The following is a 72089-nucleotide window of genomic DNA, read 5'->3' as shown; positions in this document are numbered from 1 at the left end:
CTCAATAACACGCAATCCATGATTTGCTCACTGTGACAAACTGTCATTGTTTATTGGAAGAAGTCCTGATTGGCTCAAAAATGGTGCCAATTTAAAATGACATTTCCTGACCAACTGAATATGAATCTTTAGGGATTAAGGTTTTCAAAAAATGAGAAACAGTGTCTTCTCAGGGGCCAAAGTTTCAGCGGTGGTGGAAACCTTCATGAAAAGATCCTTCTTCGGACAGGTAAGTGCTACTAACAGACATAGACAAGCAGACAATTCCTGCTACAATACCAGGAATAGAATTTCTCATGCACCAAAATCATCCTAACGATCTTGTGGTTCCATAGAGTACTACATAAGGAACCCTGCCACACCTCTGCAACTATTACATTAATATGCGCAATGCTCATAAAGTGTTAAATGACATAGTGATAAATAATTATAGGAAATTTATATGGTTTATATTGTACAAAGCTGTAGTATTTTATTGCATTATAACAATATTTGGTTACACAGTTACATCATATTAACTACCAAAGCATTTTGTACCTGTCTACAATTTTCATGTATCACTGTTTTGCATGATTATCTTCAACACTTTTACTTCTTGATTTAGCATTGTTATGTATAAGTTATAGATTGCAATAGGACTGTGAATTATACACATATATTACACTTTTATGTGACACAATTATAAGTTTTAAGATACCATAGGATTATGTAACTAAAATTATGTAACACCCATACTATATGTTGTTGATTTAAGTACTGTTGACACCGTATAAAGCATTGCTATGCTTTAGGTTATAGCATTTTTAAGTGTTAGGTTAATACACTGTTATTTGCTGAAGCTCTAAAATGATGTTCAAGGTCTATGCATTGTTGAAATGTGGCCTTACATTACATATAATTGTTAGATATTGTGTTTATGCATAGTTTTGAGTTCAATTAAAATGTCCACTCCTTTTAAAGATTTTATGTTTTTGACCACCACTGTTGGACTGAGCTTTTCCTACTAGTATTAGATAAGAAATGAAAGAGTGAAAAAGAGACTCAATAACACGCAATCCATGATTTGCTCACTGTGACAAACTGTCATTGTTTATTGGAAGAAGTCCTGATTGGCTCAAAAATCGTGCCAATTTAAAATGACATTTCCTGACCAACTAAATATGAATCTGTAGGGATTAAGGCTTTCAAAAAATGAGAAACAGTGTCTTCTCAGGGGCCAAAGTTTCAGCGGTGGTGGCAACCTTCATGGAAAGATCCTTCTTCGGACAGGTAAGTGCTACTAACAGACGTCGACAAGCAGACAATTCCTGCTACAATACCAGGAATAGAATTTCTCATGCACCAAAATCATCCTAACGATCCTGGGGTTCCATAGAGTCCTACATAAGGAACCCTGCCACACTTCTGCAAGTATTACATTAATATGCGCAATGCTCATAAAGTGTTATATGACATAGTGATAAATAAAGAAAATGAATACGGTTTACATTGTACACAGCTGCAGTATTTTATTGCATTATAACAATATTTGGTAACACAGTTACATCATATTAACTACCAAAGCATTTTGTACCTGTCTACAATTTTCATGTATCACTGTTTTGCATGATTATCTTCAACACTTTTACTTCTTGATTTAGCATTGTTATGTATAAGTTATAGATTGCAATAGGACTGTGAATTATACACATATATTACACTTTTATGTGTCACAATTATAAGTTTTAAGATACCATAGGATTATGTAACTAAAATTATGTAACACCCATATTATATGTTGTTGATTTAAGTATTGTTTACACCGTATAAAGCATTGCTATGCTTTAGGTTATAGCATTTTTAAATGTTAGGTTAATACACTGTTATTTGCTGAAGCTCTAAAATGATGTTCAAGGCCTATGCATTGTTGAAATCTGGCCTTACATTACATATAATTGTTAGATATTGTGTTTATGCATAGTTTTGAGTTCGATTAAAATGTCCACTCCTTTTAAAGATTTTATGTTTTTGACCGCCACTGTTGGACTGAGCTTTTCCTACTAGTATTAGATAAGAAATGAAAGAGTGAAAAAGAGACTCAATAACACGCCATCCATGATTTGCTCACTGTGACAAACTGTCATTGTTTATTGGAAGAAGTCCTGATTGGCTCAAAAATGGTGCCAATTTAAAATGACATTTCCTGACCAACTGAATATGAATCTTTAGGGATTAAGGCTTTCAAAAAATGAGAAACAGTGTCTTCTCAGGGGCCAAAGTTTCAGCGGTGGTGGCAACCTTCATGAAATGATCCTTCTTCGGACAGGTAAGTGCTACTAACAGACATCGACAAGCAGACAATTCCTGCTACAATACCAGGAATAGAATTTCTCATGCACCAAAATCATCCTAATGATCTTGTGGTTCCATAGAGTACTACATAAGGAACCCTGCCACACCTCTGCAAGTATTACATTAATATGCGCAATGCTCATAAAGTGTTATATGACAGTGATAAATAAAGGAAATGAATACGGTTTACATTGTACACAGATGCAGTATTTTATTGCATTATAACAATATTTGGTAACACAGTTACATCATATTAACTACCAAAGCATTTTGTACCTGTCTACAATTTTCATGTATCACTGTTTTGCATGATTATCTTCAACACTTTTACTTCTTGATTTAGCATTGTTATGTATAAGTTATAGATTGCAATAGGACTGTGAATTATACACATATATTACACTTTTATGTGTCACAATTATAAGTTTTAAGATACCATAGGATTATGTAACTAAAATTATGTAACACCCACACTATATGTTGTTGATTTAAGTATTGTTGACACCGTATAAAGCATTGTTATGCTTTAGGTTATAGCATTTTTAAATGTTAGGTTAATACACTGTTATTTGCTGAAGCTCTAAAATGATGTTCAAGGCCTATGCATTGTTGAAATCTGGCCTTACATTATATATAATTGTTAGATACTGTGTTTATGCATAGTTTTGAGTTCGATTAAAATGTCCACTCCTTTTAAAGATTTTATGTTTTTGACCGCCACTGTTGGACTGAGCTTTTCCTACTAGTATTAGATAAGAAATGAAAGAGTGAAAAAGAGACTCAATAACACGCAATCCATGATTTGCTCACTGTGACAAACTGTCATTGTTTATTGGAAGAAGTCCTGATTGGCTCAAAAATGGTGCCAATTTAAAATGACATTTCCTGACCAACTGAATATGAATCTTTAGGGATAAGGCTTTCAAAAAATGAGAAACAGTGTCTTCTCAGGGGCCAAAGCTTCAGCGGTGGTGGCAACCTTCATGGAAAGATCCTTCTTCGGACAGGTAAGTGCTACTAACAGACATCGACAAGCAGACAATTCCTGCTACAATACCAGGAATAGAATTTCTCATGCACCAAAATCATCCTAACGACCTTGGGGTTCCATAGAGTACTACATAAGGAACCCTGCCATACCTCTGCAAGTATTACATTAATATGCGCAATGCTCATAAAGTGTTATATGACATAGTGATAAATAATTATAGGAAATTTATATGGTTTATATTGTACAAAGCTGCAGTATTTAATTGCATTATAACAATATTTGGTAACACAGTTACATTATATTAACTACCAAAGTATTTTGTACCTATCTACAATTTTCATGTATCACTGTTATGCATGATTATCTTCAACACTTTTACTTCTTGATTTAGCATTGTTATGTATAAGTTATAGATTGCAATAAGACTGTGATTTATACACATATATTACACTTTTATGTGTCACAATTATAAGTTTTAAGATACCATAGGATTATGTAACTAAAATTATGTAACACCCATACTATATGTTGTTGATTTAAGTATTGTTGACACCGTATAAAGCATTGCTATGCTTTAGGTTACAGCATTTTTAAGTGTTAGGTTAATACACTGTTATTTGCTGAAGCTCTAAAATGATGTTCAAGGCCTATGCATTGTTGAAATGTGGCCTTACATTACATATAATTGTTAGATATTGTGTTTATGCATAGTTTTGAGTTTGATTAAAATGTCCACTCCTTTTAAAGATTTTATGTTTTTGACCGCCACTGTTGGACTGAGCTTTTCCTACTAGTATTAGATAAGAAATGAAAGAGTGAAAAAGAGACTCAATAACACGCAATCCATGATTTGCTCACTGTGACAAACTGTCATTGTTTATTGGAAGAAGTACTGATTGGCTCAAAAATGGTGCCAATTTAAAATGACATTTCCTGACCAAGTGAATATGAATCTTTAGGGATTAAGGCTTTCAAAAAATGAGAAACAGTGTCTTCTCATGGGCCAAAGTTTCAGCGGTGGTGGCAACCTTTATGGAAAGATCCTTCTTCGGACAGGTAAGTGCTACTAACAGACATCGACAAGCAGACAATTCCTGCTACAATACCAGGAATAGAATTTCACATGCACCAAAATCATCCTAACGATCCTGGGGTTCCATAGAGTCCTATATAAAGGAACCCTGCCATACCTCTGCAAGTATTACATTAATATGCGCAATGCTCATAAAGTGTTATATGACATAGTGATAAATAAAGGAAATGAATACGGCATATTGTACATAGCTGCAGTATTTTATTGCATTATAACAATATTTGGTAACACAGTTACATCATATTAACTACCAAAGCATTTTGTACCTGTCTACAATTTTCATGTATCACTGTTTTGCATGATTATCTTCAACACTTTTACTTCTTGATTTAGCATTGTTATGTATAAGTTATAGATTGCAATAGGACTGTGAATTATACACATATATTACACTTTTATGTGACACAATTATAAGTTTTAAGATACCATAGGATTATGTAACTAAAATTATGTAACACCCACACTATATGTTGTTGATTTAAGTATTGTTGACACCGTATAAAGCATTGTTATGCTTTAGGTTATAGCATTTTTAAATGTTAGGTTAATACACTGTTATTTGCTGAAGCTCTAAAATGATGTTCAAGGTCTATGCATTGTTGAAATGTGGCCTTACATTACATATAATTGTTAGATATTGTGTTTATGCATAGTTTTGAGTTCAATTAAAATGTCCACTCCTTTTAAAGATTTTATGTTTTTGACCACCACTGTTGGACTGAGCTTTTCCTACTAGTATTAGATAAGAAATGAAAGAGTGAAAAAGAGACTCAATAACACGCAATCCATGATTTGCTCACTGTGACAAACTGTCATTGTTTATTGGAAGAAGTCCTGATTGGCTCAAAAATCGTGCCAATTTAAAATGACATTTCCTGACCAACTAAATATGAATCTGTAGGGATTAAGGCTTTCAAAAAATGAGAAACAGTGTCTTCTCAGGGGCCAAAGTTTCAGCGGTGGTGGCAACCTTCATGGAAAGATCCTTCTTCGGACAGGTAAGTGCTACTAACAGACGTCGACAAGCAGACAATTCCTGCTACAATACCAGGAATAGAATTTCTCATGCACCAAAATCATCCTAACGATCCTGGGGTTCCATAGAGTCCTACATAAGGAACCCTGCCACACTTCTGCAAGTATTACATTAATATGCGCAATGCTCATAAAGTGTTATATGACATAGTGATAAATAAAGAAAATGAATACGGTTTACATTGTACACAGCTGCAGTATTTTATTGCATTATAACAATATTTGGTAACACAGTTACATCATATTAACTACCAAAGCATTTTGTACCTGTCTACAATTTTCATGTATCACTGTTTTGCATGATTATCTTCAACACTTTTACTTCTTGATTTAGCATTGTTATGTATAAGTTATAGATTGCAATAGGACTGTGAATTATACACATATATTACACTTTTATGTGTCACAATTATAAGTTTTAAGATACCATAGGATTATGTAACTAAAATTATGTAACACCCATATTATATGTTGTTGATTTAAGTATTGTTTACACCGTATAAAGCATTGCTATGCTTTAGGTTATAGCATTTTTAAATGTTAGGTTAATACACTGTTATTTGCTGAAGCTCTAAAATGATGTTCAAGGCCTATGCATTGTTGAAATCTGGCCTTACATTACATATAATTGTTAGATATTGTGTTTATGCATAGTTTTGAGTTCGATTAAAATGTCCACTCCTTTTAAAGATTTTATGTTTTTGACCGCCACTGTTGGACTGAGCTTTTCCTACTAGTATTAGATAAGAAATGAAAGAGTGAAAAAGAGACTCAATAACACGCCATCCATGATTTGCTCACTGTGACAAACTGTCATTGTTTATTGGAAGAAGTCCTGATTGGCTCAAAAATGGTGCCAATTTAAAATGACATTTCCTGACCAACTGAATATGAATCTTTAGGGATTAAGGCTTTCAAAAAATGAGAAACAGTGTCTTCTCAGGGGCCAAAGTTTCAGCGGTGGTGGCAACCTTCATGAAATGATCCTTCTTCGGACAGGTAAGTGCTACTAACAGACATCGACAAGCAGACAATTCCTGCTACAATACCAGGAATAGAATTTCTCATGCACCAAAATCATCCTAATGATCTTGTGGTTCCATAGAGTACTACATAAGGAACCCTGCCACACCTCTGCAAGTATTACATTAATATGCGCAATGCTCATAAAGTGTTATATGACAGTGATAAATAAAGGAAATGAATACGGTTTACATTGTACACAGATGCAGTATTTTATTGCATTATAACAATATTTGGTAACACAGTTACATCATATTAACTACCAAAGCATTTTGTACCTGTCTACAATTTTCATGTATCACTGTTTTGCATGATTATCTTCAACACTTTTACTTCTTGATTTAGCATTGTTATGTATAAGTTATAGATTGCAATAGGACTGTGAATTATACACATATATTACACTTTTATGTGTCACAATTATAAGTTTTAAGATACCATAGGATTATGTAACTAAAATTATGTAACACCCACACTATATGTTGTTGATTTAAGTATTGTTGACACCGTATAAAGCATTGTTATGCTTTAGGTTATAGCATTTTTAAATGTTAGGTTAATACACTGTTATTTGCTGAAGCTCTAAAATGATGTTCAAGGCCTATGCATTGTTGAAATCTGGCCTTACATTATATATAATTGTTAGATACTGTGTTTATGCATAGTTTTGAGTTCGATTAAAATGTCCACTCCTTTTAAAGATTTTATGTTTTTGACCGCCACTGTTGGACTGAGCTTTTCCTACTAGTATTAGATAAGAAATGAAAGAGTGAAAAAGAGACTCAATAACACGCAATCCATGATTTGCTCACTGTGACAAACTGTCATTGTTTATTGGAAGAAGTCCTGATTGGCTCAAAAATGGTGCCAATTTAAAATGACATTTCCTGACCAACTGAATATGAATCTTTAGGGATAAGGCTTTCAAAAAATGAGAAACAGTGTCTTCTCAGGGGCCAAAGCTTCAGCGGTGGTGGCAACCTTCATGGAAAGATCCTTCTTCGGACAGGTAAGTGCTACTAACAGACATCGACAAGCAGACAATTCCTGCTACAATACCAGGAATAGAATTTCTCATGCACCAAAATCATCCTAACGACCTTGGGGTTCCATAGAGTACTACATAAGGAACCCTGCCATACCTCTGCAAGTATTACATTAATATGCGCAATGCTCATAAAGTGTTATATGACATAGTGATAAATAATTATAGGAAATTTATATGGTTTATATTGTACAAAGCTGCAGTATTTAATTGCATTATAACAATATTTGGTAACACAGTTACATTATATTAACTACCAAAGTATTTTGTACCTATCTACAATTTTCATGTATCACTGTTATGCATGATTATCTTCAACACTTTTACTTCTTGATTTAGCATTGTTATGTATAAGTTATAGATTGCAATAAGACTGTGATTTATACACATATATTACACTTTTATGTGTCACAATTATAAGTTTTAAGATACCATAGGATTATGTAACTAAAATTATGTAACACCCATACTATATGTTGTTGATTTAAGTATTGTTGACACCGTATAAAGCATTGCTATGCTTTAGGTTACAGCATTTTTAAGTGTTAGGTTAATACACTGTTATTTGCTGAAGCTCTAAAATGATGTTCAAGGCCTATGCATTGTTGAAATGTGGCCTTACATTACATATAATTGTTAGATATTGTGTTTATGCATAGTTTTGAGTTTGATTAAAATGTCCACTCCTTTTAAAGATTTTATGTTTTTGACCGCCACTGTTGGACTGAGCTTTTCCTACTAGTATTAGATAAGAAATGAAAGAGTGAAAAAGAGACTCAATAACACGCAATCCATGATTTGCTCACTGTGACAAACTGTCATTGTTTATTGGAAGAAGTACTGATTGGCTCAAAAATGGTGCCAATTTAAAATGACATTTCCTGACCAAGTGAATATGAATCTTTAGGGATTAAGGCTTTCAAAAAATGAGAAACAGTGTCTTCTCATGGGCCAAAGTTTCAGCGGTGGTGGCAACCTTTATGGAAAGATCCTTCTTCGGACAGGTAAGTGCTACTAACAGACATCGACAAGCAGACAATTCCTGCTACAATACCAGGAATAGAATTTCACATGCACCAAAATCATCCTAACGATCCTGGGGTTCCATAGAGTCCTATATAAAGGAACCCTGCCATACCTCTGCAAGTATTACATTAATATGCGCAATGCTCATAAAGTGTTATATGACATAGTGATAAATAAAGGAAATGAATACGGCATATTATACATAGCTGCAGTATTTTATTGCATTATAACAATATTTGGTAACACAGTTACATCATATTAACTACCAAAGCATTTTGTACCTGTCTACAATTTTCATGTATCACTGTTTTGCATGATTATCTTCAACACTTTTACTTCTTGATTTAGCATTGTTATGTATAAGTTATAGATTGCAATAGGACTGTGAATTATACACATATATTACACTTTTATGTGACACAATTATAAGTTTTAAGATACCATAGGATTATGTAACTAAAATTATGTAACACCCATACTATATGTTGTTGATTTAAGTACTGTTGACACCGTATAAAGCATTGCTATGCTTTAGGTTATAGCATTTTTAAGTGTTAGGTTAATACACTGTTATTTGCTGAAGCTCTAAAATGATGTTCAAGGTCTATGCATTGTTGAAATGTGGCCTTACATTACATATAATTGTTAGATATTGTGTTTATGCATAGTTTTGAGTTCAATTAAAATGTCCACTCCTTTTAAAGATTTTATGTTTTTGACCACCACTGTTGGACTGAGCTTTTCCTACTAGTATTAGATAAGAAATGAAAGAGTGAAAAAGAGACTCAATAACACGCAATCCATGATTTGCTCACTGTGACAAACTGTCATTGTTTATTGGAAGAAGTCCTGATTGGCTCAAAAATCGTGCCAATTTAAAATGACATTTCCTGACCAACTAAATATGAATCTGTAGGGATTAAGGCTTTAAAAAAATGAGAAACAGTGTCTTCTCAGGGGCCAAAGTTTCAGCGGTGGTGGCAACCTTCATGGAAAGATCCTTCTTCGGACAGGTAAGTGCTACTAACAGACGTCGACAAGCAGACAATTCCTGCTACAATACCAGGAATAGAATTTCTAATGCACCAAAATCATCCTAACGATCCTGGGGTTCCATAGAGTCCTACATAAGGAACCCTGCCACACTTCTGCAAGTATTACATTAATATGCGCAATGCTCATAAAGTGTTATATGACAGTGATAAATAAAGGAAATGAATAGTTTATATTGTACACAGCTGCAGTATTTTATTGCATTATAACAATATTTGGTAACACAGTTACATCATATTAACTACCAAAGCATTTTGTACCTGTCTACAATTTTCATGTATCACTGTTATGCATGATTATCTTCAACACTTTTACTTCTTGATTTAGCGATGTTATATATAAGTTATAGATTGCAATAGGACTGTGAATTATACACATATATTACACTTTTATGTGTCACAATTATAAGCTTTAAGATACCATAGGATTATGTAACTAAAATTATGTAACACCCATACTATATGTTGTTGATTTAAGTATTGTTGACACCGTATAAAGCATTGCTATGCTTTAGGTTATAGCATTTTTAAGTATTAGGTTAATACACTGTTATTTGCTGAAGATCTAAAATTATGTTCAAGGTCTATGCATTGTTGAAATGTGGCCTTACATTACATATAATTGTTAGATATTGCGTTTATGCATAGTTTTGAGTTTGATTAAAATGTCCACTCCTTTTAAAGGTTTTATGTTTTTGACCGCCACTGTTGGACTGAGCTTTTCCTACTAGTATTAGATAAGAAATGATAGAGTGAAAAAGAGACTCAATATCACGCAATCCATGATTTGCTCACTGTGACAAACTGTCATTGTTTATTGGAAGAAGTCCTGATTGGCTCAAAAATGGTGCCAATTTAAAATGACATTTCCTGACCAACTGAGTATGAATCTTTAGGGATTAAGGCTTTCAAAAAATGAGAAACAGTGTCTTCTCAGGGGCCAAAGTTTCAGCGGTGGTGGCAACCTTCATGGAAAGATCCTTCTTTGGACAGGTAAGTGCTACTAACAGACGTTGACAAGCAGACACTTCATGCTACAATACCAGGAATAGAATTTCTCATGCACCAAAATCATCCTAACGATCCTGGTGTTCCATAGAGTCCTACATAAGGAGCCATGCCACACCTCTGCAAGTATTACATTAATATGCGCAATGCTCATAAAGTGTTATATGACATAGTGATAAATAAAGAAAATGAATACGGTTTACATTGTACACAGCTGCAGTATTTTATTGCATTATAACAATATTTGGTAACACAGTTACATCATATTAACTACCAAAGCATTTTGTACCTGTCTACAATTTTCATGTATCACTGTTTTGCATGATTATCTTCAACACTTTTACTTCTTGATTTAGCATTGTTATGTATAAGTTATAGATTGCAATAGGACTGTGAATTATACACATATATTACACTTTTATGTGTCACAATTATAAGTTTTAAGATACCATAGGATTATGTAACTAAAATTATGTAACACCCATATTATATGTTGTTGATTTAAGTATTGTTGACACCGTATAAAGCATTGCTATGCTTTAGGTTATAGCATTTTTAAATGTTAGGTTAATACACTGTTATTTGCTGAAGCTCTAAAATGATGTTCAAGGCCTATGCATTGTTGAAATCCGGCCTTACATTACATATAATTGTTAGATATTGTGTTTATGCATAGTTTTGAGTTCGATTAAAATGTCCACTCCTTTTAAAGATTTTATGTTTTTGACCGCCACTGTTGGACTGAGCTTTTCCTACTAGTATTAGATAAGAAATGAAAGAGTGAAAAAGAGACTCAATAACACGCCATCCATGATTTGCTCACTGTGACAAACTGTCATTGTTTATTGGAAGAAGTCCTGATTGGCTCAAAAATGGTGCCAATTTAAAATGACATTTCCTGACCAACTGAATATGAATCTTTAGGGATTAAGGCTTTCAAAAAATGAGAAACAGTGTCTTCTCAGGGGCCAAAGTTTCAGCGGTGGTGGCAACCTTCATGAAACGATCCTTCTTCGGACAGGTAAGTGCTACTAACAGACATCGACAAGCAGACAATTCCTGCTACAATACCAGGAATAGAATTTCTCATGCACCAAAATCATCCTAATGATCTTGTGGTTCCATAGAGTACTACATAAGGAACCCTGCCACACCTCTGCAAGTATTACATTAATATGCGCAATGCTCATAAAGTGTTAAATTACATAGTGATAAATATTTATAGGAAATTTATATGGTTTATATTGTACAAAGCTGTAGTATTTTATTGCATTATAACAATATTTGGTAACACAGTTACATCATATTAACTACCAAAGCATTTTGTACCTGTCTACAATTTTCATGTATCACTGTTTTGCATGATTATCTTCAACACTTTTACTTCTTGATTTAGCATTGTTATGTATAAGTTATAGATTGCAATAGGACTGTGAATTATACACATATATTACACTTTTATGTGTCACAATTATAAGTTTTAAGATACCATAGGATTATGTAACTAAAATTATGTAACACCCATATTATATGTTGTTGATTTAAGTATTGTTGACACCGTATAAAGCATTGCTATGCTTTAGGTTATAGCATTTTTAAATGTTAGGTTAATACACTGTTATTTGCTGAAGCTCTAAAATGATGTTCAAGGCCTATGCAATGTTGAAATCTGGCCTTACATTACATATAATTGTTAGATATTGTGTTTATGCATAGTTTTGAGTTCGATTAAAATGTCCACTCCTTTTAAAGATTTTATGTTTTTGACCGCCACTGTTGGACTGAGCTTTTCCTACTAGTATTAGATAAGAAATGAAAGAGTGAAAAAGAGACTCAATAACACGCAATCCATGATTTGCTCACTGTGACAAACTGTCATTGTTTATTGGAAGAAGTCCTGATTGGCTCAAAAATGGTGCCAATTTAAAATTACATTTCCTGACCAACTGAATATGAATCTTTAGGGATTAAGGCTTTCAAAAAATGAGAAACAGTGTCTTCTCAGGGGCCAAAGTTTCAGCGGTGGTGGCAACCTTCATAAAAAGATCCTTCTTCGGACAGGTAAGTGCTACTAACAGACATCGACAAGCAGACAATTCCTGCTACAATACCAGGAATAGAATTTCTCATGCACCAAAATCATCCTAACGATCTTGTGGTTCCATAGAGTACTACATAAGGAACCCTGCCACACCTCTGCAAGTATGACATTAATATGCGCAATGCTCATAAAGTGTTAAATGACATAGTGATAAATAATTATAGGAAATTTATATGGTTTATATTGTACAAAGCTGTAGTATTTTATTGCATTATAACAATATTTGGTAACACAGTTACATCATATTAACTACCAAAGCATTTTGTACCTGTCTACAATTTTCATGTATCACTGTTTTGCATGATTATCTTCAACACTTTTACTTCTTGATTTAGCATTGTTATGTATAAGTTATAGATTGCAATAGGACTGTGAATTATACACATATTTTACACTTTTATGTGTCACAATTATAAGTTTTAAGATACCATAGGATTATGTAACTAAAATTATGTAACACCCATATTATATGTTGTTGATTTAAGTATTGTTGACACCGTATAAAGCATTGCTATGCTTTAGGTTATAGCATTTTTAAATGTTAGGTTAATACACTGTTATTTGCTGAAGCTCTAAAATGATGTTCAAGGCCTATGCAATGTTAAAATCTGGCCTTACATTACATATAATTGTTAGATATTGTGTTTATGCATAGTTTTGAGTTCGATTAAAATGTCCACTCCTTTTAAAGATTTTATGTTTTTGACCGCCACTGTTGGACTGAGCTTTTCCTACTAGTATTAGATAAGAAATGAAAGAGTGAAAAAGAGACTCAATAACACGCAATCCATGATTTACTCACTGTGACAAACTGTCATTGTTTATTGGAAGAAGTCCTGATTGGCTCAAAAATAGTGCCAATTTAAAATGAAATTTCCTGACCAACTGAGTATGAATCTTTAGGGATTAAGGCTTTCAAAAAATGAGAAACAGTGTATTCTCTGGGGCAAAAGTTTCAGCGGTGGTGGCAACCTTCATGGAAAGATACTTCTTCGGACAGGTAAGTGCTACTAACAGACGTCGACAATCAGACAATTCTGCTACAATACCAGGAATAGAATTTCTCATGCACCAAAATCATCCTAACGATCCTGGGGTTCCATAATGTCCTACATAAGGAACCCTGCCACACCTCTGCAAGTATTACATTAATATGCGCAATGCTCATAAAGTGTTATATGACATAGTGATAAATAAAGAAAATGAATACGGTTTACATTGTACACAGCTGCAGTATTTTATTGCATTATAAAAATATTTGGTAACACAGTTACATCATATTAACTACCAAAGCATTTTGTACCTGTCTTCAGTTTTCATGTATCACTGTTATGCATGATTATCTTCAACACTTTTACTTCTTGATTTAGCATTGTTATGTATAAGTTAAAGATTGCAATAGGACTGTGAATTATACACATATATTACACTTTTTTGCTTCACAATTTATAAGTTTTCAAATACCATAGGATTATGTTACTAAAATTATGTAACACCCATACTATATGTTGTTGATTTAAGTATTGTTGACACCGTATAAAGCATTGCTATGCTTTAGTTTATTGCATTTTTAAATGTTAGGTTAATACACTGTTATTTGCTGAAGCTCTAAAATGATGTTCAAGGCCTATGCATTTTTGAAATGTGGCCTTACATTACATATAATTGTTAGATATTGTGTTTATGCATAGTTTTGAGTTCGATTAAAATGTCCACTCCTTTTAAAGATTTTATGTTTTTGACCGCCACTGTTGGACTGAGCTTTTCCTACTAGTATTAGATAAGAAATGAAAGAGTGAAAAAGAGACTCAATAACACGCAATCCATGATTTGCTCACTGTGACAAACTGTCATTGTTTATTGGAAGAAGTCCTGATTGGCTCAAAAATGGTGCCAATTTAAAATGACATTTCCTGACCAACTGAATATGAATCTTTAGGGATTAAGGCTTTCAAAAAATGAGAAACAGTGTCTTCTCAGGGGCCAAAGTTTCAGCGGTGGTGGCAACCTTCATGGAAAGATCCTTCTTCGGACAGGTAAGTGCTACTAACAGACATCGACAAGCAGACAATTCCTGCTACAATACCAGGAATAGAATTTCTCATGCACCAAAATCATCCTAACGATCTTGGGGTTCCATAGAGTACTACATAAGGAACCCTGCCACACCTCTGCAAGTATGACATTAATATGCGCAATGCTCATAAAGTGTTAAATGACATAGTGATAAATAATTATAGGAAATTAATTTGGTTTATATTGTACAAAGCTGTAGTATTTTATTGCATTATAACAATATTTGGTAACACAGTTACATCATATTAACTACCAAAGCATTTTGTACCTGTCTACAATTTTCATGTATCACTGTTTTGCATGATTATCTTCAACACTTTTACTTCTTGATTTAGCATTGTTATGTATAAGTTATAGATTGCAATAGGACTGTGAATTATACACATATATTACACTTTTATGTGTCACAATTATAAATTTTAAGATACCATAGGATTATGTAACTAAAATTATGTAACACCCATATTATATGTTGTTGATTTAAGTATTGTTGGCACCGTATAAAGCATTGCTATGCTTTAGGTTATAGCATTTTTAAATGTTAGGTTAATACACTGTTATTTGCTGAAGCTCTAAAATGATGTTCAAGGCCTATGCATTGTTGAAATCTGGCCTTACATTACATATAATTGTTAGATATTGTGTTTATGCATAGTTTTGAGTTCGATTAAAATGTCCACTCCTTTTAAAGATTTTATGTTTTTGACCGCCACTGTTGGACTGAGCTTTTCCTACTAGTATTAGATAAGAAATGAAAGAGTGAAAAAGAGACTCAATAACACGCAATCCATGATTTGCTCACTGTGACAAACTGTCATTGTTTATTGGAAGAAGTCCTGATTGGCTCAAAAATGGTGCCAATTTAAAATGACATTTCCTGACCAACTGAATATGAATCTTTAGGGATTAAGGCTTTCAAAAAATGAGAAACAGTGTCTTCTCAGGGGCCAAAGTTTCAGCGGTGGTGGAAACCTTCATGAAAAGATCCTTCTTCGGACAGGTAAGTGCTACTAACAGACATAGACAAGCAGACAATTCCTGCTACAATACCAGGAATAGAATTTCTCATGCACCAAAATCATCCTAACGATCTTGTGGTTCCATAGAGTACTACATAAGGAACCCTGCCACACCTCTGCAACTATTACATTAATATGCGCAATGCTCATAAAGTGTTAAATGACATAGTGATAAATAATTATAGGAAATTTATATGGTTTATATTGTACAAAGCTGTAGTATTTTATTGCATTATAACAATATTTGGTTACACAGTTACATCATATTAACTACCAAAGCATTTTGTACCTGTCTACAATTTTCATGTATCACTGTTTTGCATGATTATCTTCAACACTTTTACTTCTTGATTTAGCATTGTTATGTATAAGTTATAGATTGCAATAGGACTGTGAATTATACACATATATTACACTTTTATGTGACACAATTATAAGTTTTAAGATACCATAGGATTATGTAACTAAAATTATGTAACACCCATACTATATGTTGTTGATTTAAGTACTGTTGACACCGTATAAAGCATTGCTATGCTTTAGGTTATAGCATTTTTAAGTGTTAGGTTAATACACTGTTATTTGCTGAAGCTCTAAAATGATGTTCAAGGTCTATGCATTGTTGAAATGTGGCCTTACATTACATATAATTGTTAGATATTGTGTTTATGCATAGTTTTGAGTTCAATTAAAATGTCCACTCCTTTTAAAGATTTTATGTTTTTGACCACCACTGTTGGACTGAGCTTTTCCTACTAGTATTAGATAAGAAATGAAAGAGTGAAAAAGAGACTCAATAACACGCAATCCATGATTTGCTCACTGTGACAAACTGTCATTGTTTATTGGAAGAAGTCCTGATTGGCTCAAAAATCGTGCCAATTTAAAATGACATTTCCTGACCAACTAAATATGAATCTGTAGGGATTAAGGCTTTCAAAAAATGAGAAACAGTGTCTTCTCAGGGGCCAAAGTTTCAGCGGTGGTGGCAACCTTCATGGAAAGATCCTTCTTCGGACAGGTAAGTGCTACTAACAGACGTCGACAAGCAGACAATTCCTGCTACAATACCAGGAATAGAATTTCTCATGCACCAAAATCATCCTAACGATCCTGGGGTTCCATAGAGTCCTACATAAGGAACCCTGCCACACTTCTGCAAGTATTACATTAATATGCGCAATGCTCATAAAGTGTTATATGACAGTGATAAATAAAGGAAATGAATAGTTTATATTGTACATAGCTGCAGTATTTTATTGCATTATAACAATATTTGGTAACACAGTTACATCATATTAACTACCAAAGCATTTTGTACCTGTCTACAATTTTCATGTATCACTGTTATGCATGATTATCTTCAACACTTTTACTTCTTGATTTAGCGATGTTATATATAAGTTATAGATTGCAATAGGACTGTGAATTATACACATATATTACACTTTTATGTGTCACAATTATAAGCTTTAAGATACCATAGGATTATGTAACTAAAATTATGTAACACCCATACTATATGTTGTTGATTTAAGTATTGTTGACACCGTATAAAGCATTGCTATGCTTTAGGTTATAGCATTTTTAAGTATTAGGTTAATACACTGTTATTTGCTGAAGATCTAAAATTATGTTCAAGGTCTATGCATTGTTGAAATGTGGCCTTACATTACATATAATTGTTAGATATTGCGTTTATGCATAGTTTTGAGTTTGATTAAAATGTCCACTCCTTTTAAAGGTTTTATGTTTTTGACCGCCACTGTTGGACTGATCTTTTCCTACTAGTATTAGATAAGAAATGATAGAGTGAAAAAGAGACTCAATATCACGCAATCCATGATTTGCTCACTGTGACAAACTGTCATTGTTTATTGGAAGAAGTCCTGATTGGCTCAAAAATGGTGCCAATTTAAAATGACATTTCCTGACCAACTGAGTATGAATCTTTAGGGATTAAGGCTTTCAAAAAATGAGAAACAGTGTCTTCTCAGGGGCCAAAGTTTCAGCGGTGGTGGCAACCTTCATGGAAAGATCCTTCTTTGGACAGGTAAGTGCTACTAACAGACGTTGACAAGCAGACACTTCATGCTACAATACCAGGAATAGAATTTCTCATGCACCAAAATCATCCTAATGATCCTGGTGTTCCATAGAGTCCTACATAAGGAGCCATGCCACACCTCTGCAAGTATTACATTAATATGCGCAATGCTCATAAAGTGTTATATGACATAGTGATAAATAAAGAAAATGAATACGGTTTACATTGTACACAGCTGCAGTATTTTATTGCATTATAACAATATTTGGTAACACAGTTACATCATATTAACTACCAAAGCATTTTGTACCTGTCTACAATTTTCATGTATCACTGTTATGCATGATTATCTTCAACACTTTTACTTCTTGATTTAGCGATGTTATATATAAGTTATAGATTGCAATAGGACTGTGAATTATACACATATATTACACTTTTATGTGTCACAATTATAAGCTTTAAGATACCATAGGATTATGTAACTAAAATTATGTAACACCCATACTATATGTTGTTGATTTAAGTATTGTTGACACCGTATAAAGCATTACTATGCTTTAGGTTATAGCATTTTTAAGTATTAGGTTAATACACTGTTATTTGCTGAAGATCTAAAATTATGTTCAAGGTCTATGCATTGTTGAAATGTGGCCTTACATTACATATAATTGTTAGATATTGCGTTTATGCATAGTTTTGAGTTTGATTAAAATGTCCACTCCTTTTAAAGGTTTTATGTTTTTGACCGCCACTGCTGGACTGAGCTTTTCCTACTAGTATTAGATAAGAAATGATAGAGTGAAAAAGAGACTCAATATCACGCAATCCATGATTTGCTCACTGTGACAAACTGTCATTGTTTATTGGAAGAAGTCCTGATTGGCTCAAAAATGGTGCCAATTTAAAATGACATTTCCTGACCAACTGAGTATGAATCTTTAGGGATTAAGGCTTTCAAAAAATGAGAAACAGTGTCTTCTCAGGGGCCAAAGTTTCAGCGGTGGTGGCAACCTTCATGGAAAGATCCTTCTTTGGACAGGTAAGTGCTACTAACAGACGTTGACAAGCAGACACTTCATGCTACAATACCAGGAATAGAATTTCTCATGCACCAAAATCATCCTAACGATCCTGGTGTTCCATAGAGTCCTACATAAGGAGCCATGCCACACCTCTGCAAGTATTACATTAATATGCGCAATGCTCATAAAGTGTTATATGACATAGTGATAAATAAAGAAAATGAATACGGTTTACATTGTACACAGCTGCAGTATTTTATTGCATTATAACAATATTTGGTAACACAGTTACATCATATTAACTACCAAAGCATTTTGTACCTGTCTACAATTTTCATGTATCACTGTTTTGCATGATTATCTTCAACACTTTTACTTCTTGATTTAGCATTGTTATGTATAAGTTATAGATTGCAATAGGACTGTGAATTATACACATATATTACACTTTTATGTGTCACAATTATAAGTTTTAAGATACCATAGGATTATGTAACTAAAATTATGTAACACCCATATTATATGTTGTTGATTTAAGTATTGTTGACACCGTATAAAGCATTGCTATGCTTTAGGTTATAGCATTTTTAAATGTTAGGTTAATACACTGTTATTTGCTGAAGCTCTAAAATGATGTTCAAGGCCTATGCATTGTTGAAATCTGGCCTTACATTACATATAATTGTTAGATATTGTGTTTATGCATAGTTTTGAGTTCGATTAAAATGTCCACTCCTTTTAAAGATTTTATGTTTTTGACCGCCACTGTTGGACTGAGCTTTTCCTACTAGTATTAGATAAGAAATGAAAGAGTGAAAAAGAGACTCAATAACACGCCATCCATGATTTGCTCACTGTGACAAACTGTCATTGTTTATTGGAAGAAGTCCTGATTGGCTCAAAAATGGTGCCAATTTAAAATGACATTTCCTGACCAACTGAATATGAATCTTTAGGGATTAAGGCTTTCAAAAAATGAGAAACAGTGTCTTCTCAGGGGCCAAAGTTTCAGCGGTGGTGGCAACCTTCATGAAAAGATCCTTCTTCGGACAGGTAAGTGCTACTAACAGACATCGACAAGCAGACAATTCCTGCTACAATACCAGGAATAGAATTTCTCATGCACCAAAATCATCCTAACGATCTTGTGGTTCCATAGAGTACTACATAAGGAACCCTGCCACACCTCTGCAAGTATTACATTAATATGCGCAATGCTCATAAAGTGTTAAATGACATAGTGATAAATAATTATAGGAAATTTATATGGTTTATATTGTACAAAGCTGTAGTATTTTATTGCATTATAACAATATTTGGTAACACAGTTACATCATATTAACTACCAAAGCATTTTGTACCTGTCTACAATTTTCATGTATCACTGTTTTGCATGATTATCTTCAACACTTTTACTTCTTGATTTAGCATTGTTATGTATAAGTTATAGATTGCAATAGGACTGTGAATTATACACATATATTACACTTTTATGTGTCACAATTATAAGTTTTAAGATACCATAGGATTATGTAACTAAAATTATGTAACACCCATATTATATGTTGTTGATTTAAGTATTGTTGACACCGTATAAAGCATTGCTATGCTTTAGGTTATAGCATTTTTAAATGTTAGGTTAATACACTGTTATTTGCTGAAGCTCTAAAATGATGTTCAAGGCCTATGCAATGTTGAAATCTGGCCTTACATTACATATAATTGTTAGATATTGTGTTTATGCATAGTTTTGAGTTCGATTAAAATGTCCACTCCTTTTAAAGATTTTATGTTTTTGACCGCCACTGTTGGACTGAGCTTTTCCTACTAGTATTAGATAAGAAATGAAAGAGTGAAAAAGAGACTCAATAACACGCAATCCATGATTTACTCACTGTGACAAACTGTCATTGTTTATTGGAAGAAGTCCTGATTGGCTCAAAAATAGTGCCAATTTAAAATGAAATTTCCTGGCCAACTGAGTATGAATCTTTAGGGATTAAGGCTTTCAAAAAATGAGAAACAGTGTATTCTCTGGGGCAAAAGTTTCAGCGGTGGTGGCAACCTTCATGGAAAGATACTTCTTCGGACAGGTAAGTGCTACTTACAGACGTCGACAATCAGACAATTCTGCTACAATACCAGGAATAGAATTTCTCATGCACCAAAATCATCCTAACGATCCTGGGGTTCCATAATGTCCTACATAAGGAACCCTGCCACACCTCTGCAAGTATTACATTAATATGCGCGATGCTCATAAAGTGTTATATGACATAGTGATAAATAAAGAAAATGAATATGGTTTACATTGTACACAGCTGCAGTATTTTATTGCATTATAACAATATTTGGTAACACAGTTACATCATATTAACTACCAAAGCATTTTGTACCTGTCTTCAGTTTTCATGTATCACTGTTATGCATGATTATCTTCAACACTTTTACTTCTTGATTTAACATTGTTATGTATAAGTTAAAGATTGCAATAGGACTGTGAATTATACACATATATTACACTTTTTTGTGTCACAATTTATAAGTTTTCAAATACCATAGGATTATGTTACTAAAATTATGTAACACCCATACTATATGTTGTTGATTTAAGTATTGTTGACACCGTATAAAGCATTGCTATGCTTTAGGTTATTGCATTTTTAAATGTTAGGTTAATACACTGTTATTTGCTGAAGCTCTAAAATGATGTTCAAGGCCTATGCATTTTTGAAATGTGGCCTTACATTACATATAATTGTTAGATATTGTGTTTATGCATAGTTTTGAGTTCGATTAAAATGTCCACTCCTTTTAAAGATTTTATGTTTTTGACCGCCACTGTTGTACTGAGCTTTTCCTACTAGTATTAGATAAGAAATGAAAGAGTGAAAAAGAGACTCAATAACACGCAATCCATGATTTGCTCACTGTGACAAACTGTCATTGTTTATTGGAAGAAGTCCTGATTGGCTCAAAAATGGTGCCAATTTAAATGACATTTCCTGACCAACTTAATATGAATCTTTAGGGATTAAGGCTTTCAAAAAATGAGAAACAGTGTCTTCTCAGGGGCCAAAGTTTCAGCGGTGGTGGCAACCTTCATGGAAAGATCCTTCTTCGGACAGGTAAGTGCTACTAACAGACATCGACAAGCAGACAATTCCTGCTACAATACCAGGAATAGAATTTCTCATGCACCAAAATCATCCTAACGATCTTGGGGTTCCATAGAGTACTACATAAGGAACCCTGCCACACCTCTGCAAGTATTACATTAATATGCGCAATGCTCATAAAGTGTTAAATGACATAGTGATAAATAATTATAGGAAATTAATATGGTTTATATTGTACAAAGCTGTAGTATTTTATTGCATTATAACAGTATTTGGTAACACAGTTACATCATATTAACTAACAAAGTATTTTGTACCTATCTACAATTTTCATGTATCACTGTTATGCATGATTATCTTCAACACTTTTACTTCTTGATTTAGCATTGTTATGTATAAGTTATAGATTGCAATAGGACTGTGAATTATACACATATATTACACTTTTATGTGTCACAATTATAAGTTTTAAGATACCATAGGATTATGTAACTAAGATTATGTAACACCCATACTATATGTTGTTGATTTAAGTATTGTTGACACCATATAAAGCATTGCTATACCTTAGGTTATAGCATTTTTAAGTGTTAGGTTAATACACTGTTATTTGCTGAAGCTCTAAAATGATGTTCAAGGCCTATGCATTGTTGAAATGTGGCCTTACATTACATATAATTGTTAGATACTGTGTTTATGCATAGTTTTGAGTTCGATTAAAATGTCCACTCCTTTTAAAGATTTTATGTTTTTGACCGCCACTGTTGGACTGAGCTTTTCCTACTAGTATTAGATAAGAAATGAAAGAGTGAAAAAGAGACTCAATAACACGCAATCCATGATTTGCTCACTGTGACAAACTGTCATTGTTTATTGGAAGAAGTCCTGATTGGCTCAAAAATGGTGCCAATTTAAAATGACATTTCCTGACCAACTGAATATGAATCTTTAGGGATTAAGGCTTTCAAAAAATGAGAAACAGTGTCTTCTCAGGGGCCAAAGTTTCAGCGGTGGTGGCAACCTTCATGGAAAGATCCTTCTTCGGACAGGTAAGTGCTACTAACAGACATCGACAAGCAGACAATTCCTGCTACAATACCAGGAATAGAATTTCTCATGCACCAAAATCATCCTAACGATCTTGTGGTTCCATAGAGTACTACATAAGGAACCCTGCCACACCTCTGCAAGTATGACATTAATATGCGCAATGCTCATAAAGTGTTAAATGACATAGTGATAAATAATTATAGGAAATTAATATGGTTTATATTGTACAAAGCTGTAGTATTTTATTGCATTATAACAATATTTGGTAACACAGTTACATCATATTAACTACCAAAGCATTTTGTACCTGTCTACAATTTTCATGTATCACTGTTTTGCATGATTATCTTCAACACTTTTACTTCTTGATTTAGCATTGTTATGTATAAGTTATAGATTGCAATAGGACTGTGAATTATACACATATATTACACTTTTATGTGTCACAATTATAAATTTTAAGATACCATAGGATTATGTAACTCAAATTATGTAACACCCATATTATATGTTGTTGATTTAAGTATTGTTGACACCGTATAAAGCATTGCTATGCTTTAGGTTATAGCATTTTTAAATGTTAGATTAATACACTGTTATTTGCTGAAGCTCTAAAATGATGTTCAAGGTCTATGCATTGTTGAAATCTGGCCTTACATTACAAATAATTGTTAGATATTGTGTTTATGCATAGTTTTGAGTTCGATTAAAATGTCCACTCCTTTTAAAGATTTTATGTTTTTGACCGCCACTGTTGGACTGAGCTTTTCCTACTAGTATTAGATAAGAAATGAAAGAGTGAAAAAGAGACTCAATAACACGCAATCCATGATTTGCTCACTGTGACAAACTGTCATTGTTTATTGGAAGAAGTTCTGAATGGCTCAAAAATGGTGCCAATTTAAAATGACATTTCCTGACCAACTGAATATGAATCTTTAGGGATTAAGGCTTTCAAAAAATGAGAAACAGTGTCTTCTCAGGGGCCAAAGTTTCAGCGGTGGTGGCAACCTTCATGAAAAGATCCTTCTTCGGACAGGTAAGTGCTACTAACAGACATCGACAAGCAGACAATTCCTGCTACAATACCAGGAATAGAATTTCTCATGCACCAAAATCATCCTAACGATCTTGGGGTTCCATAGAGTACTACATAAGGAACCCTGCCACACCTCTGCAAGTATTACATTAATATGCGCAATGCTCATAAAGTGTTAAATGACATAGTGATAAATAATTATAGGAAATTAATATGGTTTATATTGTACAAAGATGTAGTATTTTATTGCATTATAACAGTATTTGGTAACACAGTTACATCATATTAACTAACAAAGTATTTTGTACCTATCTACAATTTTCATGTATCACTGTTATGCATGATTATCTTCAACACTTTTACTTCTTGATTTAGCATTGTTATGTATAAGTTATAGATTGCAATAGGACTGTGAATTATACACATATATTACACTTTTATGTGTCACAATTATAAGTTTTAAGATACCATAGGATTATGTAACTAAGATTATGTAACACCCATACTATATGTTGTTGATTTAAGTATTGTTGACACCATATAAAGCATTGCTATACCTTAGGTTATAGCATTTTTAAGTGTTAGGTTAATACACTGTTATTTGCTGAAGCTCTAAAATGATGTTCAAGGCCTATGCATTGTTGAAATGTGGCCTTACATTACATATAATTGTTAGATACTGTGTTTATGCATAGTTTTGAGTTCGATTAAAATGTCCACTCCTTTTAAAGATTTTATGTTTTTGACCGCCACTGTTGGACTGAGCTTTTCCTACTAGTATTAGATAAGAAATGAAAGAGTGAAAAAGAGACTCAATAACACGCAATCCATGATTTGCTCACTGTGACAAACTGTCATTGTTTATTGGAAGAAGTCCTGATTGGCTCAAAAATGGTGCCAATTTAAAATGACATTTCCTGACCAACTGAATATGAATCTTTAGGGATAAAGGCTTTCAAAAAATGAGAAACAGTGTCTTCTCAGGGGCCAAAGTTTCAGCGGTGGTGGCAACCTTCATGGAAAGATCCTTCTTCGGACAGGTAAGTGCTACTAACAGACATCGACAAGCAGACAATTCCTGCTACAATACCAGGAATAGAATTTCTCATGCACCAAAATCATCCTAACGATCTTGTGGTTCCATAGAGTACTACATAAGGAACCCTGCCACACCTCTGCAAGTATGACATTAATATGCGCAATGCTCATAAAGTGTTAAATGACATAGTGATAAATAATTATAGGAAATTAATATGGTTTATATTGTACAAAGCTGTAGTATTTTATTGCATTATAACAATATTTGGTAACACAGTTACATCATATTAACTACCAAAGCATTTTGTACCTGTCTACAATTTTCATGTATCACTGTTTTGCATGATTATCTTCAACACTTTTACTTCTTGATTTAGCATTGTTATGTATAAGTTATAGATTGCAATAGGACTGTGAATTATACACATATATTACACTTTTATGTGTCACAATTATAAATTTTAAGATACCATAGGATTATGTAACTCAAATTATGTAACACCCATATTATATGTTGTTGATTTAAGTATTGTTGACACCGTATAAAGCATTGCTATGCTTTAGGTTATAGCATTTTTAAATGTTAGATTAATACACTGTTATTTGCTGAAGCTCTAAAATGATGTTCAAGGTCTATGCATTGTTGAAATCTGGCCTTACATTACAAATAATTGTTAGATATTGTGTTTATGCATAGTTTTGAGTTCGATTAAAATGTCCACTCCTTTTAAAGATTTTATGTTTTTGACCGCCACTGTTGGACTGAGCTTTTCCTACTAGTATTAGATAAGAAATGAAAGAGTGAAAAAGAGACTCAATAACACGCAATCCATGATTTGCTCACTGTGACAAACTGTCATTGTTTATTGGAAGAAGTTCTGAATGGCTCAAAAATGGTGCCAATTTAAAATGACATTTCCTGACCAACTGAATATGAATCTTTAGGGATTAAGGCTTTCAAAAAATGAGAAACAGTGTCTTCTCAGGGGCCAAAGTTTCAGCGGTGGTGGCAACCTTCATGAAAAGATCCTTCTTCGGACAGGTAAGTGCTACTAACAGACATCGACAAGCAGACAATTCCTGCTACAATACCAGGAATATAATTTCTCATGCACCAAAATCATCCTAACGATCTTGTGGTTCAATAGAGTACTACATAAGGAACCCTGCCACACCTCTGCAAGTATTACATTAATATGCGCAATGCTCATAAAGTGTTAAATGACATAGTGATAAATAATTATAGGAAATTTATATGGTTTATATTGTACAAAGCTGTAGTATTTTATTGCATTATAACAATATTTGGTAACACAGTTACATCATATTAACTACCAAAGCATTTTGTACCTGTCTACAATTTTCATGTATCACTGTTTTGCATGATTATCTTCAACACTTTTACTTCTTGATTTAGCATTGTTATGTATAAGTTATAGATTGCAATAGGACTGTGAATTATACACATATATTACACTTTTATGTGTCACAATTATAAGTTTTAAGATACCATAGGATTATGTAACTAAAATTATGTAACACCCATATTATATGTTGTTGATTTAAGTATTGTTGACACCGTATAAAGCATTGCTATGCTTTAGGTTATAGCATTTTTAAATGTTAGGTTAATACACTGTTATTTGCTGAAGCTCTAAAATGATGTTCAAGGCCTATGCATTGTTGAAATGTGGCCTTACATTACATATAATTGTTAGATATTGTGTTTATGTATAGTTTTGAGTTCGATTAAAATGTCCACTCCTTTTAAAGATTTTATGTTTTTGACCGCCACTGTTGGACTGAGCTTTTCCTACTAGTATTAGATAAGAAATGAAAGAGTGAAAAAGAGACTCAATAACACGCAATCCATGATTTGCTCACTGTTGCAAACTGTCATTGTTTATTGGAAGAAGTCCTGATTGGCTCAAAAATGGTGCCAATTTAAAATGAAATTTCCTGACCAACTGAGTATGAATCTTTAGGGATTAAGGCTTTCAAAAAATGAGAAACAGTGTATTCTCTGGGGCAAAAGTTTCAGCGGTGGTGGCAACCTTCATGGAAAGATCCTTCTTCGGACAGGTAAGTGCTACTAACAGACGTCGACAATCAGACAATTCTGCTACAATACCAGGAATAGAATTTCTCATGCACCAAAATCATCCTAACGATCCTGGGGTTCCATAATGTCCTACATAAGGAACCCTGCCACATCTCTGCAAGTATTACATTAATATGCACAATGCTCATAAAGTGTTATATGACATAGTGATAAATAAAGGAAATTAATAGTTTATATTGTACATAGCTGCAGTATTTTATTGCATTATAAAAATATTTGGTAACACAGTTACATCATATTAACTACCAAAGCATTTTGTACCTGTCTACAGTTTTCATGTATCACTGTTATGCATGATTATCTTCAACACTTTTACTTCTTGATTTAGCATTGTTATGTATAAGTTAAAGATTGCAATAGGACTCTGAATTATACACATATATTACACTTTTTTGTGTCACAATTTATAAGTTTTAAAATACCATAGGATTATGTTACTAAAATTATGTAACACCCATACTATATGTTGTTGATTTAAGTATTGTTGACACCGTATAAAGCATTGCTATGCTTTAGGTTATAGCATTTTTAAGTGTTAGGTTAATACACTGTTATTTGCTGAAGCTCTAAAATGATGTTCAAGGCCTATGCATTGTTGAAATGTGGCCTTACATTACATATAATTGTTAGATATTGTGTTTATGCATAGTTTTGAGTTTGATTAAAATGTCCACTCCTTTTAAAGATTTTATGTTTTTGACCGCCACTGTTGGACTTAGCTTTTCCTACTAGTATTAGATAAGAAATGAAAGAGTGAAAAAGAGACTCAATAACACGCAATCCATGATTTGCTCACTGTGACAAACTGTCATTGTTTATTGGAAGAAGTCCTGAATGGCTCAAAAATGGTGCCAATTTAAAATGACATTTCCTGACCAACTGAATATGAATCTTTAGGGATTAAGGCTTTCAAAAAATGAGAAACAGTGTCTTCTCAGGGGCCAAAGTTTCAGCGGTGGTGGCAACCTTCATGAAAAGATCCTTCTTCGGACAGGTAAGTGCTACTAACAGACATCGACAAGCAGACAATTCCTGCTACAATACCAGGAATAGAATTTCTCATGCACCAAAATCATCCTAACGATCTTGTGTTTCCATAGAGTACTACATAAGGAACCCTGCCACACCTCTGCAAGTATTACATTAATATGCGCAATGCTCATAAAGTGTTAAATGACATAGTGATAAATAATTATAGGAAATTTATATGGTTTATATTGTACAAAGCTGTAGTATTTTATTGCATTATAACAATATTTGGTAACACAGTTACATCATATTAACTACCAAAGCATTTTGTACCTGTCTACAATTTTCATGTATCACTGTTTTGCATGATTATCTTCAACACTTTTACTTCTTGATTTAGCATTGTTATGTATAAGTTATAGATTGCAATAGGACTGTGAATTATACACATATATTACACTTTTATGTGTCACAATTATAAGTTTTAAGATACCATAGGATTATGTAACTAAAATTATGTAACACCCATATTATATGTTGTTGATTTAAGTATTGTTGACACCGTATAAAGCATTGCTATGCTTTAGGTTATAGCATTTTTAAATGTTAGGTTAATACACTGTTATTTGCTGAAGCTCTAAAATGATGTTCAAGGCCTATGCATTGTTGAAATGTGGCCTTACATTACATATAATTGTTAGATATTGTGTTTATGCATAGTTTTGAGTTCGATTAAAATGTCCACTCCTTTTAAAGATTTTATGTTTTTGACCGCCACTGTTGGACTGAACTTTTCCTACTAGTATTAGATAAGAAATGAAAGAGTGAAAAAGAGACTCAATAACACGCAATCCATGATTTGCTCACTGTTACAAACTGTCATTGTTTATTGGAAGAAGTCCTGATTGGCTCAAAAATGGTGCCAATTTAAAATGAAATTTCCGGACCAACTGAGTATGAATCTTTAGGGATTAAGGCTTTCAAAAAATGAGAAACAGTGTATTCTCTGGGGCAAAAGTTTCAGCGGTGGTGGCAACCTTCATGGAAAGATCCTTCTTCGGACAGGTAAGTGCTACTAACAGACGTCGACAATCAGACAATTCTGCTACAATACCAGGAATAGAATTTCTCATGCACCAAAATCATCCTAACGATCCTGGGGTTCCATAATGTCCTACATAAGGAACCCTGCCACACCTCTGCAAGTATTACATTAATATGCACAATGCTCATAAAGTGTTATATGACATAGTGATAAATAAAGGAAATTAATAGTTTATATTGTACATAGCTGCAGTATTTTATTGCATTATAAAAATATTTGGTAACACAGTTACATCATATTAACTACCAAAGCATTTTGTACCTGTCTACAGTTTTCATGTATCACTGTTATGCATGATTATCTTCAACACTTTTACTTCTAGATTTAGCATTGTTATGTATAAGTTAAAGATTGCAATAGGACTCTGAATTATACACATATATTACACTTTTTTGTGTCACAATTTATAAGTTTTAAAATACCATAGGATTATGTTACTAAAATTATGTAACACCCATACTATATGTTGTTGATTTAAGTATTGTTGACACCGTATAAAGCATTGCTATGCTTTAGGTTATAGCATTTTTAAGTGTTAGGTTAATACACTGTTATTTGCTGAAGCTCTAAAATGATGTTCAAGGCCTATGCATTGTTGAAATGTGGCCTTACATTACATATAATTGTTAGATATTGTGTTTATGCATAGTTTTGAGTTCGATTAAAATGTCCACTCCTTTTAAAGATTTTATGTTTTTGACCGCCACTGTTGGACTTAGCTTTTCCTACTAGTATTAGATAAGAAATGAAAGAGTGAAAAAGAGACTCAATAACACGCAATCCATGATTTGCTCACTGTGACAAACTGTCATTGTTTATTGGAAGAAGTCCTGAATGGCTCAAAAATGGTGCCAATTTAAAATGACATTTCCTGACCAACTGAATATGAATCTTTAGGGATTAAGGCTTTCAAAAAATGAGAAACAGTGTCTTCTCAGGGGCCAAAGTTTCAGCGGTGGTGGCAACCTTCATGAAAAGATCCTTCTTCGGACAGGTAAGTGCTACTAACAGACATCGACAAGCAGACAATTCCTGCTACAATACCAGGAATAGAATTTCTCATGCACCAAAATCATCCTAACGATCTTGTGTTTCCATAGAGTACTACATAAGGAACCCTGCCACACCTCTGCAAGTATTACATTAATATGCGCAATGCTCATAAAGTGTTAAATGACATAGTGATAAATAATTATAGGAAATTTATATGGTTTATATTGTACAAAGCTGTAGTATTTTATTGCATTATAACAATATTTGGTAACACAGTTACATCATATTAACTACCAAAGCATTTTGTACCTGTCTACAATTTTCATGTATCACTGTTTTGCATGATTATCTTCAACACTTTTACTTCTTGATTTAGCATTGTTATGTATAAGTTATAGATTGCAATAGGACTGTGAATTATACACATATATTACACTTTTATGTGTCACAATTATAAGTTTTAAGATACCATAGGATTATGTAACTAAAATTATGTAACACCCATATTATATGTTGTTGATTTAAGTATTGTTGACACCGTATAAAGCATTGCTATGCTTTAGGTTATAGCATTTTTAAATGTTAGGTTAATACACTGTTATTTGCTGAAGCTCTAAAATGATGTTCAAGGCCTATGCATTGTTGAAATGTGGCCTTACATTACATATAATTGTTAGATATTGTGTTTATGCATAGTTTTGAGTTCGATTAAAATGTCCACTCCTTTTAAAGATTTTATGTTTTTGACCGCCACTGTTGGACTGAACTTTTCCTACTAGTATTAGATAAGAAATGAAAGAGTGAAAAAGAGACTCAATAACACGCAATCCATGATTTGCTCACTGTTACAAACTGTCATTGTTTATTGGAAGAAGTCCTGATTGGCTCAAAAATGGTGCCAATTTAAAATGAAATTTCCGGACCAACTGAGTATGAATCTTTAGGGATTAAGGCTTTCAAAAAATGAGAAACAGTGTATTCTCTGGGGCAAAAGTTTCAGCGGTGGTGGCAACCTTCATGGAAAGATCCTTCTTCGGACAGGTAAGTGCTACTAACAGACGTCGACAATCAGACAATTCTGCTACAATACCAGGAATAGAATTTCTCATGCACCAAAATCATCCTAACGATCCTGGGGTTCCATAATGTCCTACATAAGGAACCCTGCCACACCTCTGCAAGTATTACATTAATATGCACAATGCTCATAAAGTGTTATATGACATAGTGATAAATAAAGGAAATTAATAGTTTATATTGTACATAGCTGCAGTATTTTATTGCATTATAAAAATATTTGGTAACACAGTTACATCATATTAACTACCAAAGCATTTTGTACCTGTCTACAGTTTTCATGTATCACTGTTATGCATGATTATCTTCAACACTTTTACTTCTAGATTTAGCATTGTTATGTATAAGTTAAAGATTGCAATAGGACTCTGAATTATACACATATATTACACTTTTTTGTGTCACAATTTATAAGTTTTAAAATACCATAGGATTATGTTACTAAAATTATGTAACACCCATACTATATGTTGTTGATTTAAGTATTGTTGACACCGTATAAAGCATTGCTATGCTTTAGGTTATAGCATTTTTAAGTGTTAGGTTAATACACTGTTATTTGCTGAAGCTCTAAAATGATGTTCAAGGCCTATGCATTGTTGAAATGTGGCCTTACATTACATATAATTGTTAGATATTGTGTTTATGCATAGTTTTGAGTTCGATTAAAATGTCCACTCCTTTTAAAGATTTTATGTTTTTGACCGCCACTGTTGGACTTAGCTTTTCCTACTAGTATTAGATAAGAAATGAAAGAGTGAAAAAGAGACTCAATAACACGCAATCCATGATTTGCTCACTGTGACAAACTGTCATTGTTTATTGGAAGAAGTCCTGAATGGCTCAAAAATGGTGCCAATTTAAAATGACATTTCCTGACCAACTGAATATGAATCTTTAGGGATTAAGGCTTTCAAAAAATGAGAAACAGTGTCTTCTCAGGGGCCAAAGTTTCAGCGGTGGTGGCAACCTTCATGAAAAGATCCTTCTTCGGACAGGTAAGTGCTACTAACAGACATCGACAAGCAGACAATTCCTGCTACAATACCAGGAATAGAATTTCTCATGCACCAAAATCATCCTAACGATCTTGTGTTTCCATAGAGTACTACATAAGGAACCCTGCCACACCTCTGCAAGTATTACATTAATATGCGCAATGCTCATAAAGTGTTAAATGACATAGTGATAAATAATTATAGGAAATTTATATGGTTTATATTGTACAAAGCTGTAGTATTTTATTGCATTATAACAATATTTGGTAACACAGTTACATCATATTAACTACCAAAGCATTTTGTACCTGTCTACAATTTTCATGTATCACTGTTTTGCATGATTATCTTCAACACTTTTACTTCTTGATTTAGCATTGTTATGTATAAGTTATAGATTGCAATAGGACTGTGAATTATACACATATATTACACTTTTATGTGTCACAATTATAAGTTTTAAGATACCATAGGATTATGTAACTAAAATTATGTAACACCCATATTATATGTTGTTGATTTAAGTATTGTTGACACCGTATAAAGCATTGCTATGCTTTAGGTTATAGCATTTTTAAATGTTAGGTTAATACACTGTTATTTGCTGAAGCTCTAAAATGATGTTCAAGGCCTATGCATTGTTGAAATGTGGCCTTACATTACATATAATTGTTAGATATTGTGTTTATGCATAGTTTTGAGTTCGATTAAAATGTCCACTCCTTTTAAAGATTTTATGTTTTTGACCGCCACTGTTGGACTGAACTTTTCCTACTAGTATTAGATAAGAAATGAAAGAGTGAAAAAGAGACTCAATAACACGCAATCCATGATTTGCTCACTGTTACAAACTGTCATTGTTTATTGGAAGAAGTCCTGATTGGCTCAAAAATGGTGCCAATTTAAAATGAAATTTCCGGACCAACTGAGTATGAATCTTTAGGGATTAAGGCTTTCAAAAAATGAGAAACAGTGTATTCTCTGGGGCAAAAGTTTCAGCGGTGGTGGCAACCTTCATGGAAAGATCCTTCTTCGGACAGGTAAGTGCTACTAACAGACGTTGACAATCAGACAATTCTGCTACAATACCAGGAATAGAATTTCTCATGCACCAAAATCATCCTAACGATCCTGGGGTTCCATAATGTCCTACATAAGGAACCCTGCCACACCTCTGCAAGTATTACATTAATATGCACAATGCTCATAAAGTGTTATATGACATAGTGATAAATAAAGGAAATTAATAGTTTATATTGTACATAGCTGCAGTATTTTATTGCATTATAAAAATATTTGGTAACACAGTTACATCATATTAACTACCAAAGCATTTTGTACCTGTCTACAGTTTTCATGTATCACTGTTATGCATGATTATCTTCAACACTTTTACTTCTAGATTTAGCATTGTTATGTATAAGTTAAAGATTGCAATAGGACTCTGAATTATACACATATATTACACTTTTTTGTGTCACAATTTATAAGTTTTAAAATACCATAGGATTATGTTACTAAAATTATGTAACACCCATACTATATGTTGTTGATTTAAGTATTGTTGACACCGTATAAAGCATTGCTATGCTTTAGGTTATAGCATTTTTAAGTGTTAGGTTAATACACTGTTATTTGCTGAAGCTCTAAAATGATGTTCAAGGCCTATGCATTGTTGAAATGTGGCCTTACATTACATATAATTGTTAGATATTGTGTTTATGCATAGTTTTGAGTTCGATTAAAATGTCCACTCCTTTTAAAGATTTTATGTTTTTGACCGCCACTGTTGGACTTAGCTTTTCCTACTAGTATTAGATAAGAAATGAAAGAGTGAAAAAGAGACTCAATAACACGCAATCCATGATTTGCTCACTGTGACAAACTGTCATTGTTTATTGGAAGAAGTCCTGAATGGCTCAAAAATGGTGCCAATTTAAAATGACATTTCCTGACCAACTGAATATGAATCTTTAGGGATTAAGGCTTTCAAAAAATGAGAAACAGTGTCTTCTCAGGGGCCAAAGTTTCAGCGGTGGTGGCAACCTTCATGAAAAGATCCTTCTTCGGACAGGTAAGTGCTACTAACAGACATCGACAAGCAGACAATTCCTGCTACAATACCAGGAATAGAATTTCTCATGCACCAAAATCATCCTAACGATCTTGTGTTTCCATAGAGTACTACATAAGGAACCCTGCCACACCTCTGCAAGTATTACATTAATATGCGCAATGCTCATAAAGTGTTAAATGACATAGTGATAAATAATTATAGGAAATTTATATGGTTTATATTGTACAAAGCTGTAGTATTTTATTGCATTATAACAATATTTGGTAACACAGTTACATCATATTAACTACCAAAGCATTTTGTACCTGTCTACAATTTTCATGTATCACTGTTTTGCATGATCATCTTCAACACTTTTACTTCTTGATTTAGCATTGTTATGTATAAGTTATAGATTGCAATAGGACTGTGAATTATACACATATATTACACTTTTATGTGTCACAATTATAAGTTTTAAGATACCATAGGATTATGTAACTAAAATTATGTAACACCCATATTATATGTTGTTGATTTAAGTATTGTTGACACCGTATAAAGCATTGCTATGCTTTAGGTTATAGCATTTTTAAATGTTAGGTTAATACACTGTTATTTGCTGAAGCTCTAAAATGATGTTCAAGGCCTATGCATTGTTGAAATGTGGCCTTACATTACATATAATTGTTAGATATTGTGTTTATGCATAGTTTTGAGTTCGATTAAAATGTCCACTCCTTTTAAAGATTTTATGTTTTTGACCGCCACTGTTGGACTGAACTTTTCCTACTTGTATTAGATAAGAAATGAAAGAGTGAAAAAGAGACTCAATAACACGCAATCCATGATTTGCTCACTGTTACAAACTGTCATTGTTTATTGGAAGAAGTCCTGATTGGCTCAAAAATGGTGCCAATTTAAAATGAAATTTCCGGACCAACTGAGTATGAATCTTTAGGGATTAAGGCTTTCAAAAAATGAGAAACAGTGTATTCTCTGGGGCAAAAGTTTCAGCGGTGGTGGCAACCTTCATGGAAAGATCCTTCTTCGGACAGGTAAGTGCTACTAACAGACGTCGACAATCAGACAATTCTGCTACAATACCAGGAATAGAATTTCTCATGCACCAAAATCATCCTAACGATCCTGGGGTTCCATAATGTCCTACATAAGGAACCCTGCCACACCTCTGCAAGTATTACATTAATATGCACAATGCTCATAAAGTGTTATATGACATAGTGATAAATAAAGGAAATTAATAGTTTATATTGTACATAGCTGCAGTATTTTATTGCATTATAAAAATATTTGGTAACACAGTTACATCATATTAACTACCAAAGCATTTTGTACCTGTCTACAGTTTTCATGTATTACTGTTATGCATGATTATCTTCAACACTTTTACTTCTTGATTTAGCATTGTTATGTATAAGTTAAAGATTGCAATAGGACTCTGAATTATACACATATATTACACTTTTTTGTGTCACAATTTATAAGTTTTAAAATACCATAGGATTATGTTACTAAAATTATGTAACACCCATACTATATGTTGTTGATTTAAGTATTGTTGACACCGTATAAAGCATTGCTATGCTTTAGGTTATAGCATTTTTAAGTGTTAGGTTAATACACTGTTATTTTCTGAAGCTCTAAAATGATGTTCAAGGCCTATGCATTGTTGAAATGTGGCCTTACATTACATATAATTGTTAGATATTGTGTTTATGCATAGTTTTGAGTTCGATTAAAATGTCCACTCCTTTTAAAGATTTTATGTTTTTGACCGCCACTGTTGGACTTAGCTTTTCCTACTAGTATTAGATAAGAAATGAAAGAGTGAAAAAGAGACTCAATAACACGCAATCCATGATTTGCTCACTGTGACAAACTGTCATTGTTTATTGGAAGAAGTCCTGAATGGCTCAAAAATGGTGCCAATTTAAAATGACATTTCCTGACCAACTGAATATGAATCTTTAGGGATTAAGGCTTTCAAAAAATGAGAAACAGTGTCTTCTCAGGGGCCAAAGTTTCAGCGGTGGTGGCAACCTTCATGAAAAGATCTTTCTTCGGACAGGTAAGTGCTACTAACAGACATCGACAAGCAGACAATTCCTGCTACAATACCAGGAATAGAATTTCTCATGCACCAAAATCATCCTAACGATCTTGTGGTTCCATAGAGTACTACATAAGGAACCCTGCCACACCTCTGCAAGTATGACATTAATATGCGCAATGCTCATAAAGTGTTAAATGACATAGTGATAAATAATTATAGGAAATTAATATGGTTTATATTGTACAAAGCTGTAGTATTTTATTGCATTATAACAATATTTGGTAACACAGTTACATCATATTAACTACCAAAGCATTTTGTACCTGTCTACAATTTTCATGTATCACTGTTTTGCATGATTATCTTCAACACTTTTACTTCTTGATTTAGCATTGTTATGTATAAGTTATAGATTGCAATAGGACTGTGAATTATACACATATATTACACTTTTATGTGTCACAATTATAAATTTTAAGATACCATAGGATTATGTAACTAAAATTATGTAACACCCATATTATATGTTGTTGATTTAAGTATTGTTGACACCGTATAAAGCATTGCTATGCTTTAGGTTATAGCATTTTTAAATGTTAGATTAAAACACTGTTATTTGCTGAAGCTCTAAAATGATGTTCAAGGCCTATGCATTGTTGAAATCTGGCCTTACATTACAAATAATTGTTAGATATTGTGTTTATGCATAGTTTTGAGTTCGATTAAAATGTCCACTCCTTTTAAAGATTTTATGTTTTTGACCGCCACTGTTGGACTGAGCTTTTCCTACTAGTATTAGATAAGAAATGAAAGAGTGAAAAAGAGACTCAATAACACGCAATCCATGATTTGCTCACTGTGACAAACTGTCATTGTTTATTGGAAGAAGTCCTGATTGGCTCAAAAATGGTGCCAATTTAAAATGACATTTCCTGACCAACTGAATATGAATCTTTAGGGATTAAGGCTTTCAAAAAATGAGAAACAGTGTCTTCTCAGGGGCCAAAGTTTCAGCGGTGGTGGCAACCTTCATGGAAAGATCCTTCTTCGGACAGGTAAGTGCTACTAACAGACGTCGACAATCAGACAATTCTGCTACAATACCAGGAATAGAATTTCTCATGCACCAAAATCATCCTAACGATCCTGGGGTTCCATAATGTCCTACATAAGGAACCCTGCCACACCTCTGCAAGTATTACATTAATATGCACAATGCTCATAAAGTGTTATATGACATAGTGATAAATAAAGGAAATTAATAGTTTATATTGTACATAGCTGCAGTATTTTATTGCATTATAAAAATATTTGGTAACACAGTTACATCATATTAACTACCAAAGCATTTTGTACCTGTCTACAGTTTTCATGTATCACTGTTATGCATGATTATCTTCAACACTTTTACTTCTTGATTTAGCATTGTTATGTATAAGTTAAAGATTGCAATAGGACTCTGAATTATACACATATATTACACTTTTTTGTGTCACAATTTATAAGTTTTAAAATACCATAGGATTATGTTACTAAAATTATGTAACACCCATACTATATGTTGTTGATTTAAGTATTGTTGACACCGTATAAAGCATTGCTATGCTTTAGGTTATAGCATTTTTAAGTGTTAGGTTAATACACTGTTATTTGCTGAAGCTCTAAAATGATGTTCAAGGCCTATGCATTGTTGAAATGTGGCCTTACATTACATATAATTGTTAGATATTGTGTTTATGCATAGTTTTGAGATCGATTAAAATGTCCACTCCTTTTAAAGATTTTATGTTTTTGACCGCCACTGTTGGACTTAGCTTTTCCTACTAGTATTAGATAAGAAATGAAAGAGTGAAAAAGAGACTCAATAACACGCAATCCATGATTTGCTCACTGTGACAAACTGTCATTGTTTATTGGAAGAAGTCCTGAATGGCTCAAAAATGGTGCCAATTTAAAATGACATTTCCTGACCAACTGAATATGAATCTTTAGGGATTAAGGCTTTCAAAAAATGAGAAACAGTGTATTCTTAGGGGCTAAAGTTTCAGCGGTGGTGGCAACCTTCATGGAAAGATCCTTCTTCGGACAGGTAAGTGCTACTAACAGACATCGACAAGCAGACACTTCCTGCTACAATACCAGGAATAGAATTTCTCATGCACCAAAATCATCCTAACGATCCTGGGGTTCCATAGAGTCCTACATAAGGAACCCTGCCGCAACTCTGCAAGTATTACATTAATATGCGCAATGCTCATAAAGTGTTAAATGACATACTGATAAATAATTATAGGAAATTAATATGGTTTATATTGTACAAAGCTGTAGTATTTTATTGCATTATAACAATATTTGGTAACACAGTTACATCATATTAACTAACAAAGTATTTTGTACCTATCTACAATTTTCATGTATCACTGTTATGCATGATTATCTTCAACACTTTTACTTCTTGATTTAGCATTGTTATGTATAAGTTATAGATTGCAATAAGACTGTGAATTATACACATATATTACACTTTTATGTGTCACAATTACAAGTTTTAAGATACCATAGGATTATGTAACTAAGATTATGTATCACCCATACTATATGTTGTTGATTTAAGTATTGTTGACACCATATAAAGCATGGCTATACCTTAGGTTATAGCATTTTTAAGTGTTAGGTTAATACACTGTTATTTGCTGAAGCTCTAAAATGATGTTCAAGGCCTATGCATTGTTGAAATGTGGCCTTACATTACATATAATTGTTAGATATTGTGTTTATGCATAGTTTTGAGTTCGATTAAAATGTCCACTCCTTTTAAAGATTTTATGTTTTTGACCGCCACTGTTGGACTTAGCTTTTCCTACTAGTATTAGATAAGAAATGAAAGAGTGAAAAAGAGACTCAATAACACGCAATCCATGATTTGCTCACTGTGACAAACTGTCATTGTTTAATGGAAGAAGTCCTGAATGGCTCAAAAATGGTGCCAATTTAAAATGACATTTCCTGACCAACTGAATATGAATCTTTAGGGATTAAGGCTTTCAAAAAATGAGAAACAGTGTATTCTTAGGGGCTAAAGTTTCAGCGGTGGTGGCAACCTTCTTGGAAAGATCCTTCTTCGGACAGGTAAGTGCTACTAACAGACATCGACAAGCAGACACTTCCTGCTACAATACCAGGAATAGAATTTCTCATGCACCAAAATCATCCTAACGATCCTGGGGTTCCATAGAGTCCTACATAAGGAACCCTGCCACAACTCTGCAAGTATTACATTAATATGCGCAATGCTCATAAAGTGTTAAATGACATAGTGATAAATTATTATAGGAAATTAATATGGTTTATATTGTACAAAACTGTAGTATTTTATTGCATTATAACAATATTTGGTAACACAGTTACATCATATTAACTACCAAAGCATTTTGTACCTGTCTACAATTTTCATGTATCACTGTTTTGCATGATTATCTTCAACACTTTTACTTCTTGATTTAGCATTGTTATGTATAAGTTATAGATTGCTATAGGACTGTGAATTATACACATATATTACACTTTTATGTGTCACAATTATAAATTTTAAGATACCATAGGATTATGTAACTCAAATTATGTAACACCCATATTATATGTTGTTGATTTAAGTATTGTTGACACCGTATAAAGCATTGCTATGCTTTAGGTTATAGCATTTTTAAATGTTAGGTTAATACACTGTTATTTGCTGAAGCTCTAAAATGATGTTCAAGGCCTATGCATTGTTGAAATCTGGCCTTACATTACATATAATTGTTAGATATTGTGTTTATGCATAGTTTTGAGTTCGATTAAAATGTCCACTCCTTTTAAAGATTTTATGTTTTTGACCGCCACTGTTGGACTGAGCTTTTCCTACTAGTATTAGATAAGAAATGAAAGAGTGAAAAAGAGACTCAATAACACGCAATCCATGATTTGCTCACTGTGACAAACTGTCATTGTTTATTGGAAGAAGTCCTGATTGGCTCAAAAATGGTGCCAATTTAAAATGACATTTCCTGACCAACTGAATATGAATCTTTAGGGATTAAGGCTTTCAAAAAATAAGAAACAGTGTCTTCTCAGGGGCCAAAGTTTCAGCGGTGGTGGCAACCTTCATGAAAAGATCCTTCTTCGGACAGGTAAGTGCTACTAACAGACATAGACAAGCAGACAATTCCTGCTACAATACCAGGAATAGAATTTCTCATGCACCAAAATCATCCTAACGATCTTGTGGTTCCATAGAGTACTACAAAAGGAACCCTGCCACACCTCTGCAAGTATTACATTAATATGCGCAATGCTCATAAAGTGTTAAATGACATAGTGATAAATAATTATAGGAAATTTATATGGTTTATATTGTACAAAGCTGTAGTATTTTATTGCATTATAACAATATTTGGTAACACAGTTACATCATATTAACTACCAAAGCATTTTGTACCTGTCTACAATTTTCATGTATCACTGTTTTGCATGATTATCTTCAACACTTTTACTTCTTGATTTAGCATTGTTATGTATAAGTTATAGATTGCAATAGGACTGTGAATTATACACATATATTACACTTTTATGTGTCACAATTATAAGTTTTAAGATACCATAGGATTATGTAACTAAAATTATGTAACACCCATATTATATGTTGTTGATTTAAGTATTGTTGACACCGTATAAAGCATTGCTATGCTTTAGGTTATAGCATTTTTAAATGTTAGGTTAATACACTGTTATATGCTAAAGCTCTAAAATGATGTTCAAGGCCTATACATTATTGAAATGTGGCCTTACATTACATATAATTGTTAGATATTGTGTTTATGCATAGTTTTGAGTTCGATTAAAATGTCCACTCCTTTTAAAGATTTTATGTTTTTGACCGCCACTGTTGGACTGAGCTTTTCCTACTAGTATTAGATAAGAAATTAAAGAGTGAAAAAGAGACTCAATAACACGCAATCCATGATTTGCTCACTGTTACAAACTGTCATTGTTTATTGGAAGAAGTCCTGATTGGCTCAAAAATGGTGCCAATTTAAAATGAAATTTCCTGGCCAACTGAGTATGAATCTTTAGGGATTAAGGCTTTCAAAAAATGAGAAACAGTGTATTCTCTGGGGCAAAAGTTTCAGCGGTGGTGGCAACCTTCATGGAAAGATCCTTCTTCGGACAGGTAAGTGCTACTAACAGACGTCGACAATCAGACAATTCTGCTACAATACCAGGAATAGAATTTCTCATGCACCAAAATCATCCTAACGATCCTGGGGTTCCATAATGTCCTACATAAGGAACCCTGCCACACCTCTGCAAGTATTACATTAATATGCACAATGCTCATAAAGTGTTATATGACATAGTGATAAATAAAGGAAATTAATAGTTTATATTGTACATAGCTGCAGTATTTTATTGCATTATAAAAATATTTGGTAACACAGTTACATCATATTAACTACCAAAGCATTTTGTACCTGTCTACAGTTTTCATGTATCACTGTTATGCATGATTATCTTCAACACTTTTACTTCTTGATTTAACATTGTTATGTATAAGTTAAAGATTGCAATAGGACTCTGATATATACACATATATTACACTTTTTTGTGTCACAATTTATAAGTTTTAAAATACCATAGGATTATGTTACTAAAATTATGTAACACCCATACTATATGTTGTTGATTTAAGTATTGTTGACACCGTATAAAGCATTGCTATGCTTTAGGTTATAGCATTTTTAAGTGTTAGGTTAATACACTGTTATTTGCTGAAGCTCTAAAATGATGTTCAAGGCCTATGCATTGTTGAAATCTGGACTTACATTACATATAATTGTTAGATATTGTGTTTATGCATAGTTTTGAGTTCGATTAAAATGTCCACTCCTTTTAAAGATTTTATGTTTTTGACCGCCACTGTTGGACTGAGCTTTTCCTACTAGTATTAGATAAGAAATGAAAGAGTGAAAAAGAGACTCAATAACACGCAATCCATGATTTGCTCACTGTGACAAACTGTCATTGTTTATTGGAAGAAGTCCTGATTGGCTCAAAAATGGTGCCAATTTAAAATGACATTTCCTGACCAACTGAGTATGAATCTTTAGGGATTAAGGCTTTCAAAAAATGAGAAACAGTGTTTTCTCAGGGGCCAAAGTTTCAGCGGTGGTGGCAACCTTCATGAAAAGATCCTTCTTCGGACAGGTAAGTGCTACTAACAGACATAGACAAGCAGACAATTCCTGCTACAATACCAGGAATAGAATTTCTCATGCACCAAAATCATCCTAACGATCTTGTGGTTCCATAGAGTACTACATAAGGAACCCTGCCACACCTCTGCAAGTATTACATTAATATGCGCAATGCTCATAAAGTGTTAAATGACATAGTGATAAATAATTATAGGAAATTTATATGGTTTATTTTGTACAAAGCTGTAGTATTTTATTGCATTATAACAATATTTGGTAACACAGTTACATCATATTAACTACCAAAGCATTTTGTACCTGTCTACAATTTTCATGTATCACTGTTTTGCATGATTATCTTCAACACTTTTACTTCTTGATTTAGCATTGTTATGTATAAGTTATAGATTGCAATAGGACTGTGAATTATACACATATATTACACTTTTATGTGTCACAATTATAAGTTTTAAGATACCATAGGATTATGTAACTAAAATTATGTAACACCCATATAATATGTTGTTGATTTAAGTATTGTTGACACCGTATAAAGCATTGCTATGCTTTAGGTTATAGCATTTTTAAATGTTAGGTTAATACACTGTTATTTGCTGAAGCTCTAAAATGATGTTCAAGGCCTATGCATTGTTGAAATGTGGCCTTACATTACATATAATTGTTAGATATTGTGTTTATGCATAGTTTTGAGTTCGATTAAAATGTCCACTCCTTTTAAAGATTTTATGTTTTTGACCGCCACTGTTGGACTGAGCTTTTCCTACTAGTATTAGATAAGAAATGAAAGAGTGAAAAAGAGACTCAATAACACGCAATCCATGATTTGCTCACTGTTACAAACTGTCATTGTTTATTGGAAGAAGTCCTGATTGGCTTAAAAATGGTGCCAATTTAAAATGAAATTTCCTGACCAACTGAGTATGAATCTTTAGGGATTAAGGCTTTCAAAAAATGAGAAACAGTGTATTCTCTGGGGCAAAAGTTTCATTGGTGGTGGCAACCTTCATGGAAAGATCCTTCTTCGGACAGGTAAGTGCTACTAACAGACGTCGACAATCAGACAATTCTGCTACAATACCAGGAATAGAATTTCTCATGCACCAAAATCATCCTAACGATCCTGGGGTTCCATAATGTCCTACATAAGGAACCCTGCCACACCTCTGCAAGTATTACATTAATATGCACAATGCTCATAAAGTGTTATATGACATAGTGATAAATAAAGGAAATTAATAGTTTATATTGTACATAGCTGCAGTATTGTATTGCATTATAAAAATATTTGGTAACACAGTTACATCATTTTAACTACCAAAGCATTTTGTACCTGTCTACAGTTTTCATGTATCACTGTTATGCATGATTATCTTCAACACTTTTACTTCTTGATTTAGCATTGTTATGTATAAGTTAAAGATTGCAATAGGACTCTGAATTATACACATATATTACACTTTTTTGTGTCACAATTTCTAAGTTTTAAAATACCATAGGATTATGTTACTAAAATTATGTAACACCCATACTATATGTTGTTGATTTAAGTATTGTTGACACCGTATAAAGCATTGCTATGCTTTAGGTTATAGCATTTTTAAGTGTTAGGTTAATACACTGTTATTTGCTGAAGCTCTAAAATGATGTTCAAGGCCTATGCATTGTTGAAATGTGGCCTTACATTACATATAATTGTTAGATATTGTGTTTATGCATAGTTTTGAGTTCGATTAAAATGTCCACTCCTTTTAAAGATTTTATGTTTTTGACCACCACTGTTGGACTTAGCTTTTCCTACTAGTATTAGATAAGAAATGAAAGAGTGAAAAAGAGACTCAATAACACGCAATCCATGATTTGCTCACTGTGAATAACTGTCATTGTTTATTGGAAGAAGTCCTGAATGGCTCAAAAATGGTGCCAATTTAAAATGACATTTCCTGACCAACTGAATATGAATCTTTAGGGATTAAGGCTTTCAAAAAATGAGAAACAGTGTATTCTTAGGGGCTAAAGTTTCAGCGGTGGTGGCAACCTTCATGGAAAGATCCTTCTTCGGACAGGTAAGTGCTACTAACAGACATCGACAAGCAGACACTTCCTGCTACAATACCAGGAATAGAATTTCTCATGCACCAAAATCATCCTAACGATCCTGGGGTTCCATAGAGTCCTACATAAGGAACCCTGCCACAACTCTGCAAGTATTACATTAATATGCGCAATGCTCATAAAGTGTTAAATGACATAGTGATAAATAAAGGAAATGAATACGGTTTACATTGTACACAGCTGCAGTATTTTATTGCATTATAACAATATTTGGTAACACAGTTACATCATATTAACTACCAAAGCATTTTGTACCTGTCTACAATTTTCATGTATCACTGTTTTGCATGATTATCTTCAACACTTTTACTTCTTGATTTAGCATTGTTATGTATAAGTTATAGATTGCAATAGGACTGTGAATTATACACATATATTACACTTTTATGTGTCACAATTATAAGTTTTAAGATACCATAGGATTATGTAACTAAAATTATGTAACACCCATATTATATGTTGTTGATTTAAGTATTGTTGACACCGTATAAAGCATTGCTATGCTTTAGGTTATAGCATTTTTAAATGTTAGATTAATACACTGTTATTTGCTGAAGCTCTAAAATGATGTTCAAGGCCTATGCATTGTTGAAATCTGGCCTTACATTACATATAATTGTTAGATATTGTGTTTATGCATAGTTTTGAGTTCGATTAAAATGTCCACTCCTTTTAAAGATTTTATGTTTTTGACCGCCACTGTTGGACTGAGCTTTTCCTACTAGTATTAGATAAGAAATTAAAGAGTGAAAAAGAGACTCAATAACACGCAATCCATGATTTGCTCACTGTGACAAACTATCATTGTTTATTGGAAGAAGTCCTGATTGGCTCAAAAATGGTGCCAATTTAAAATGACATTTCCTGACCAACTAAATATGAATCTTTAGGGATTAAGGCTTTCAAAAAATGAGAAACAGTGTCTTCTCAGGGGCCAAAGTTTCAGCGGTGGTGGCAACCTTCATGGAAAGATCCTTCTTCGGACAGGTAAGTGCTACTAACAGACGTCGACAAGCAGACAATTCCTGCTACAATACCAGGAATAGAATTTCTCATGCACCAAAATCATCCTAACGATCCTGGGGTTCCATAGAGTCCTACATAAGGAACCCTGCCACACCTCTGCAAGTATTACATTAATATGCGCAATGCTCATAAAGTGTTATATGACAGTGATAAATAAAGGAAATGAATAGTTTATATTGTACATAGCTGCAGTATTTTATTGCATTATAACAATATTTGGTAACACAGTTACATCATATTAACTACCAAAGCATTTTGTACCTGTCTACAATTTTCATGTATCACTGTTTTGCATGATTATCTTCAACACTTTTACCTCTTGATTTAGCATTGTTATGTATAAGTTATAGATTGCAATAGGACTGTGAATTATACACATATATTACACTTTTATGTGTCACAATTATAAGTTTTAAGGTACTGTACCATAGGATTATGTAACTAAAATTATGTAACACCCATACTATATGTTGTTGATTTAAGTATTGTTGACACCATATAAAGCAGTGCTATGCCTTAGGTTATAGCATTTTTAAGTGTTAGGTTAATACACTGTTATTTGCTGAAGCTCTAAAATGATGTTCAAGGTCTATGCATTGTTGAAATGTGGCCTTACATTACATATAATTGTTAGATATTGTGTTTATGCATAGTTTTGAGTTCGATTAAAATGTCCACTCATTGTAAAGATTTTATGTTTTTGACCACCACTGTTGGACTGAGCTTTTCCTACTCGTATTAGATAAGAAATGAAAGAGTGAAAAAGAGACTCAATAACACGCAATCCATGATTTACTCACTGTGACAAACTGTCATTGTTTATTGGAAAAAGTCCTGATTGGCTCAAAAATGGTGCCAATTTAAAATGAAATTTCCTGACCAACTGAGTATGAATCTTTAGGGTTTAAGGCTTTCAAAAAATGAGAAACAGTGTCTTCTCTGGGGCCAAAGTTTCAGTGGTGGTGGCAACCTTCATGGAAATATCCTTCTTCGGACAGGTAAGTGCTACTAACAGACGTCGACAAGCAGACAATTCTGCTACAATACCAGGAATAGAATTTCTCATGCACCAAAATCATCCTAACGATCCTGGGGTTCCATAATGTCCTACATAAGGAACCATGCCACACCTCTGTAAGTATTACATTAATATGCGCAATGCTCATAAAGTGTTATATGACATAGTGATAAATAAAGGAAATGAATACAGTATATTGTACACAGCTGCAGTATTTTATTTCATTATAACAATATTTGGTAACACAGTTACATCATATTAAATACCAAAGCATTTTGTACCTGTCTACAATTTTCATGTATCACTGTTGTGCATTATTATCTTCAACACTTTTACTTCTTGATTTAGCGATGTTATATATTAGTTATAGATTGCAATAGGACTGTGAATTATACACATATATTACACTTTTATGTGTCACAATTATAAGCTTTAAGATACCATAGGATTATGTAACTAAAATTATGTAACACCCATACTATATGTTGTTGATTTAAGTATTGTTGACACCGTATAAAGCATTGCTATGCCTTAGGTTATAGCATTTTTAAGTATTAGGTTAATACACTGTTATTTGCTGAAGCTCTAAAATTATGTTCAAGGTCTATGCATTGTTGAAATGTGGCCTTACATTACATATAATTGTTAGATATTGCGTTTATGCATAGTTTTGAGTTCGATTAAAATGTCCACTCCTTTTAAAGATTTTATGTTTTTGACCGCCACTGTTGGACTGAGCTTTTCCTACTAGTATTATATAAGAAATGATAGAGTGAAAAAGAGACTCAATAACACGCAATCCATGATTTGCTCACGGTGACAAACTGTCATTGTTTATTGGAAGAAGTCCTGATTGGCTCAAAAATGGTGCCAATTTAAAATGACATTTCCTGACCAACTGAGTATGAATCTTTAGGGATTAAGGCTTTCAAAAAATGAGAAACAGTGTCTTCTCAGGGGCCAAAGTTTCAGCGGTGGTGGCAACCTTCATGGAAAGATCCTTTTTTGGACAGGTAAGTGCTACTAACAGACGTTGACAAGCAGACACTTCTTGCTACAATACCAGGAATAGAATTTCTCATGCACCAAAATCATCCTAACGATCCTGGTGTTCCATAGAGTCCTACATAAGGTACCATGCCACACCTCTGCAAGTATTACATTAATATGCGCAATGCTCATAAAGTGTTATATGACAGTGATAAATAAAGGAAATGAATACGGTTTACATTGTACACAGCTGCAGTATTTTATTGCATTATAACAATATTTGGTAACACAGTTACATCATATTAACTACCAAAGCATTTTGTACCTGTCTACAATTTTCATGTATCACTGTTTTGCATGATTATCTTTACACTTTTACTTCTTGATTTAGCATTGTTATGTATAAGTTATAGATTGCAATAGGACTGTGAATTATACACATATATTACACTTTTATGTGTCACAATTATAAGTTTTAAGATACCATAGGATTATGTAACAAAAATTATGTAACACCCATATTATATGTTGTTGATTTAAGTATTGTTGACACCGTATAAAGCATTGCTATACCTTAGGTTATAGCATTTTTAAATGTTAGGTTAATACACTGTTATTTGCTGAAGCTCCAAAATGATGTTCAAGGCCTATGCATTGTTGAAATCTGGCCTTACATTACATATAATTGTTAGATATGTAATGTAAGGCCAGATTTCAACAATGCATAGGCCTTGAACATCATTTTGGAGCTTCAGCAAATAACAGTGTATTAACCTAACATTTAAAAATGCTATAACCTAAGGTATAGCAATGCTTTATACGGTGTCAACAATACTTAAATCAACAACATATAATATGGGTGTTACATAATTTTTGTTACATAATCCTATGGTATCTTAAAACTATGTGTTTATGCATAGTTTTGAGTTCGATTAAAATGTCCACTCCTTTTAAAGATTTTATGTTTTTGACCGCCACTGTTGGACTGAGCTTCTCCTACTAGTATTAGATAAGAAATGAAAGAGTGAAAAAGAGACTCAATAACACGCAATCCATGATTTGCTCACTGTGACAAACTGTCATTGTTTATTGGAAGAAGTCCTGATTGGCTCAAAAATGGTGCCAATTTAAAATGACATTTCCTGACCAACTAAATATGAATCTTTAGGGATTAAGGCTTTCAAAAAATGAGAAACAGTGTCTTCTCAGGGGCCAAAGTTTCAGCGGTGGTGGCAACCTACATGGAAAGATCCTTCTTCGGACAGGTAAGTGCTACTAACAGACGTCGACAAGCAGACACTTCCTGCTACAATACCAGGAATAGAATTTCTCATGCACCAAAATCATCCTAACGATCCTGGTGTTCCATAGAGTCCTACATAAGGAACCATGCCACACCTCTGCAAGTATTACATTAATATGCGCAATGCTTATAAAGTGTTATATGACATAGTGATAAATAAAGGAAATGAATACGGTTTACATTGTACACAGCTGCAGTATTTTATTGAATTATAACAATATTTGGTAACAGTTACATCATATTAACTACCAAAGCATTTTGTACCTGTCTACAATTTTAATGTATCACTGTTTTGCATGATTATCTTCAACACTTTTACTTCTTGATTTAGCATTGTTATGTATAAGTTATAGATTGCAATAGGACTGTGAATTATACACATATATTACACTTTTATGTGTCACAATTATAAGTTTTAAGATACCATAGGATTATGTAACTAAAATTATGTAACACCCATATTATATGTTGTTGATTTAAGTATTGTTGACACCGTATAAAGCATTGCTATGCCTTAGGTTATAGCATTTTTAAGTATTAGGTTAATACACTGTTATTTTCTGAAGCTCTAAAATGATGTTCAAGGTCTATGCATTGTTGAAATGTGGCCTTACATTACATATAATTGTTAGATATTGCGTTTATGCATAGTTTTGAGTTCGATTAAAATGTCCACTCCTTTTAAAGATTTTATGTTTTTGACCGCCACTGTTGGACTGAGCTTTTCCTACTAGTATTAGATAAGAAATGATAGAGTGAAAAAGAGACTCAATAACACGCAATCCATGATTTGCTCACGGTGACAAACTGTCATTGTTTATTGGAAGAAGTCCTGATTGGCTCAAAAATGGTGCCAATTTAAAATGACATTTCCTGACCAACTGAGTATGAATCTTTAGGGATTAAGGCTTTCAAAAAATGAGAAACAGTGTCTTCTCAGGGGCCAAAGTTTCAGCGGTGGTGGCAACCTTCATGGAAAGATCCTTTTTTGGACAGGTAAGTGCTACTAACAGACGTTGACAAGCAGACACTTCCTGCTACAATACCAGGAATAGAATTTCTCATGCACCAAAATCATCCTAACGATCCTGGTGTTCCATAGAGTCCTACATAAGGAACCATGCCACACCTCTGCAAGTATTACATTAATATGCGCAATGCTCATAAAGTGTTATATGACATAGTGATAAATAAAGGAAATGAATACGGTTTACATTGTACACAGCTGCAGTATTTTATTGCATTATAACAATATTTGGTAACACAGTTACATCATATTAACTACCAAAGCATTTTGTACCTGTCTACAATTTTCATGTATCACTGTTTTGCATGATTATCTTCAACACTTTTACTTCTTGATTTAGCATTGTTATGTATAAGTTATAGATTGCAATAGGACTGTGAATTATACACATATATTACACTTTTATGTGTCACAATTATAAGTTTTAAGATACCATAGGATTATGTAACTAAAATTATGTAACACCCATATTATATGTTGTTGCTTTAAGTATTGTTGACACGGTATAAAGCATTGCTATGCTTTAGGTTATAGCATTTTTAAATGTTAGGTTAATACACTGTTATTTGCTGAAGCTCTAAAATGATGTTCAAGGCCTATGCATTGTTGAAATCTGGTCTTACATTACATATAATTGTTAGATATTGTGTTTATGCATAGTTTGGAGTTCGATTAAAATGTCCACTTCTTTTAAAGATTTTATGTTTTTGACCGCCACTGTTGGACTGAGCTTTTCCTACTAGTATTAGATAAGAAATGAAAGTGTGAAAAAGAGACTCAATAACACGCAATCCATGATTTGCTCACTGTGACAAACTGTCATTGTTTATTGGAAGAAGTCCTGATTGGCTCAAAAATGGTGCCAATTTAAAATGACATTTCCTGACCAACTAAATATGAATCTTTAGGGATTAAGGCTTTCAAAAAATGAGAAACAGTGTCTTCTCAGGGGCCAAAGTTTCAGCGGTGGTGGCAACCTTCATGGAAAGATCCTTCTTCGGACAGGTAAGTGCTACTAACAGACGTCGACAAGCAGACAATTCCTGCTACAATACCAGGAATAGAATTTCTCATGCACCAAAATCATCCTAACGATCCTGGTGTTCCATAGAGTCCTACATAAGGAACCCTGCCACACCTCTGCAAGTATTACATTATTATGCGCAATGCTCATAAAGTGTTATATGACATAGTGATAAATAAAGGAAATGAATACGGTTTATATTGTACACAGTTGCAGTATTTTATTGCATTATAACAATATTTGGTAACACAGTTACATCATATTAACTACCAAAGCATTTTGTACCTGTCTACAATTTTCATGTATCACTGTTATGCATGATTATCTTCAACACTTTTACTTCTTGATTTAGCAATGTTATATATAAGTTATCGATTGCAATAGGACTGTGAATTATACACATATATTACACTTTTATGTGTCACAATTATAAGCTTTAAGATACCATAGGATTATGTAACTAAAATTATGTAACACCCATACTATATGTTGTTGATTTACACTTTTATGTGTCACAATTATAAGTTTTAAGATACCATAGGATTATGTTACTAAAATTATGTAACACACATACTACATGTTGTTGATTTAAGTATTGTTGACACCGTATAAAGCATTGCTATGCTTTAGGTTATAGCATTTTTAAGTGTAAGGTTAATACACTGTTATTTGCTGAAGCTCTAAAATGATGTTCAAGGCCTATGCATTGTTGAAATGTGGCCTTACATTACATATAATTGTTAAATATTGTGTTTATGCATAGTTTTGAGTTCGATTAAAATGTCCACTCCTTTTAAAGATTTTATGTTTTTGACCGCCACTGTTGGACTGAGCTTTTCCTACTAGTATTAGATAAGAAATAAAAGAGTGAAAAGAGACTCAATAACACGCAATCCATGATTTTCTCACTGTGACAAACTGTCATTGTTTATTGGAAGAAGTCCTGATTGGCTCAAAAATGGTGCCAATTTAAAATGACATTTCCTGACCAACTGAATATGAATCTTTAGGGATTAAGGCTTTCAAAAAATGAGAAACAGTGTCTTCTCAGGGGCCAACGTTTCAGCGGTGGTGGCAACCTTCATGGAAAGATCCTTCTTTGGACAGGTAAGTGCTACTAACAGACATCGACAAGCAGACAATTCCTGCTACAATACCAGGAATAGAATTTCAAATGCACCAAAATCATCCTAACGATCCTGGGGTTCCATAGAGTCCTATATAAAGGAACCCTGCCACACCTCTGCAAGTATTACATTAATATGCGCAATGCTCATAAAGTGTTATATGACATAGTGATAAATAAAGGAAATGAATACGGTTTATATTGTACACAGCTGCAGTATTTTATTGCATTATAACAATATTTGGTAACACAGTTACATCATATTAATTACCAAAGCATTTTGTACCTGTCTACAATTTTCATGTATCACTGTTTTGCATGATTATCTTCAACACTTTTACCTCTTGATTTAGCATTGTTATGTATAAGTTATAGATTGCAATAGGACTGTGAATTATACACATATATTACACTTTTATGTGTCACAATAATAAGTTTTAAGATACCATAGGATTATGTAACTAAAATTATGTAACACCCATATTATATGTTGTTGATTTAAGTATTGTTGACACCGTATAAAGCATTGCTATGCCTTAGGTTATAGCATTTTTAAGTATTAGGTTAATACACTGTTATTTGCTGAAGCTCTAAAATGATGTTCAAGGTCTATGCATTGTTGAAATGGGGCCTTACATTACATATAATTGTTAGATATTGCGTTTATGCATAGTTTTGAGTTCGATTAAAATGTCCACTCCTTTTAAAGATTTTATGTTTTTGACCGCCACTGTTGGACTGAGCTTTTCCTACTAGTATTAGATAAGAAATGAAAGAGTGAAAAAGAGACTCAATAACACGCAATCCATGATTTGCTCACTGTGACAAACTGTCATTGTTTATTGGAAGAAGTCCTGATTGGCTCAAAAATGGTGCCAATTTAAAATGACATTTCCTGACCAACTAAATATGAATCTTTAGGGATTAAGGCTTTCAAAAAATGAGAAACAGTGTCTTCTCAGGGGCCAAAGTTTCAGCGGTGGTGGCAACCTACATGGAAAGATCCTTCTTCGGACAGGTAAGTGCTACTAACAGACGTCGACAAGCAGACAATTCCTGCTACAATACCAGGAATAGAATTTCTCATGCACCAAAATCATCCTAACGATCCTGGTGTTCCATAGAGTCCTACATAAGGAACCATGCCACACCTCTGCAAGTATTATATTAATATGCGCAATGCTCATAAAGTGTTATATGACATAGTGATAAATAAAGGAAATGAATACGGTTTACATTGTACACAGCTGCAGTATTTTATTGCATTATAACAATATTTGGTAACACAGTTACATCATATTAACTACCAAAGCATTTTGTACCTGTCTACAATTTTCATGTATCACTGTTATGCATGATTATCTTTAACACTTTTACTTCTTGATTTAGCATTGTTATGTATAAGTTATAGATTGCAATAGGACTGTGAATTATACACATATATTACACTTTTATGTGTCACAATTATAAGTTTTAAGATACCATAGGATTATGTAACTAAAATTATGTAACACCCATACTATATGTTGTTGATTTAAGTATTGTTTACACCGTATAAAGCATTGCTATGCTTTAGGTTATAGCATTTTTAAGTGTTAGGTTAATACACTGTTATTTGCTGAAGCTCTAAAATGATGTTCAAGGCCTATGCATTGTTGAAATGTGGCCTTACATTACATATAATTGTTAGATATTGTGTTTATGCATAGTTTTGAGTTCGATTAAAATGTCCACTCCTTTTAAAGATTTTATGTTTTTGACCACCACTGTTGGACTGAGCTTTTCCTACTAGTATTAGATAAGAAATGAAAGAGTGAAAAAGAGACTCAATAACACGCAATCCATGATTTGCTCACTGTGACAAACTGTCATTGTTTATTGGAAGAAGTCCTGATTGGCTCAAAAATGGTGCCAATTTAAAATGACATTTCCTGACCAACTGAATATGATTCTTTAGGGATTAAGGCTTTCAAAAAATGAGAAACAGTGTCTTCTCAGGGGCCAAAGTTTCAGCGGTGGTGGCAACCTTTATGGAAAGATCCTTCTTCGGACAGGTAAGTGCTACTAACAGACATCGACAAGCAGACTATTCCTGCTACAATACCAGGAATAGAATTTCACATGCACCAAAATCATCCTAACGATCCTGGGGTTCAATAGAGTCCTATATAAAGGAACCCTGCCACACCTCTGCAAGTATTACATTAATATGCGCAATGCTCATAAAGTGTTATATGACATAGTGATAAATAAAGGAAATGAATACGGTTTATATTGTACACAGCTGCAGTATTTTATTGCATTATAACAATATTTGGTAACACAGGGGCAGATTTATTAAGCTCAGTGAAGTGATAAATTGGAAGGTGATAAAGGACCAGCCAGTCAGCTCCTAACTGTCATTTTTCAAATCCAGCCTGTGACATGGTAGCTAGGATCTGATTGGCTGGTACTTTATCACCTTCCACTTTATCACTTCACCGAGCTTAATAAATCTGCCCCACAGTTACATCATATTAACTACCAAAGCATTTTGTACCTGTCTACAATTTTCATCTATCACTGTTTTGCATGATTATCTTCAACACTTTTACCTCTTGATTTAGCATTGTTATGTATAAGTTATAGATTGCAGTAGTACTGTGAATTATACACATATATTACACTTTTATGTGTCACAATTATAAGTTTTAAGATACCATAGGATTATGTAACTAAAATTATGTAACACCCATACTATATGTTGTTGATTTAAGTATTGTTGACACCATATAAAGCAGTGCTATGCCTTAGGTTATAGCATTTTAAGTGTTAGGTTAATACACTGTTATTTGCTGAAGCTCTAAAATGATGTTCAAGGTCTATGCATTGTTGAAATGTGGCCTTACATTACATATAATTGTTAGATATTGTGTTTATGCATAGTTTTGAGTTCGATTAAAATGTCCACTCCTTTTAAAGATTTTATGTTTTTGACCGCCACTGTTGGACTGAGCTTTTCCTACTAGTATTAGATAAGAAATGATAGAGTGAAAAAGAGACTCAATAACACGCAATCCATGATTTGCTCACTGTGACAAACTGTCATTGTTTATTGGAAGAAGTCCTGATTGGCTCAAAAATGGTGCCAATTTAAAATGACATTTCCTGACCAACTGAGTATGAATCTTTGGGGCTTAAGGCTTTCAAAAAATGAGAAACAGTGTCTTCTCAGGGGCCAAAGTTTCAGCGGTGGTGGCAACCTTCATGGAAAGATCCTTCTTTGGACAGGTAAGTACTACTAACAGACGTTGACAAGCAGACACTTCCTGCTACAATACCAGGAATAGAATTTCTCATGCACCAAAATCATCCTAACGATCCTGGGGTTCCATAGAGTCCTACATAAGGAACCCTGCCACACCTCTGCAAGTATTACATTAATATGCGCAATGCTCATAAAGTGTTATATGACAGTGATAAATAAAGGAAATGAATAGTTTATATTGTACATAGCTGCAGTATTTTATTGCATTATAACAATATTTGGTAACACAGTTACATCATATTAACTACCAAAGCGTTTTGTACCTGTCTACAATTTTCATGTATCACTGTTATGCATGATTATCTTCAACACTTTTACTTCTTGATTTAGCATTGTTATGTATAAGTTATAGATTGCAATAGGACTGTGAATTATACACATATATTACACTTTTATGTGTCACAATTATAAGCTTTAAGATACCATAGGATTATGTAACTAAAATTATGTAACACCCATACTATATGTTGTTGATTTAAGTATTGTTGACACCGTATAAAGCATTGCTATGCCTTAGGTTATAGCATTTTTAAGTATTAGGTTAATACACTGTTATTTGCTGAAGCTCTAAAATTATGTTCAAGGTCTATGCATTGTTGAAATGTGGCCTTACATTACATATAATTGTTAGATATTGCGTTTATGCATAGTTTTGAGTTCGATTAAAATGTCCACTCCTTTTAAAGATTTTATGTTTTTGACCGCCACTGTTGGACTGAGCTTTTCCTACTAGTATTAGATAAGAAATGATAGAGTGAAAAAGAGACTCAATAACACGCAATCCATGATTTGCTCACGGTGACAAACTGTCATTGTTTATTGGAAGAAGTCCTGATTGGCTCAAAAATGGTGCCAATTTAAAATGACATTTCCTGACCAACTGAGTATGAATCTTTAGGGATTAAGGCTTTCAAAAAATGAGAAACAGTGTCTTCTCAGGGGCCAAAGTTTCAGCGGTGGTGGCAACCTTCATGGAAAGATCCTTTTTTGGACAGGTAAGTGCTACTAACAGACGTTGACAAGCAGACACTTCTTGCTACAATACCAGGAATAGAATTTCTCATGCACCAAAATCATCCTAACGATCCTGGTGTTCCATAGAGTCCTACATAAGGTACCATGCCACACCTCTGCAAGTATTACATTAATATGCGCAATGCTCATAAAGTGTTATATGACAGTGATAAATAAAGGAAATGAATACGGTTTACATTGTACACAGCTGCAGTATTTTATTGCATTATAACAATATTTGGTAACACAGTTACATCATATTAACTACCAAAGCATTTTGTACCTGTCTACAATTTTCATGTATCACTGTTTTGCATGATTATCTTTACACTTTTACTTCTTGATTTAGCATTGTTATGTATAAGTTATAGATTGCAATAGGACTGTGAATTATACACATATATTACACTTTTATGTGTCACAATTATAAGTTTTAAGATACCATAGGATTATGTAACTAAAATTATGTAACACCCATATTATATGTTGTTGATTTAAGTATTGTTGACACCGTATAAAGCATTGCTATACCTTAGGTTATAGCATTTTTAAATGTTAGGTTAATACACTGTTATTTGCTGAAGCTCCAAAATGATGTTCAAGGCCTATGCATTGTTGAAATCTGGCCTTACATTACATATAATTGTTAGATATTGTGTTTATGCATAGTTTTGAGTTCGATTAAAATGTCCACTCCTTTTAAAGATTTTATGTTTTTGACCGCCACTGTTGGACTGAGCTTCTCCTACTAGTATTAGATAAGAAATGAAAGAGTGAAAAAGAGACTCAATAACACGCAATCCATGATTTGCTCACTGTGACAAACTGTCATTGTTTATTGGAAGAAGTCCTGATTGGCTCAAAAATGGTGCCAATTTAAAATGACATTTCCTGACCAACTAAATATGAATCTTTAGGGATTAAGGCTTTCAAAAAATGAGAAACAGTGTCTTCTCAGGGGCCAAAGTTTCAGCGGTGGTGGCAACCTACATGGAAAGATCCTTCTTCGGACAGGTAAGTGCTACTAACAGACGTCGACAAGCAGACACTTCCTGCTACAATACCAGGAATAGAATTTCTCATGCACCAAAATCATCCTAACGATCCTGGTGTTCCATAGAGTCCTACATAAGGAACCATGCCACACCTCTGCAAGTATTACATTAATATGCGCAATGCTTATAAAGTGTTATATGACATAGTGATAAATAAAGGAAATGAATACGGTTTACATTGTACACAGCTGCAGTATTTTATTGAATTATAACAATATTTGGTAACACAGTTACATCATATTAACTACCAAAGCATTTTGTACCTGTCTACAATTTTCATGTATCACTGTTTTGCATGATTATCTTCAACACTTTTACTTCTTGATTTAGCATTGTTATGTATAAGTTATAGATTGCAATAGGACTGTGAATTATACACATATATTACACTTTTATGTGTCACAATTATAAGTTTTAAGATACCATAGGATTATGTAACTAAAATTATGTAACACCCATATTATATGTTGTTGATTTAAGTATTGTTGACACCGTATAAAGCATTGCTATGCCTTAGGTTATAGCATTTTTAAGTATTAGGTTAATACACTGTTATTTTCTGAAGCTCTAAAATGATGTTCAAGGTCTATGCATTGTTGAAATGTGGCCTTACATTACATATAATTGTTAGATATTGCGTTTATGCATAGTTTTGAGTTCGATTAAAATGTCCACTCCTTTTAAAGATTTTATGTTTTTGACCGCCACTGTTGGACTGAGCTTTTCCTACTAGTATTAGATAAGAAATGATAGAGTGAAAAAGAGACTCAATAACACGCAATCCATGATTTGCTCACGGTGACAAACTGTCATTGTTTATTGGAAGAAGTCCTGATTGGCTCAAAAATGGTGCCAATTTAAAATGACATTTCCTGACCAACTGAGTATGAATCTTTAGGGATTAAGGCTTTCAAAAAATGAGAAACAGTGTCTTCTCAGGGGCCAAAGTTTCAGCGGTGGTGGCAACCTTCATGGAAAGATCCTTTTTTGGACAGGTAAGTGCTACTAACAGACGTTGACAAGCAGACACTTCCTGCTACAATACCAGGAATAGAATTTCTCATGCACCAAAATCATCCTAACGATCCTGGTGTTCCATAGAGTCCTACATAAGGAACCATGCCACACCTCTGCAAGTATTACATTAATATGCGCAATGCTCATAAAGTGTTATATGACATAGTGATAAATAAAGGAAATGAATACGGTTTACATTGTACACAGCTGCAGTATTTTATTGCATTATAACAATATTTGGTAACACAGTTACATCATATTAACTACCAAAGCATTTTGTACCTGTCTACAATTTTCATGTATCACTGTTTTGCATGATTATCTTCAACACTTTTACTTCTTGATTTAGCATTGTTATGTATAAGTTATAGATTGCAATAGGACTGTGAATTATACACATATATTACACTTTTATGTGTCACAATTATAAGTTTTAAGATACCATAGGATTATGTAACTAAAATTATGTAACACCCATATTATATGTTGTTGCTTTAAGTATTGTTGACACGGTATAAAGCATTGCTATGCTTTAGGTTATAGCATTTTTTAATGTTAGGTTAATACACTGTTATTTGCTGAAGCTCTAAAATGATGTTCAAGGCCTATGCATTGTTGAAATATGGCCTTACATTACATATAATTGTTAGATATTGTGTTTATGCATCGTTTGGAGTTCGATTAAAATGTCCACTTCTTTTAAAGATTTTATGTTTTTGACCGCCACTGTTGGACTGAGCTTTTCCTACTAGTATTAGATAAGAAATGAAAGTGTGAAAAAGAGACTCAATAACACGCAATCCATGATTTGCTCACTGTGACAAACTGTCATTGTTTATTGGAAGAAGTCCTGATTGGCTCAAAAATGGTGCCAATTTAAAATGACATTTCCTGACCAACTAAATATGAATCTTTAGGGATTAAGGCTTTCAAAAAATGAGAAACAGTGTCTTCTCAGGGGCCAAAGTTTCAGCGGTGGTGGCAACATTCATGGAAAGATCCTTCTTCGGACAGGTAAGTGCTACTAACAGACGTCGACAAGCAGACAATTCCTGCTACAATACCTGGAATAGATTTTCTCATGCACCAAAATCATCCTAACGATCCTGGTGTTCCATAGAGTCCTACATAAGGAACCCTGCCACACCTCTGCAAGTATTACATTATTATGCGCAATGCTCATAAAGTGTTATATGACATAGTGATAAATAAAGGAAATGAATACGGTTTATATTGTACACAGCTGCAGTATTTTATTGCATTATAACAATATTTGGTAACACAGTTACATCATATTAACTACCAAAGCATTTTGTACCTGTCTACAATTTTCATGTATCACTGTTATGCATGATTATCTTCAACACTTTTACTTCTTGATTTAGCAATGTTATATATAAGTTATCGATTGCAATAGGACTGTGAATTATACACATATATTACACTTTTATGTGTCACAATTATAAGCTTTAAGATACCATAGGATTATGTAACTAAAATTATGTAACACCCATACTATATGTTGTTGATTTACACTTTTATGTGTCACAATTATAAGTTTTAAGATACCATAGGATTATGTTACTAAAATTATGTAACACACATACTACATGTTGTTGATTTAAGTATTGTTGACACCGTATAAAGCATTGCTATGCTTTAGGTTATAGCATTTTTAAGTGTAAGGTTAATACACTGTTATTTGCTGAAGCTCTAAAATGATGTTCAAGGCCTATGCATTGTTGAAATGTGGCCTTACATTACATATAATTGTTAGATATTGTGTTTATGCATAGTTTTGAGTTCGATTAAAATGTCCACTCCTTTTAAAGATTTTATGTTTTTGACCGCCACTGTTGGACTGAGCTTTTCCTACTAGTATTAGATAAGAAATAAAAGAGTGAAAAAGAGACTCAATAACACGCAATGCATGATTTTCTCACTGTGACAAACTGTCATTGTTTATTGGAAGAAGTCCTGATTGGCTCAAAAATGGTGCCAATTTAAAATGACATTTCCTGACCAACTGAATATGAATCTTTAGGGATTAAGGCTTTCAAAAAATGAGAAACAGTGTCTTCTCAGGGGCCAACGTTTCAGCGGTGGTGGCAACCTTCATGGAAAGATCCTTCTTTGGACAGGTAAGTGCTACTAACAGACATCGACAAGCAGACAATTCCTGCTACAATACCAGGAATAGAATTTCAAATGCACCAAAATCATCCTAACGATCCTGGGGTTCCATAGAGTCCTATATAAAGGAACCCTGCCACACCTCTGCAAGTATTACATTAATATGCGCAATGCTCATAAAGTGTTATATGACATAGTGATAAATAAAGGAAATGAATACGGTTTATATTGTACACAGCTGCAGTATTTTATTGCATTATAACAATATTTGGTAACACAGTTACATCATATTAATTACCAAAGCATTTTGTACCTGTCTACAATTTTCATGTATCACTGTTTTGCATGATTATCTTCAACACTTTTACCTCTTGATTTAGCATTGTTATGTATAAGTTATAGATTGCAATAGGACTGTGAATTATACACATATATTACACTTTTATGTGTCACAATAATAAGTTTTAAGATACCATAGGATTATGTAACTAAAATTATGTAACACCCATATTATATGTTGTTGATTTAAGTATTGTTGACACCGTATAAAGCATTGCTATGCCTTAGGTTATAGCATTTTTAAGTATTAGGTTAATACACTGTTATTTGCTGAAGCTCTAAAATGATGTTCAAGGTCTATGCATTGTTGAAATGGGGCCTTACATTACATATAATTGTTAGATATTGCGTTTATGCATAGTTTTGAGTTCGATTAAAATGTCCACTCCTTTTAAAGATTTTATGTTTTTGACCGCCACTGTTGGACTGAGCTTTTCCTACTAGTATTAGATAAGAAATGAAAGAGTGAAAAAGAGACTCAATAACACGCAATCCATGATTTGCTCACTGTGACAAACTGTCATTGTTTATTGGAAGAAGTCCTGATTGGCTCAAAAATGGTGCCAATTTAAAATGACATTTCCTGACCAACTAAATATGAATCTTTAGGGATTAAGGCTTTCAAAAAATGAGAAACAGTGTCTTCTCAGGGGCCAAAGTTTCAGCGGTGGTGGCAACCTACATGGAAAGATCCTTCTTCGGACAGGTAAGTGCTACTAACAGACGTCGACAAGCAGACAATTCCTGCTACAATACCAGGAATAGAATTTCTCATGCACCAAAATCATCCTAACGATCCTGGTGTTCCATAGAGTCCTACATAAGGAACCATGCCACACCTCTGCAAGTATTATATTAATATGCGCAATGCTCATAAAGTGTTATATGACATAGTGATAAATAAAGGAAATGAATACGGTTTACATTGTACACAGCTGCAGTATTTTATTGCATTATAACAATATTTGGTAACACAGTTACATCATATTAACTACCAAAGCATTTTGTACCTGTCTACAATTTTCATGTATCACTGTTATGCATGATTATCTTTAACACTTTTACTTCTTGATTTAGCATTGTTATGTATAAGTTATAGATTGCAATAGGACTGTGAATTATACACATATATTACACTTTTATGTGTCACAATTATAAGTTTTAAGATACCATAGGATTATGTAACTAAAATTATGTAACACCCATACTATATGTTGTTGATTTAAGTATTGTTTACACCGTATAAAGCATTGCTATGCTTTAGGTTATAGCATTTTTAAGTGTTAGGTTAATACACTGTTATTTGCTGAAGCTCTAAAATGATGTTCAAGGCCTATGCATTGTTGAAATGTGGCCTTACATTACATATAATTGTTAGATATTGTGTTTATGCATAGTTTGGAGTTCGATTAAAATGTCCACTCCTTTTAAAGATTTTATGTTTTTGACCGCCACTGTTGGACTGAGCTTCTCCTACTAGTATTAGATAAGAAATGAAAGAGTGAAAAAGAGACTCAATAACACGCAATCCATGATTTGCTCACTGTGACAAACTGTCATTGTTTATTGGAAGAAGTCCTGATTGGCTCAAAAATGGTGCCAATTTAAAATGACATTTCCTGACCAACTAAATATGAATCTTTAGGGATTAAGGCTTTCAAAAAATGAGAAACAGTGTCTTCTCAGGGGCCAAAGTTTCAGCGGTGGTGGCAACCTACATGGAAAGATCCTTCTTCGGACAGGTAAGTGCTACTAACAGACGTCGACAAGCAGACACTTCCTGCTACAATACCAGGAATAGAATTTCTCATGCACCAAAATCATCCTAACGATCCTGGTGTTCCATAGAGTCCTACATAAGGAACCATGCCACACCTCTGCAAGTATTACATTAATATGCGCAATGCTTATAAAGTGTTATATGACATAGTGATAAATAAAGGAAATGAATACGGTTTACATTGTACACAGCTGCAGTATTTTATTGAATTATAACAATATTTGGTAACACAGTTACATCATATTAACTACCAAAGCATTTTGTACCTGTCTACAATTTTCATGTATCACTGTTTTGCATGATTATCTTCAACACTTTTACTTCTTGATTTAGCATTGTTATGTATAAGTTATAGATTGCAATAGGACTGTGAATTATACACATATATTACACTTTTATGTGTCACAATTATAAGTTTTAAGATACCATAGGATTATGTAACTAAAATTATGTAACACCCATATTATATGTTGTTGATTTAAGTATTGTTGACACCGTATAAAGCATTGCTATGCCTTAGGTTATAGCATTTTTAAGTATTAGGTTAATACACTGTTATTTTCTGAAGCTCTAAAATGATGTTCAAGGTCTATGCATTGTTGAAATGTGGCCTTACATTACATATAATTGTTAGATATTGCGTTTATGCATAGTTTTGAGTTCGATTAAAATGTCCACTCCTTTTAAAGATTTTATGTTTTTGACCGCCACTGTTGGACTGAGCTTTTCCTACTAGTATTAGATAAGAAATGATAGAGTGAAAAAGAGACTCAATAACACGCAATCCATGATTTGCTCACGGTGACAAACTGTCATTGTTTATTGGAAGAAGTCCTGATTGGCTCAAAAATGGTGCCAATTTAAAATGACATTTCCTGACCAACTGAGTATGAATCTTTAGGGATTAAGGCTTTCAAAAAATGAGAAACAGTGTCTTCTCAGGGGCCAAAGTTTCAGCGGTGGTGGCAACCTTCATGGAAAGATCCTTTTTTGGACAGGTAAGTGCTACTAACAGACGTTGACAAGCAGACACTTCCTGCTACAATACCAGGAATAGAATTTCTCATGCACCAAAATCATCCTAACGATCCTGGTGTTCCATAGAGTCCTACATAAGGAACCATGCCACACCTCTGCAAGTATTACATTAATATGCGCAATGCTCATAAAGTGTTATATGACATAGTGATAAATAAAGGAAATGAATACGGTTTACATTGTACACAGCTGCAGTATTTTATTGCATTATAACAATATTTGGTAACACAGTTACATCATATTAACTACCAAAGCATTTTGTACCTGTCTACAATTTTCATGTATCACTGTTTTGCATGATTATCTTCAACACTTTTACTTCTTGATTTAGCATTGTTATGTATAAGTTATAGATTGCAATAGGACTGTGAATTATACACATATATTACACTTTTATGTGTCACAATTATAAGTTTTAAGATACCATAGGATTATGTAACTAAAATTATGTAACACCCATATTATATGTTGTTGCTTTAAGTATTGTTGACACGGTATAAAGCATTGCTATGCTTTAGGTTATAGCATTTTTTAATGTTAGGTTAATACACTGTTATTTGCTGAAGCTCTAAAATGATGTTCAAGGCCTATGCATTGTTGAAATATGGCCTTACATTACATATAATTGTTAGATATTGTGTTTATGCATAGTTTGGAGTTCGATTAAAATGTCCACTTCTTTTAAAGATTTTATGTTTTTGACCGCCACTGTTGGACTGAGCTTTTCCTACTAGTATTAGATAAGAAATGAAAGTGTGAAAAAGAGACTCAATAACACGCAATCCATGATTTGCTCACTGTGACAAACTGTCATTGTTTATTGGAAGAAGTCCTGATTGGCTCAAAAATGGTGCCAATTTAAAATGACATTTCCTGACCAACTAAATATGAATCTTTAGGGATTAAGGCTTTCAAAAAATGAGAAACAGTGTCTTCTCAGGGGCCAAAGTTTCAGCGGTGGTGGCAACCTTCATGGAAAGATCCTTCTTCGGACAGGTAAGTGCTACTAACAGACGTCGACAAGCAGACAATTCCTGCTACAATACCTGGAATAGATTTTCTCATGCACCAAAATCATCCTAACGATCCTGGTGTTCCATAGAGTCCTACATAAGGAACCCTGCCACACCTCTGCAAGTATTACATTATTATGCGCAATGCTCATAAAGTGTTATATGACATAGTGATAAATAAAGGAAATGAATACGGTTTATATTGTACACAGCTGCAGTATTTTATTGCATTATAACAATATTTGGTAACACAGTTACATCATATTAACTACCAAAGCATTTTGTACCTGTCTACAATTTTCATGTATCACTGTTATGCATGATTATCTTCAACACTTTTACTTCTTGATTTAGCAATGTTATATATAAGTTATCGATTGCAATAGGACTGTGAATTATACACATATATTACACTTTTATGTGTCACAATTATAAGCTTTAAGATACCATAGGATTATGTAACTAAAATTATGTAACACCCATACTATATGTTGTTGATTTACACTTTTATGTGTCACAATTATAAGTTTTAAGATACCATAGGATTATGTTACTAAAATTATGTAACACACATACTACATGTTGTTGATTTAAGTATTGTTGACACCGTATAAAGCATTGCTATGCTTTAGGTTATAGCATTTTTAAGTGTAAGGTTAATACACTGTTATTTGCTGAAGCTCTAAAATGATGTTCAAGGCCTATGCATTGTTGAAATGTGGCCTTACATTACATATAATTGTTAGATATTGTGTTTATGCATAGTTTTGAGTTCGATTAAAATGTCCACTCCTTTTAAAGATTTTATGTTTTTGACCGCCACTGTTGGACTGAGCTTTTCCTACTAGTATTAGATAAGAAATAAAAGAGTGAAAAAGAGACTCAATAACACGCAATGCATGATTTTCTCACTGTGACAAACTGTCATTGTTTATTGGAAGAAGTCCTGATTGGCTCAAAAATGGTGCCAATTTAAAATGACATTTCCTGACCAACTGAATATGAATCTTTAGGGATTAAGGCTTTCAAAAAATGAGAAACAGTGTCTTCTCAGGGGCCAACGTTTCAGCGGTGGTGGCAACCTTCATGGAAAGATCCTTCTTTGGACAGGTAAGTGCTACTAACAGACATCGACAAGCAGACAATTCCTGCTACAATACCAGGAATAGAATTTCAAATGCACCAAAATCATCCTAACGATCCTGGGGTTCCATAGAGTCCTATATAAAGGAACCCTGCCACACCTCTGCAAGTATTACATTAATATGCGCAATGCTCATAAAGTGTTATATGACATAGTGATAAATAAAGGAAATGAATACGGTTTATATTGTACACAGCTGCAGTATTTTATTGCATTATAACAATATTTGGTAACACAGTTACATCATATTAATTACCAAAGCATTTTGTACCTGTCTACAATTTTCATGTATCACTGTTTTGCATGATTATCTTCAACACTTTTACCTCTTGATTTAGCATTGTTATGTATAAGTTATAGATTGCAATAGGACTGTGAATTATACACATATATTACACTTTTATGTGTCACAATAATAAGTTTTAAGATACCATAGGATTATGTAACTAAAATTATGTAACACCCATATTATATGTTGTTGATTTAAGTATTGTTGACACCGTATAAAGCATTGCTATGCCTTAGGTTATAGCATTTTTAAGTATTAGGTTAATACACTGTTATTTGCTGAAGCTCTAAAATGATGTTCAAGGTCTATGCATTGTTGAAATGGGGCCTTACATTACATATAATTGTTAGATATTGCGTTTATGCATAGTTTTGAGTTCGATTAAAATGTCCACTCCTTTTAAAGATTTTATGTTTTTGACCGCCACTGTTGGACTGAGCTTTTCCTACTAGTATTAGATAAGAAATGAAAGAGTGAAAAAGAGACTCAATAACACGCAATCCATGATTTGCTCACTGTGACAAACTGTCATTGTTTATTGGAAGAAGTCCTGATTGGCTCAAAAATGGTGCCAATTTAAAATGACATTTCCTGACCAACTAAATATGAATCTTTAGGGATTAAGGCTTTCAAAAAATGAGAAACAGTGTCTTCTCAGGGGCCAAAGTTTCAGCGGTGGTGGCAACCTACATGGAAAGATCCTTCTTCGGACAGGTAAGTGCTACTAACAGACGTCGACAAGCAGACAATTCCTGCTACAATACCAGGAATAGAATTTCTCATGCACCAAAATCATCCTAACGATCCTGGTGTTCCATAGAGTCCTACATAAGGAACCATGCCACACCTCTGCAAGTATTATATTAATATGCGCAATGCTCATAAAGTGTTATATGACATAGTGATAAATAAAGGAAATGAATACGGTTTACATTGTACACAGCTGCAGTATTTTATTGCATTATAACAATATTTGGTAACACAGTTACATCATATTAACTACCAAAGCATTTTGTACCTGTCTACAATTTTCATGTATCACTGTTATGCATGATTATCTTTAACACTTTTACTTCTCGATTTAGCATTGTTATGTATAAGTTATAGATTGCAATAGGACTGTGAATTATACACATATATTACACTTTTATGTGTCACAATTATAAGTTTTAAGATACCATAGGATTATGTAACTAAAATTATGTAACACCCATACTATATGTTGTTGATTTAAGTATTGTTTACACCGTATAAAGCATTGCTATGCTTTAGGTTATAGCATTTTTAAGTGTTAGGTTAATACACTGTTATTTGCTGAAGCTCTAAAATGATGTTCAAGGCCTATGCATTGTTGAAATGTGGCCTTACATTACATATAATTGTTAGATATTGTGTTTATGCATAGTTTTGAGTTCGATTAAAATGTCCACTCCTTTTAAAGATTTTATGTTTTTGACCACCACTGTTGGACTGAGCTTTTCCTACTAGTATTAGATAAGAAATGAAAGAGTGAAAAAGAGACTCAATAACACGCAATCCATGATTTGCTCACTGTGACAAACTGTCATTGTTTATTGGAAGAAGTCCTGATTGGCTCAAAAATGGTGCCAATTTAAAATGACATTTCCTGACCAACTGAATATGATTCTTTAGGGATTAAGGCTTTCAAAAAATGAGAAACAGTGTCTTCTCAGGGGCCAAAGTTTCAGCGGTGGTGGCAACCTTTATGGAAAGATCCTTCTTCGGACAGGTAAGTGCTACTAACAGACATCGACAAGCAGACTATTCCTGCTACAATACCAGGAATAGAATTTCACATGCACCAAAATCATCCTAACGATCCTGGGGTTCAATAGAGTCCTATATAAAGGAACCCTGCCACACCTCTGCAAGTATTACATTAATATGCGCAATGCTCATAAAGTGTTATATGACATAGTGATAAATAAAGGAAATGAATACGGTTTATATTGTACACAGCTGCAGTATTTTATTGCATTATAACAATATTTGGTAACACAGGGGCAGATTTATTAAGCTCAGTGAAGTGATAAATTGGAAGGTGATAAAGGACCAGCCAGTCAGCTCCTAACTGTCATTTTTCAAATCCAGCCTGTGACATGGTAGCTAGGATCTGATTGGCTGGTACTTTATCACCTTCCACTTTATCACTTCACCGAGCTTAATAAATCTGCCCCACAGTTACATCATATTAACTACCAAAGCATTTTGTACCTGTCTACAATTTTCATCTATCACTGTTTTGCATGATTATCTTCAACACTTTTACCTCTTGATTTAGCATTGTTATGTATAAGTTATAGATTGCAATAGGACTGTGAATTATACACATATATTACACTTTTATGTGTCACAATTCTAAGTTTTAAGATACCATAGGATTATGTAACTAAAATTATGTAACACCCATACTATATGTTGTTGATTTAAGTATTGTTGACACCATATAAAGCAGTGCTATGCCTTAGGTTATAGCATTTTAAGTGTTAGGTTAATACACTGTTATTTGCTGAAGCTCTAAAATGATGTTCAAGGTCTATGCATTGTTGAAATGTGGCCTTACATTACATATAATTGTTAGATATTGTGTTTATGCATAGTTTTGAGTTCGATTAAAATGTCCACTCATTGTAAAGATTTTATGTTTTTGACCACCACTGTTGGACTGAGCTTTTCCTACTAGTATTAGATAAGAAATGAAAGAGTGAAAAAGAGACTCAATAACACGCAATCCATGATTTACTCACTGTGACAAACTGTCATTGTTTATTGGAAGAAGTCCTGATTGGCTCAAAAATGGTGCCAATTTAAAATGAAATTTCCTGACACCCTGAGTATGAATCTTTAGGGATTAAGGCTTTCAAAAAATGAGAAATAGTGTCTTCTCTGGGGCCAAAGATTCATTGGTGGTGGCAACCTTCATGGAAAGATCCTTCTTCGGACAGGTAAGTGCTACTAACAGACGTCGACAATCAGACAATTCCTGCTACAATACCAGGAATAGAATTTCTCATGCACCAAAATCATCCTAACGATCCTGAAGTTCCATAATGTCCTACATAAGGAACCATGCCACACCTCTGTAAGTATTACATTAATATGCGCAATGCTCATAAAGTGTTATATGACAGTGATAAATAAAGGAAATGAATAGTTTATATTGTACATAGCTGCAGTATTTTATTGCATTATAACAATATATGGTAACACAATTACATCATATTAACTACCAAAGCATTTTGTACCTGTCTACAATTTTCATGTATCACTGTTATGCATGATTATCTTCAACACTTTTACTTCTTGATTTAGCGATGTTATATATAAGTTATAGATTGCAATAGGACTGTGAATTATACACATATATTACACTTTTATGTGTCACAATTATAAGCTTTAAGATACCATAGGATTATGTAACTAAAATTATGTAACACCCATACTATATGTTGTTGATTTAAGTATTGTTGACACCGTATAAAGCATTGCTATGCCTTAGGTTATAGAATTTTTAAGTATTAGGTTAATACACTGTTATTTGCTGAAGCTCTAAAATTATGTTCAAGGTCTATGCATTGTTGAAATGTGGCCTTACATTACATATAATTGTTAGATATTGCGTTTATGCATAGTTTTGAGTTCGATTAAAATGTCCACTCCTTTTAAAGATTTTATGTTTTTGACCGCCACTGTTGGACTGAGCTTTTCCTACTAGTATTAGATAAGAAATGATAGAGTGAAAAAGAGACTCAATAACACGCAATCCATGATTTGCTCACTGTGACAAACTGTCATTGTTTATTGGAAGAAGTCCTGATTGGCTCAAAAATGGTGCCAATTTAAAATGACATTTCCTGACCAACTGAGTATGAATCTTTGGGGCTTAAGGCTTTCAAAAAATGAGAAACAGTGTCTTCTCAGGGGCCAAAGTTTCAGCGGTGGTGGCAACCTTCATGGAAAGATCCTTCTTTGGACAGGTAAGTACTACTAACAGACGTTGACAAGCAGACACTTCCTGCTACAATACCAGGAATAGAATTTCTCATACACCAAAATCATCCTAACGATCCTGGGGTTCCATAGAGTCCTACATAAGGAACCCTGCCACACCTCTGCAAGTATTACATTAATATGCGCAATGCTCATAAAGTGTTATATGACAGTGATAAATAAAGGAAATGAATAGTTTATATTGTACATAGCTGCAGTATTTTATTGCATTATAACAATATTTGGTAACACAGTTACATCATATTAACTACCAAAGCATTTTGTACCTGTCTACAATTTTCATGTATCACTGTTATGCATGATTATCTTCAACACTTTTACTTCTTGATTTAGCATTGTTATGTATAAGTTATAGATTGCAATAGGACTGTGAATTATACACATATATTACACTTTTATGTGTCACAATTATACGTTTTAAGATACCATAGGATTATGTAACTAAAATTATGTAACACCCATACTATATGTTGTTGATTTAAGTACTGTTGACACCGTATAAAGCATTGCTATGCTTTAGGTTATAGCATTTTTAAGTGTTAGGTTAATACACTGTTATTTGCTGAAGCTCTAAAATGATGTTCAAGGCCTATGCATTGTTGAAATGTGGCCTTACATTACATATAATTGTTAGATATTGTGTTTATGCATCGTTTTGAGTTCGATTAAAATGTCCACTCCTTTTAAAGATTTTATGTTTTTGACCGCCACTGTTGGACTGAGCTTTTCCTACTAGTATTAGATAAGAAATGAAAGATTGAAAAAGAGACTCAATAACACGCAATCCATGATTTGCTCACTGTGACAAACTGTCATTGTTTATTGGAAGAAGTCGTGATTGGCTCAAAAATGGTGCCAATTTAAAATGACATTTCCTGACCAACTAAATATGAATCTTTAGGGATTAAGGCTTTCAAAAAATGAGAAACAGTGTCTTCTCAGGGGCCAAAGTTTCAGCGGTGGTGGCAACCTTCATGGAAAGATCCTTCTTCGGACAGGTAAGTGCTACTAACAGACGTCGACAAGCAGACAATTCCTGCTACAATACCAGGAACAGAATTTCTCATTCACCAAAATCATCCTAACCATCCTGGGGTTCCATAGAGTCCTACATAAGGAACCCTGCCACACCTCTGCAAGTATTACATTAATATGCGTAATGCTCATAAAGTGTTATATGACAGTGATAAATAAAGGAAATAAATAGTTTATATTGTACATAGCTGCAGTATTTTATTGCATTATAACAATATTTGGTAACACAGTTACATCATATTAACTACCAAAGCATTTTGTACCTGTCTACAATTTTCATGTATCACTGTTATGCATGATTATCTTCAACACTTTTACTTCTTGATTTAGCGATGTTATATATAAGTTATAGATTGCAATAGGGCTGTGAATTATACACATATATTACGCTTTTATGTGTCACAATTATAAGCTTTAAGATACCATAGGATTATGTAACTAAAATTATGTAACACCCATACCATATGTTGTTGATTTACGTATTGTTGACACCGTATA

The sequence above is a fragment of the Pseudophryne corroboree genome, chromosome 2, assembly GCF_028390025.1.
Source record: "Pseudophryne corroboree isolate aPseCor3 chromosome 2, aPseCor3.hap2, whole genome shotgun sequence".
Taxonomy (NCBI): domain Eukaryota; kingdom Metazoa; phylum Chordata; class Amphibia; order Anura; family Myobatrachidae; genus Pseudophryne; species Pseudophryne corroboree.
Note: the sequence above shows the minus strand (reverse complement) of the source record.